The following is a 72,089-nucleotide window of genomic DNA, read 5'->3' on the forward strand; positions in this document are numbered from 1 at the left end:
TATAAAGCCTCAGATATTGCAAGGTTGTTTATCAAGGAGATATTCAAGCTACATGGGTTGCCCAGAAGAATTATTAGTGATCGTGATTCTCTCTTCACATCACACTTCTGGAGAACTATCTTTGAAGCCATTGGAACTCAACTCTGTTTTAGTACAGCCTACCATCCCCAAACTGATGGATAAATGGAGTGAGTCAATCAAGTCATCGAGGATATGCTAAGGGCACACTGCTGCCGTGAACCAAAAAGGTGGATTCAATACTTGCCCTTGGTTGAATTTGCCTACAATGCTTCTTACCAACAAAGCATTCAGATGACTCCTTTTCAAGCATTGTATGGGCATGATTGTCGAAGTTCCCTAAACTTCTCAGATCCAACCTTGAGGGTTGAAGCTTCAAGGCAGATGCTGGAAGAGATGGATGACCAAATGAAGTCAATTAGATAGGACATCCAAGCCTCCAAGGATAGACAAAAGGCATACACGGATTTGAAACGTCAAGATAGAACCTTTGAGGAAGGAGACATGGTCTTCATTCACGTACGGCCAAAGAAGAGTTCCCTATCCTTAGGAGATTGCAAGAAGCTAAGTCCAAGGTATTGTGGACCATACAAGATTCTCAAGTGCCTAGGACCCAATGCTTATAGATTGCAACTCCCTAAGAACCTAAGGGTTCATAATGTATTCCATATCAACCTACTGAAGAAGTATGTACCTAATCCTAACCATGTACTTGATGACCAATAAGTTCTAATGCCTAGCCAAGGAGTCCTTGAGCTACGGCCTGACAGGGTCTTAGATGTAAGGGGGAGACAACTGAGATCCAGAACCTTGAGAGAATGCCTCATCCAGTGGAAATATTATCCCGAGGAGGATGCCACTTGGATGGATGAAAGCACTCTCAACCAACAATACCCCCAGTTCTTCTCGAGATGAGGACATCTCGATTCCTCCAAGGGGGAGAGAATATAATATTCCCGTTCAAAAAATATTACTAAACCCAACTTCCTGCACACCACATAAACCCTGTGCAAGGGCATCTTCCATATGGAAATTTTCGACAATTTATTTCGTAACCCGCATGCATGGCAATCGAGACCTCCGCATTAACAAACCAAGTCAGGGATTCAAAATCCACAAAATGCACGTAAAAACCCTCTTGGGAGGAGGTTAAGTGGATAAGGTGCAATTTATTGCAATTTTTTTTTTCTAAATTTTTCCCAATTGATGCGTGGCTGAGGGAAGCAGATGGCTAGATAGGAGAGGTGGTTACAAGAGGGAGTCGTGGGTTGCATGCACTGCCCACGTGGGGGAGGTCCCCTCTCCCCCCCTTGACCTATAAAAACCCCCCCTAGGGGGGTAACAAGGGGGAAGGAGGCTATGTGAGGCTCAGAAGATACTCTCCTCGCCACAAGAGGAGGAGGCAGCCGTAGTGCTCGCGGCAAGTCGCGGACTATCGCCGCCAGCTCCACCATAGGCCATCACACCACCGCCCTTCCCCTATCTAGTCCACCTTTCTTTCTCCCGCCCAAACGATGTCATCTTCCACCACATTATTTCATGGCTATTGCCCGTAGTCAGAAGCTCCTAGAAGCCCTGGGACTTTAAAGCCTCCATTCTCGCAAGGTCCATTCACAAGAGCCCTTTTCGTAAACCCCCTCGTAAGGCTTCTATTTTCGAAACTCCAGTCATAGAAACCCCATTCCCAAGAACTTTGTAGGAGTCCCATTCCCGCAAACAAGCTAAAATTCCCACAAGCCTGCTCGTGGAAAACCCAACTCCCACAAGCACTCATTAAGTTCCAATTCTGCAGCTCTTCCGCAAAAGGTCCAAGCTCTAACCCCTAAGGCCTTCCATGAGCCAAATCCCACAAGCCAGTATTTTTTTCAACGATCCCTACTTTAAAAGGGATCTCCTGCGTACGAGGGAGAAGAGCAAAGATCTTGAGGCTGCATACCAAGGCGAATAAATTTGTAGACCGCGAAGGCAAACTAGAAGCCAAAATCACGCCTATGATGGCCCCTAAAAAGTCACAAGGCACGCCTCGGATCTTCTCCTAGTATTCACGTGGATATCTCCCTAAGCCCACAAGTCCAAGTTTTCTTTGTATTTTGATTTCACGTAAAAATGTTGCATTATGCACGATAATTTCATGGACTAGGTTGCACCTATGCATGTCAAATCCACCTAATAAAACACAATTGGAAATAAATTGGCTATTTAGAATTTACTAGAATTAACTCATGATAGAAAATTGCTCATTGGCACTTTCAATGGAATGAACGAAAAAAACATAAGGTGTCTATGTATTTTAGGACCTTATTAGCAAGTTGCCTTTTGTGCATTTCAAAGTGACGGTCTAGAACGCCTATTGCCTATCTTTACAAGGTCGAAATTATTAAAGTGCACCTTTCATTAGGCATGGAAAGTTTAATGGCATGTCACATTTTTAGACAAATCTCCTTTGTAATGATTCATTAAGGAAGTCGTTATCAACCGTAGGAAATAGCAAAGCATAGAAAAGATTCTAAGGGCTACATGAAATAGGTTAACTCTAGCTTCAATTGGCATGAATCTCATTTAACTACGTAGTAGTTAGGAAAAGGTAGCATGTTGCATATTTGTCGTATGCAAGAATTTCATTCATCAAGAGTTGTATTTAGGGAAAAGTTGCATGGTTCATTTAAGCATGAAATCTTAAAAGCTTAGAAAAAAGATAGTGGCATGATTCGTGAATGCAAGTCCTAGTAGGATCAATGGAGGTTATGCCAAAATTTAACACGCGTTTTGGTCTTAACAAGAAAAGTTAGGGATTGTGAATCTAGTGGTATGTAGAGGAAATGAATCATGTGCTTACGCGAATTGTGATGTAATGCAACTAGTTTTCCCCTTTTAGATCAAGTTAACATCTCTAAGAATGGTTCATCCTTGTCGCAAGACAAGTAGATCAAATTACCTAAATCACCTAACCCGAAAAGGATTTGCATAGGATGGTTCAATTGACACAATAAATACTCCAAGTGCTAACTAGGGTTTAGCACGTTAAGGACTTGACCTAGTTGTCAAGTCAAAACCCTCATACCCAAAGGTTCTACCCACATTTACGGAATGTAGGGACAATTGGACGCGCTTGCAAGAAACGATGTAGGGTTTCTACCCTAAAGATCACTCGTTCAAATGATAAAACTCGGATTGAGTTGGAACCCTAGGACCGAACGTTGTTGACCTAGCGCAATTAGGAGTGGGTTGGGTAAGAAGACACCCTAAACCCTGCTTCTTGTCTAAACATAATTTGGTGACCGGAAAACACCATTCAATGGGTGAAAAGATCCCATGGAATAGATGCGACACTTGGGCAACAAGTTGCAACGTCGCATGGTCTTGTGGTTTGAACACAAGAGAGTTGCCATTCCTTGGAATGAGGATGGCAGGTTCTTGCGCAAGTTTAACCTGCTAGAGGATGAGTAGTTATCCTATTATATCACCTTCTTGGGATCTTGCCAAGTAGCAATTGATCCTGCATCGAATGCTCGATACATTCGGGGAAAAGGATTCACTCCTTAGCAGTTGGCCAAATAAACGACCACTGGAATTGATTGTGCTTGTAATAGTTTCAAGAGCACTATTTGCATTGTTTGCTCAAGGAACTAAAGGATGGAAAGATATTTAATGCTTCAAGTTGAAGGCCTGAAGGGAGAGGCAACTTCAGTTACCCCCGCGATTGTTTGCGTGACCCTAACCAAGGGGGTTGTTAGCCGTGCCGAGAATGTGGAACGAACCCACTGAGTGAGGTCTCTCCGTTGAGCGCTACTTGGAGCAGGAGGACGCTTGGGTGCCAGGGGGGCTCTGGCCGTAAATCCCTTGCCTTGCGGGCCCTGCACAAGAGGCCAACATGACTCCGGATTAGATCTTGAGGCTCACATACTAGTCTATGGGTAGAATCTTAGATTAGTAATCCCTATGGATTGCTGGATAGCCTTCCGTCGAACTATGGATTAGCCTATGGGTTGGACTTTATGGATGTATTCCAAAGATAAATAAGATAACATGTTGTAAAGGAATTTGTTTGAAACTGCTTTTCTATGTCAAGTGCTAAGTTTACATGAAGGAACCAGTGTCTAACTGGCTAATTAATGAAGCTTCTTGATGCATGTCCAACTAAATGTGGTAGGTAATTAGACAACTAAAGCAACCTTGCCATGGTTCCGTCCTATGGATGGGTGGTCTTGGTTGGCTAGGAACTTTTCTTAATCAAAATGGATGGTAAAGGAGATCTTCTCAAAGGAAATGAATAGCAAGGGCACTAATCTAGAGTTTAGGCTACTAGAATTCAGATTTATGCTTAGGGGAACGAAATGGGACTACTCCTTATGGATAGAGAGGTCAAGCCTTGTATCCCTCTTGTTTCCCATTCTCCTTGAACCAAGTGCAGCGTGAATCTGCTTCGTCCCTGGCGTTTCTACGTAAAGTAGTCTGCTTGGGGTCTGACGCTAGTTGCCATTTAGAAAAATGACCATTAGGGAAAGTCCTAAGTGGGAATGGTCGGAGTACTTCTGTTATGTGACAAATACGGGAAGTCCTAGATCGCAAACCCCGTAACATTCCATGGGAGTGCCGGGCGGAGCTTTCTAGACTCTCTTTCCGATGGACTACTAAGACATGTCCTGAAAGGGAACAGGTTGACATGTTACACTTTTTGGAAATTAGGGATCTAGTAGTACAAGGTTTGCCTTGGTGCTAGATTCTTGCAATGAAGCATATACGTATTAGTTGGAATTCATGGAAAGAATGTTTGCATATTAGCACATAGGCTGATTTCAAAACATAATTGTTTGTGCACAATGAGACATCCACTATTGCATTGATCATACATGTGGTGTCAACTCTTGAAAATGCATACCAATTTTTGAATTATAGTTGACCCACGCTTGAGAGGGTGAGATTCCCCTTGCCGTAGGTTAGCCGTTCATTTCTTGGGGGAGATTATTAGTGAGGAAACATGGTATCTCCTAGATCTCGATGACAAAGAGAGGAGTTTTGTGCGAATGTGTTTATATGTGAAATGTTACAACTATATATATCATCTCTCACTTGACTTGGGTCTCACCTATATATACTAACTCTACATCAATATGAATCATTCTTTGGGAGCATGTCTTGTGTATCTCTCTCCTACTCTCTCTCTCTCTCTCTCAACACGGTATCAGAGCTATGGATATATAGCAACAACAAGGAAGATAAGTTGTTTCATTGTTTATACTTGATTGAATTCTTTGCACAAGTGATGATTTGATACATGAACTTGTTCAAATTAAAAGTATTAGTTAATTTTGTCGTGCTCTCGAATCCTATCAAAATCGTTCTCGTCGTGCTCTCGAATCCTGTCAAACCCGCTTGTCAATTGGAGTTCTAGATCAAAAGTTATGACAATTCAGGATTCAAGACAACAATTCTGCTTGAATCTGTAATTCTTTATTTAAAACTATAATTCTAATTACAGTTCCTTAGTCCCCTTGTCTTTGTTAATGAAATTGATTATGTCAAGCAAACATCTTGCTATTTTTAGCGATGTTTTATTCTCGTTTACGTTCTTTGTTCGACCGAAATAGCACTTTTCTTATACGCATCATCTCATCTTGCACGTTACATCTCTCTATTTCGGGCTTTCTTTTTAGTCACTCAATACTTTTCGTCGTTCTTACGTGCATCTCCCTATTTTGATTGTCACCCATCTCAACTACGCTCGTCTTGTTCATGGTTTGCAGATTCTGCGATCTCATCTTATTTGTTTTCTCTCGAGATACATGCATGGCCAATTGCATAATTGTTAATAGATATCTGTCTGGCCAACGTTCGGTTCCCTTCTTCCAAGGACAAGTTTTTCCTGGGTGGAAAGCAAAGATGATGCTAATTCTTGAAGGTGACCAATTATTTGATATTGTTTTGGGCGACTTGTCTTGCCCAGTTCAACCTATTGATGTGATGAATGACAATTCTCTGATTACTAATGGCCCGTTATTTGAAAAATGGAAAATTGATCATACTGATTGGATTCGTCGTGACAAAGCGGCTTGTCGTTATATATTGTCTGCACTTCCTGACTCACTTATGTTGGATGTCTTTCACCTGGAAACCTCTCATGCTGTTTGGGAGTATCTTATCTCAATGTTTGAGAAGTTTGGGTTGACAAATGCGCACTCTGCCAACACCCATTCTTTTGAGCTCTACCAAGGGTACATCTACAACACACAATGAAGAATCAGCCATTCATCAACCTTTTGCTAATCTTGTTGGTTGTCTTCAATTTATTGGTTTAAACACAAGACCAGATATTTTATTTGCAGCTAACTTTTTAGGATAGTATCTTTCTTCCCCTTCCACTATTCATTGGAGTGCTGCAAAACATATTCTTAAGTACGTCAAGGGTACTAAGGAGTTTGGTCTTATTTATCGTTCATCGAGAGGATTCTTCTTTATCTTCTTCAACTTCTCTTGACCTTATTGGATATACAGATGCTGATTAGGCAAGTTCACATTTATCCATGCGATCTACAAGTGGGAATTGTTTCTTTGTAAATAGATGTTTGGTTTCTTAGTCCAGCGAGAAACAACGATGTATTGCAATTTCTACAACTGAGGCCGAATATGTTGCTGCATCATTAGCAGCTCGCGAGCTAGTTTGCTTTGACAACTACTTGCAGATTTGGGACATCCTTCATCATCTAGTACACTCTTCGATGTGACAACCAAAGTGCTATTAGTCTTACCAAAGACTATATAAAACATAGTAAATCAAAGCATATTGCTATTCATTATCATTATGTCGACATGAAGTCAATAAAGGTTCCATTATGGTGGAGCATTGTCCCAGTGATCAAATGGTTGCAGACATCTTCACAAAAGCTCTTAGGAAAGCTCGCTTTAGTTCATTAAGACATGCACTTGGTATTGTTCCAAGTTCTTGTCTCACTGATTGAGGCACGTATCATTGTATTCAAGAAAACTTTATAGTAAATCATTTTTGTATCGTAGATATGTGTAGGGGCTCGGGTTTTTCCCTTGTTCTCCCCAAGGGTCTTTCACTCACAGCTAGAGACCTTTGTTTGAGTGGGGATGTTACAACTATATATATCATCTCTCACTTGACTTGGGTCTCACCTATATATACTAACTCTACATCAATATGAATCATTCTTTGGGAGCATGTCTTGTGTATCTCTCTCCTAATCTCTCTCTCTCTCAACATGAAAGTAGCACATTGAGGGGCCAATCCCCAAGATGTAGGAGAGCTGTAGTGGGGTTACAACAATCAGTCGATGGGGTGCCTCCTATGTCTATGATATGTGGCACTTATTACCAATATGTTTGAGATACCCCTTTGAGGGGTTTTGGAGAAGGTGCTGTTGGACTTTTATTCAGCTACTATAAATGCAATATTAGATGTATCTAGTGTGCATTTAGTTATTATAGATGCTCCTAGTTTGCGAGAGTGAGTGGTGGTGGAGGTGTCTGTTGTATGCATGAGGTCCGGTTAGTGCCATAGCCAATGTTGGTCCATTTTTGCGGTTCATTTTTGGTCCCATTAAGCTATCATGCATGTCCATTTTGTGGGCCATAGTTAGACTCTCGAGGTTCACGAACCATGAAGAAGATGGTATATCAAGGACACACTGCTTTCTTATTGGAGGGTTATGAATTGAGGGAATTTTCTTGGATGACCTCCAACATGAATGAACGCCAAAAGGTGGTACAAGCTGAAAATGGTCCACACAGAGTCGCATCCTAATTGAATGCAACAGTTCTCAATTTTCTAGGAGTGGCCATATTGGACCCACTTACAGATCAACCACTTGTTGGATCCCATCCATATTTTCAAGCATGTGGGAAGCTTACTATGGGACCATATCACAGAGGAAGGAGAGACACTACTGGGGCACAAATGGATTTAAAGAAGGTAGGCAAGATGGAGTGCTTTGTGAAGCAAATTATCAAGTCTATCTGCACTCTGATGGGTATGATGTGTTCTCTTAGATCCCCATTTTCTAAAGAGGACAAATTATCAAGGCTAAAATTGCATGATTGGTATAAGATATGTCAGGTTTGTACCATGAATGGATTGTAAGTTGGCATGCATATTTTGTTATTTTGAGTCTAGCCATTGTTCATAATGCTTCTTCATTTGTGGCAATTTGTACTACCGATTGCAATCGTGGGATGCCTTACTCTAGAAATATGCAAGTGATTTACAGGTTGTCAAATTTAGTGCAATGGATCTCACAGAAGGAGATCAAGACATCCTCTATTGAATCCGCAAGGCGGAGAGTAGTAAAGACGGTTTGTCTCTTTGAAAAGTACCTACCCATCAATATGCTCATGATACAAAACCACCTCTTGGTGCATCTTGTAGATAAAGTAGAAATTGCGGGACTTGTCCATATGCAATGGATGTTCTTCTTGGAGCACTTCATGAAAACCCTAAAAGACTTTGTGTGACAACAAGCTCAGCCAGAAGGTAGCATGGCTGAAGGTGGGTTGGTGTCTAAGACGTTAGTGCATATTGGAGATGGTCTATCACTTTGAGAAGTACCTACCCATCAATATGCTCATGATACAAACCCATCTCTTGGTGCATCTTGTAGATGAAGTAGAAATTGTGGGACTTGTCTATACGCAATGGATGTTATTCTTGGAGCACTTCATGAAAACCCTCAAAGGATTTGTGCGACAACAAGCTTATCCAAAAGGTAGCATGGCTAAAGGTTGGACGGTGTCTGAGACATTAGTGCATATTTCATAGTGGCTACCAATGGTGGATTCAGACAATAGTATGCTATGGTCGGTGAAGGACGATGATAGAATGACTAGAGATGTGGTGGTTGAAAATGGGGTAGAAAAAATGATGGATACTGCAATAGAGGAGAAATTGAATCGTTTTTGTATGTTGCACAATTTCTCCATGGAGACGTGGCTCGCGTTATGAGCAAGCTAGGAAAGATCGCGAAGAAGTGTGATCTAAATTTTCATGTAGTACGCACCATCAACTAATTTGATATCCTGAGGCCATGGAGGAGATGCCGCGGTTTATGTCAATGCGATGGTTGCTTTGACCACAGCCTCTCGCGAAGGGGTGGAGGTCTCAACTGAGGAGTGGAAATTATAGAGGGGATGTAGTCCAAAGGTGACCACATGTTTTATAAGCTATTGTATCTAGATTTTATATGTGACAACTAATTAACCATTTCAATGTACAATACAAAATATACAATGTTTCGTAGTTACGTGGATGACATTTCCGCGTGGAGTGTATTGACAAAATGCACTCCACAATAAATTATGGTATCATGTCAAAGTTTGAGCAAGAGAGCCGATGACGAGCAATGGATCCAAACACTATTATAGATGAGATGGTATATTTTGGAAAACTGCAAAGTATTATCATAGTGGATTACCGTAGCTTCTTCATGATCTTATTCAATGTGCAATGGTTCAAAGTGATACTAGTAGGAGCCAAGGCAACTGTTCGAGGAGGTCCATTTGGATCTCTTGAAATAGATTCTGAAAAAATATGGATGAATGTGCACAACACATTTGTATTGTCAGCCCATTGTGAACAGGTGCATAAACTCATGTTTTTAAAAATTTTATTACAATATGGTATATATCATAAATGTTAAATCTCTCTTGTATGTGATTTTAAACATGTAATTTTCTATCCAAACCCTCGATAACCTTGATGGTGGTATGTTGTACCTTTAGCTCCCAAAAGTGCAAGAGTATATGATGAAATAAATATTCCCAACATAGATGAGGATAGTATACAGATAGAGGAGTCGATATTGCAAGGGGTGAAGCTTGGAGCATATAGAGGATATAGAATTTGGTAACAATGATGGAAAGACATGAGGCTAAGAATCATTTGAGAACGAGGTGGACTCATTCTTTTGTGGTGACCTTTCTATTGACCTTTCATGTATGCGGAGTCGAGTCAGGAGATTGACATGGAACCATAGGGTATGTCATACTTGGAGCATCCACCTACTTAATTCGTTGATGAATCACTTATAAGGATACTCTAGAATATGCATTTTAAGTTATATCTTTTTTAAAGATTTATATTACCATTCTTTTCTTGATTTATATTGATTATGCTAACATCAATTTTTATCTGTGTAGATGACCTTTGTGGATATTTGGATCCGCACGATGAGTCAAGGGATGAGCGATGAGGAACTATAGGAGATCTTTACATGTATGTCTCTAGATCAGATGGCTCAATTCAGAGATATGGTGGGTTTTCTCAGATACCATCAAGCTATTCCATTAGATCTACTTCGGCACACTCTGATGCTTCTGTTTCCAGTAGATGAGGTCAACGCTCTAGACTTGGGCCAGACGAAGGAAGTGGTTATGGGAGATGCTGCAAAGACGTGGATGAGGTGAGCTCGTGGTTGGCTTGAGATACATGTGCTACTCCTCGCTTTCATGTAGATTCAGAGAGGATAGCTCATGTAGTCGTTGTGGAGATACCGACGTAGTGTCTCCGTCTCGTCATTCTACTGAAGTTGTGTCACCTGTGGGATTTGTCACACTTATGGGGACGTCTACTTCATTGACTCTAGCATTTACTGAACCATCTACAAATGACACCCCTATGGGTGCTACTCCAAGAGATATCACCCACGTGGGTACACTAGATGTAGAGGGATCTCTTGGATATGCCTAAGAGCACAGTCATAGGTGGAAGAGGATACATCTTAAATATATTCCAAAGGGATATGGATACCTTATAGATGATAGAACATGAGCCGTTATCATGAATGATGAGGGAAGAAGGGTGATGGATTGTATAAGAGAGTTGTGACAACAAGCTTTTTGGCACAACGTCTTAGATCATTGGAATAATATATCGGAGGGGAGCAAGGAATACATAGTAGCATCCTTACATAAGGAGTTTTCAGTACCCATCGCAGCAGATAGGATTTTCCCAAGCTGGATAATGGAGTGCATGCATTTGTACATGTCACACAGATGATCAGACGCATAAGGTACTTAAGAGTGGGGCCTAAAAGCCCGAATGGCTAGATGTAGATGATTGGCGTCGACTCAGGGAGGAGGCTACAGATTCTTCAAGACGTTGGATACAGTAGCACGAGGCAGTGAGGGCACGACTAGAGACAGGAGTGGTTCATCATCTTGGGAGTGGAAGCCACAGGACTTATCTAGAGGACTTTTTAAGTTTTTCTTTTGTTCTTCTCGCTTATTTTTTTGCAATATCACTTGTACTAATAATCGTGTTTCTAATAGTTGTATTTTATTTTCTTTGCAACACTCCATTACAAACCACGATTCCACTAGCCTAGAGACTCAGTATGTAGAGAGACACAGTCTCACTGCATTGATCGATAGATTGTATGCATGCGGCAACCATGACGATGAAGATCAAGAATTTTGGCAAAATCAGAGTGTGAAAATTGTTGATGCCATAATTTGCAATCTGCATCTCCAAGGGCAGTAACATGAAGTAACAACATTTGCAGCACTCCATTACAAACCACGATTCCACTGGCCTAGAGACTTAGTATGTAGATAGACAAAGTCTCACTGCATTGATCGATAGATTGTATGCATGCGACAACCCAATAACTTACTCATATTTCTTGTTTGTACTTACTAATTTTAATCAAAATGCATTATTGTATGGTGGGTTGATGTGTAATTATTTCTTTTTTTGCAGAGTCTATTCGATGCTCCTTTGAAATGAGAGGAGCTTTTGGATGGCAAGGATCTATAGCTTGTTCTTGGATCCATGTAATGCACATCCTCTTCTATTTTGGTCATATGATTTATGTAGGCATTTTCTATGCACTATATTATTATCATCCTTTATATCTTGCTATGATTCCATGAGCACTTTTATTACGCGATCTTGTATTTATTTTATTTATCAGTATTATAGATTTAAGTACACTTTGCATCGTTTTGATTACCATTGTACAATTTATTGTAACTCTTTTGTATGGCCCAGATATAGCACATAGTGCTGCCATAAATCTTTTTTCTCTACAACTGTTGCTATCAATGTCACAAATTTACTGCACGCGTCACTATTAGCATCACAGTGTATGTCGCAAAGCGTCGCTATTTTCATCATTATTTGCAAATCAAATAACAATGCAAATAGTGAGACCAATAGCGACGATTCTATGGCGTTGCTAATACTGACGTGTTTAGTGACAACGGGAATAATTTTTTTTGTGAACATTTTTGTCACTTTGAATGTTTGTATGATGCTTGTATCTTGTAGTGGCTCATGCCATCTTATGGAGCTATCTCATCTACATATGATGGTGTATCTTGTATATCAAAATCTATAAAATCATGTGGTATATCACGCAACATGATATAGTGTAGTTCTTCTTATCTTATCTCCAAAATGTCCAACACATCTTGCATGAATAGGTATTCAACTCCCTCGATGGTGACAACATGAAGAGAAGCAAGGGGTGGCTCATTGCTCAACATCTTAGCAAGGCAAGGAGGTAGGTGTATAATAGCTAAGCTCTATGTTGCCTCCTCACTTAGATCGAGAGCGATTTCCTCATGCTTTCTCTTGAAATATTATAGCTATGGCAATTGAGAGGGTGTGTCAACACTACAAGATACAGGACTCATACTAACGTTCAAAGTGACGAAAATGTTCATAAAGAAAATTTTCCCCATCGTCGTAAAAAACGTCGGTATTAGCGACACCATAGAATAATCCATTTAGCGTCATTATCAACGTCGCTATTTGCGTCACTATCAGCATCGCCGTAGATAGCGACGATGATAGAGATGCTTTGCGACACTAATAGTGACACGTGTTAAATAAATTTGCGATGCTAATAGTAACGATAACAGGGAAAAAAATTTACAGCAGGGCAGCAAGCTACCCTGCCACAAATAGGACTATGTGCTATATTTGGGCCATACAAAAGAGTTTCAGTAATGTGTACAATTGTTACTGTGTTCCCGCAAGACAGAGAAACCGAAAATGGAAAAAATGAAAATAGCAAAAAAGGCACAGGATAAAAGCAGAAAAATGCGCCTTGACCGGTAGCCAGTCCCTGAAAAATTCAAATGTTCGGGCATGACCCTCAGAGAGCTTCAATGTCGGCCCGAGGCAACAAAAGAATTAAAATGTGGAAGCATCCCCGAATCTTTGTAAAAGAGTGCCAGGCTCCCTCCTGTGCAAAGTGTACACATTAGCCGAGAATAGGATAAATTAGAATGGTGGAAAATGGAAAAAAGGGCCTAGGCTGGCCATGTAAGAGAGGGAAAAGGGGATGACCACCCAAAAAGGATTTAGGGCTTTGTATATAAAGTTGAAAAGTGAATGAGAAGCTCATTTATTGGTGTGTGGCAAAAAGAGTGTCCTTCTTCCTCTCTTCTTCTCTCCTTCTTGCTTGTGTGTGCTCTTGAGAGGGAGTGTGAGAGTGTGAGGGAGTGAGTGTGTGTGAGAGTGAGGGATCAAGAGGGTGAAGCTCTTCACCATCTCCTCTTCTCTCCTTCTCTTCTCTTATCTTCTCTTGCGTACGCGGCTATGGAGGATGGAGCTTGGAGATGGAGGAGGCTTGAGGATGCTTGAGCTAGCATCAAGAATCGTGGACCTACCGGAGTGCAAGAGAGAGGAGGGTACTCGATCGGGCATCAAGGTAAGCTCACTACACTCGTAGGATCGACGACGCGTTAGCTAGGTGAGAGATAGCCATTAGAGCTCGCTTGGAATGCTTGAAACAATAAGCGGTCTGTGGGTCTTGGCAGTTGAGCGAAAGCTCCCACATTTTGGTTCCGTTGCCGGGACCAACGGATTCAAGCTTGAGCACTTACGCGCCTCACATCGAGCATCGAAGTACGGCACTCATCCCTGAAATGGAGCTTGAGATAGGTAGGAAGTTGGGTGAACACCATATTGGGGAATATGGGAATTTTCCATAAGTTTGGGACACATGGTCAAATCTTTGGATTTGTCATAACTTGAACATTATAACTCCAAATCGAGTGCTCTATAGCTCATTAGATTCCATTTTTCAAGCGCTTTCCAATGATAGGTCACATCATGTGGTTTTGAGAAACTTATGGACATGTTATCCGGATGCCACCTTTTTAGTATTCAAAAACTGGAAATTGGGAGATTCCCAAACTCACTAATATTGTGTTGGTGCTTCTAATCTTCAAAACAAGTAAGTATTTTGGGATATTTTGGTTGGTTGATGATTGGAAAGCATGGAGGATCTATTTTAGTTTTTTGCCTTCGATTTTTGTTGCATTTAGCATAGGTTAGAGTTAGGAAATCGAACCAGAAAAGGGTAGGGTTTACTGTTTCAAAACAAGGCAAAACATGGAAAAAATCGTGCAAAATGCCCAAAATGCTCGCTAATGAGGCCTAAGATCAACAAGAGAGTGATTGGGAGCGTCAACGCCACATTTGGAAAGACATATAAGAGCTAGGAGACCAAAAGAGAGCTCATTTGTGCCATTTCAGTGAGAGAGAGAGAGAGAGAGAGAGAGAGAGCTAGAGAGCCCCAGCCCGTGTGATTTGATCGCATCACCCATGCACTTACCGACCCGTTCAGGTATATGAATCCCTTCCTCTATCCCCCTAGATAGGATCTGGAGGGTTGTGCTTGGTATGATTGCGTAAATCCCAAGAATCGAGCGAGATGGACATTGCGTTATTTCCATCGCGCCGCGTTTGGCCCGTCCGAGCGGTCGCTTCTGGGCCGAGTCCCAGAATCGGCCCTTGGCCCCTTACAACTCAGCCACTCGGCCCGAAACCCTAGTCGGCCCTAGCCCTCAGGCCGTCCGAGGCAACTGTTCGAGTCAACCCACTCGGCTGTCCGAGTCAAAGCTCTTTGCCATGTGGCACATCTGCCATTTGGCCCGTCCAAGCAACCCGTCCGAGTTCCAAATTCGAAACTCGGCTACACCCGGGATTCGGCCCTCGGCCAGGTGCCGTTCGGCCTGTCCGAATTACACTATACGAACCTGCCATTCAGCCTGTTCAAATAAAAATCGTCCGAGTCAAATCCGGAGATTTGGCCCTTGACCCTGTGCATCGGCCCGTCCGAGTGACCCACTCAGACCCTACAATTTGGACCAGTTGGTCCGAGTGCAACTTTTTGTCAAATTTGTCAGAAATTTGACCCGACTCGGCAAATACGCATTAGCGCAACTTGTCGAAACCCTTCGGGCGCTCAGAAATTGATTCTAGCACACGTGATAAGAGAAATTGTAGTACATAGTCGCTTAGCGATTAGCAGTAGACAGTTGAGGGACCCAAGGACTCAGACGCAAGCCGGTGAACTGTAAAACCTGATCGACACAAAGCGAACAAGGAAATGTACAAGGAAACCCTAAACCCTGACGAAACGGCCAGAAAATGGACCTACAAGCCTATCAGGTCCAAAATGAGTGAGAGTGAGTAAGACGCCGGGGAATTGCTTGCGGCACTCACATTGAATTTCCGCACTTGAAGTACACTTAAGAAAATCTTGATTGAGCACAAGTGCACGAGAAACAACACACTCACCGAGTGACTATAAATTGAGGCTTGTATTCAATAATCAAAGGAACTCACTCAGATGAATCGCTTAAGGAACCCACTAGTAGGAGAAGACCCCAAGACTTAGACAGGTGCCTGAGTGCCCTACTAGTAGGACCTGGAGAAGGCATGAAGACACGCAAAGCAACAATATAGAGGATTGGACGCTACCGGTGGAGCTGCTTGGATTAACTGACAATCTCGTGGAGCTGGAAGCAGAAACAATGTCGGGATCAAGAGGCGAACGAGGAGAGGACCAATTAGACTTAGGAGAATTCCCAACCTCAGTCCAAGAACTGGTCCACGACTACGATCTACTCACCAGGACCGTGATCTAGGGTAGACCTAAAGAGGAAGTGGTAGCTAACCTGGAAGAAGAGAGAAGAGCTATCAAGAGAGCGCTAGAAGGCATAATTGCCTACAACCACAAGCAAAGGGCTAGAAGGCTACAGCAAGACGTAGATATATGCGAGGCTAGACCTAGCTGGAGCGGCCAAATCCAGACCAAATGTAGAGAGAGAACGAGCAGTAGAGGTTTACATGACATTGAGTGAACTGGTAGCAAAGTGACTCTTGGATAACACATCCGTTGAACAGAGCGCTACTGCCCTAGCCACCATGCTACTATCGGGATTGGGAGTCACACAAGGGGCTAAGGGGCAGGCTAGAATCCCCACAGTAGCAAAACAACTAGCTAGATATGAATCTAGCAGTGACCCGTACAGCTTCATGGAGTAGTTTGAGCAAGTATGTGAGGCAAATGGTCTTACTGACCCTGCACAGCGAGCTCAAGCTTTCGGCCTGTGCTTAGGCGATAAGGGGAGGACCTGGTATTCTAGTCTGGATGATGCAGAACCTACGAACTTTTCTCACCTTAAAGGCCTATTCATCAAGAGGTTTTTAGAGGCTGGGCATTCGGATAACCTCATCGTTAGGTTGATGAATATCAGTCAAAGGGAGAAGGAGGACGTTAGGGATTACATCACTCAGATGCATAGCCTCTACAAGAGAATCCCTGCCAATGAGCGACCTACCGAGAGGGCAGTGTCTACAGTGTTCATGAACGGGATTCGGAGCGAGGAGCTCTACAAGGCTTTGGCCAGTAATTCCACCTTGCAACGAGACGTGCTAGCTAGATTTTTCGAGGAGGCAATACACATAGATGATCAACTCAGGAAACGCAGCATGAGAACTACCAACCGAGAAAGTGCAAGCCAGAGGGACCCTGAGAGGTCAACCACTTCGGGGTAAAAAGAAACTGCTAGTGTGCAGGATAAGGGAAAGAGTGTAGACCACGACCAGGGGATCGCAGAGATGAAAATGGAGATTGCACGGTTGCAAGAGCTCGTAAGGAAGCCTGTGAGATCGCGTGCACAATGTATATACTGCGGCGGCAATCACCTCTTAGTTGAGTGCCAAGATCCTAGATCTCGGCTGTGCTCAAATTGCGGTAGATTCGGGCATGATGTAATGCATTGCAGAATGCCAAGGAGATTCCCATATGCACAGCAATACAACCCTCTATACTTAGGTAATAGGCCAACCAATTTCTTTGGGAGGGGAGCCCAATTAGCTCTTCCAGCACCGACTAACTCAAGATCTGCCATGCCTAGGCTAAGATGAACCCAGCTGGTATACCACTACAAGGATTTGAGCTAGTAGCGACACCGATTAGCGATGGCGGATAGCGGCGTCGCTATTGGCGTCGTTATTGGCGTCGCAACTGGCGTCGCTATTTGCGTCGCATTTGTGATGCAAATAGCAATGCAAATAGTGACGCAAATAGCAACGCCACAGGGAAAAAAAAGCGCGGCCGAAACCAAAGCACCATTTTCATTTTCTTTTCTTTGCCTTTTGAGAGCAAGAGCGAGGGAGAGAGCGAAGGCTTTGTGAGAGAAGAAGAGGAAGAGACTTGCCGCCGCCGCCACCGCCGTTGTTCGCAAAGGAGAGGAGGAGCCCTCATTGCAAAGAGAAGCCGCCCACGCTCGCCACATCTCATTGATGAGTCTCCCTCTCTCTTTCTTTTGTTTGTTGAAGGTTTAAATCGTTCTCTTTTACTTCTTTAGGAGAGGAAATGAAAGAGAAGGAGAGGGAGAGGGAGAGAGAGGGAGAGGGAGAGAGAGGGAGAGAAAGAGAGGAAGAAAGAAAGGGAGAGGGAGAGCGAGAGAAAGAGAGGGAGAGTGCATTCTCTCTCTCTCTCTCCCTTTTGCTTGTTTAATGTTTAAATTACTTTCTTTTTTGCTTGTTGAAGAGAGGAAACGAGAGAGTAAGAGAGAAAGAGAGGAAGAGGGAGAGGGAGAGGGAGAGGGAAAGAAAGAGAAAGAGAAAGAGAAAGAGAAAGAGAAAGAGAAATAGAGGGAGAGGGAGAGGGAGGGGAAGGAAATAAGAGAGGGAGAGAAAGAGAAAGAGAGGGAGAAGGAGGGGGAGAGTGCATTCTCTCTCTCCCTCTCCCTTTTGCTTGTTTAATGTTTGAATCACTTTATTTTTTACTTGTTTAGGAGAGGAAATGAGAGAGAAAGAGAGCGAGAGGGAGAGGAAGGGGAAGGAAATGAGAGAGGGATAGAAAGAGAAAGAGAGGGAGTGTGCATTGTATCTCTCCCTCTCCCTTTTGCTTGGAGGATGTTTAAATCACTTTATTTTTTGCTTGTTTAGGAAATGAGAGAGAAAGAGAGATAGAGAGGGAGAGGGAGAAAAAGAGAAAGAGAGGGAGAGGGAGAGGGAGAGGGAGGGGAAGGAAATGAGAGAGGGAGAGAAAGAGAACGAGAGGGAGAGGGAGAGGGAGGGGAAGGAAAAGAGAGATAGAGAGGGAGAGGGAGAAAAAGAGAAAGAGAGGGAGAGGGAGAGGGAGAGGGAGGGGAAGGAAATGAGAGAGGGAGAGAAAGAGAACGAGAGGGAGAGAAAGAGAGCGGGAGGGAGAGGGAGAGGGTGAGAGAAAGAGAGGGAGAGGGAGAGGGAGAGGGAGGGGAAGGAAAAGAGAGATAGAGAGGGAGAGGGAGAAAAAGAGAAAGAGAGGGAGAGGGAGAGGGAGAGGGAGAGGGAGGGGAAGGAAATGAGAGAGGGAGAGAAAGAGAACAAGAGGGAGAGGGAGAGGGTGAGAGAAAGAGAGAAAGAGAGGGAGAGGGAGGGGAAGGAAATGAGAGAGGGAGAGAAAGAGAACGAGAGGGAGAGAAGGAGAACGAGAGGGAGAGGGAGAGGGTGAGAGAAAGAGAGAAAGAGAGGGAGAGGGAGAGAAAGAGAGGGAGAGGGAGGGGAAAGAAATTTAAGATAATAGACTTATTGATAATGGTATGCAATGTGCTTTGCCATGGGCCATGTACTTCATCAAAATGAATCCAAAATTATTGTTATAGAAGAAGAAACGCTTAAATTGATTATAGGATAATTTCTCTCAGGTCTTATGACTATGAGTAGAATTGATTGAAATAAATTTTATTACTATAGTTATAAAATTTCATAGATGGCGCGCATTAATTTTAAAATGGATTACTTATAATCAAAGCCGAGATATAACAAATAATTATCTACCGGGACAAACAAATCGTTGAGCATGATACAAGACCGAGATATAACATCGAAAAATCTCTCGACTACTATATACAATGCAAGGTTTATGGTCAACTTGCAACTTGACGTACATCTCCTACATCTCCATAAAGCTATCCATTTAAGCCTCGTTTGCTGTAATGTAGATAAGATGGCAAACGAAGAAGGTCTTATTGTTCAAGACCGCGACACGTATCTTAATCAGCGTGTCCCATGTCCTTGCTCTCAATGCAAGTTGGCAATTAGACGAAAACGCCGATTGTCTATAGAACACGTACGAGGATTTGGCGAGTTTCAATCTGAGATCATTGATCAGGCGATTGCGGATTTTCAGCAAACGGTAATTTGAAGTTAGCATTTTTCATGCATTGTACTCTCAAGCTAATTGAAAACCATACACAAAAAGATTGGGTCTTGTTGGCAAATTTTGTATCCAGGGAGGTGATGTCTCGACCCAAGGGGGAGTGCACCCTTTGCGGCCAATTAGAAGAGTTCGTGGACATGTGATAGATGGATTGCAGGAGCCAATTGACCACTCGCAAGGCCCATCTATACCGTCAATGCCAGAGGAGACAGACAACCTTCCCGACTTGCCTACAATCTTGGAGCCTGAGATGGAGGCAATAATTGATGCATTGATTCCCATGGATGTTGAGACATCTAACCCACTTAGAGAGGAAGCATCCATACCATTATATGATGGGTGCTGAGTATCTCGGTTGAAGACATTGCTTGCACTCTTAAGTGTGCAAGCAAAATACAGTTGGAGCGATACGAGTGTGACTGAGTTATTCAGGTACCTTGCACATAGACTTCAATTGTTTTTTTTTTTAAACAATATTATTGCAAACATTTGTGTTTTTTCAAGGTGTTTTATGCTTTTTTTCAGGTTATTGAGATATCATATATTGCCACCTGCAAACACCATGCCTAAGTCTCGTGATGATGCACGACATGTTTTACGGAAGCTTGGCATGGACTACAATAACATCCATGCATGTATCAACGACTGCATATTGTTTTGAGATGAATATGAGACTATGGAGACATGTCCAAAGTGTGGTGCTCACAGGTATCGATAGGACTTGCAAGGGCAGACCATGCCTCAAAAAGTTCTCAGACACTTTCCGCTCATCCCCCGCATAAGCCACATGTTTCGCACGTCTGCCATGGCAAGCTTGACAACGTGGCATGTACAGAATAGGTCCACGGATGGAGTTCAACGAATATCAGCAGATTCGCGCGCATGGAGCCACATTGACTCTACCTTCCCAGGCTTTGCGCGAGAGCCAAGGAATCTTCGGCTCGGTCTCACCATGGATAGTGTGAACCCATTTGGTCTGCGCTCGACTTCTTACAGTGTGTGGCCTATAGTGCTTGTCAACTACAACATTCCTCCATGGCTTTCTACGAAGAAAGGATATCTCATCCTTAGCTTTCTCGTCCCGGGCCGCTACAAAGTAAAAAATATGGACGTGTATCTTCGTCCATTAGTCGATGAGCTTAAGATTTTGTGGGAGGAGGGGGTCACGGTGCAAGATATGAGTAGGCGAGATGGTCGGCGGTCAGCCAACATTTGAGCCATTCTCATGTGGATGATGCATGACTTTCCGGGATTGGGAGAGTGCTCAGGTGAGCAGACCTTTGTTCTCGTTGGTAATATCTATATTTTATTTCATTCAATCAAGTATTCACTAGGTCGTGGATCGCCTTGCAGGTCTCGTTACCTCAGGTTATCATGCATGTCCATTGTGTGGGCCACAGTTAGACTCCCGAAGGTCACGAACCATGAAGAAGATGGTATATCAAGGACACGCCGCTTTCTTGCCGGAGGATCATGAACTCATGGAAGGTTTTCTTGGACGACCTCCAGCACGTATGAATGCTGCAAGCTGGTACAAGCTGAAAATGGTAAACCCGGAATCACATCCAAATGGAATGCGACAGTTCTCAGTTTTCTACGAGTTGCCATATTGGACCCACTTACAGGTCAACCTCTTGTTGGATCCCATGCATATTTTCAAAAATGTGGGTAGCTTGCTATGGGACCACATCACAGGAAAGAGAGACACTATCGGGTCACGAATGGATTTAAAGGAGGTAGGTAAGATGGAGGCGCTTTGGCCGCAATCGAGTGCTGAAGGGGGAGTGCAGCTTCCTCGCACTCCCTGGGTTTTTTCTACCAAAGAAGAGCACATTGTGAAGCAAGTAATCAAGTCTATCCGCACTCCGACGGGTATGATGCGTTCTCTCAAGTCCGCATTTTCTAAAGATGACCAAATGTCTGGGCTAAAATCCCATGATTGGCATAAGATATGTCAGGTTTGTGAACAGAATGGATTTTAATTAGCCTGGACATTTTGGAATTTGAAAAGTGACCATTATTCTCAATGCTTTCTCATTTGTGGCAGTTTGTCCTACCGATCGCGATCGCGGGATGCCTTACTCCAGAAATTCGCGGGGCCATTTACAAGTTGTCGACTTTGGTGCAATGGATCTCATAGAAAGAGATTAAGAGGTCCTCTATTGAATCCGCAAGGTGGAGAGCAGTTGAGACGGTCTGTCTCTTTGAGAAATACCTGCCCACTAGCATGCTCACGATACAAGTTCACCTTCTTGTGCATCTTGTGGACGAAGTGGAGATTGTTAAACTTGTCCATACATGATGGATGTTCTTCTTGGAGCGCTTCATGAAAACCCTGAAAGGCTTTGTGCGACAACGAGCTCGTCCGGAAGGTAGCATGGCAGAAGGTTGGTTGGTGTCAGAGGCGTTACTGCATATCTCACAATGGCTACCAACGGTGGAACCAGACAATGAAATGCTATGGACGCTGAAGGATGATGATAGGCTGATTGGAGATGTGGTGGTTGGAAATGGGGTAGAAAAAAGAATGGATGCCTCAATGGAAGAGAAGGTGAATCAATTTTGTATGTTGCACCATACGTCCATGGAGACGTGGCTCGCCAAGTACCAGATTGTAATGCAAGATCAAGAGGAAGCGCGAGCTGAATTCTGACGTAGTACGCGTCACTGACCGATTCGATATCCCGAAGGCATGGAGGAGATGCCGCGGTTTATGTCAACACGATGGTTGCATGGAGCCTTGACCGCAACATCCAGCGAAGGGACACAGGTCTCAATGGAGGAGTGGGAGTTCTCGAGGGGATGTAGTCCAAAGGTAATGAGGGTTTAGAATGTGTCGTATCTAAATTTTCTTGCTACATCTAATTTGAGTGTTTCAATGTGCAGTACAAAATATATAGTGCAGCATGGTCGCGCGGACGACATTTTCGGGTGGAGCGTATTGACCAAATGCGCTCCACAATGGACTATGGTGTCATGGCAAGGTTTGAGCAAGAGAGTCGGCGACGAGCAACGGATCCGAACACGGTTGTGGATGAGATGAAGTATTTTGGAAACTTGCAAAGTATTATTACGGTGGATTACCGTAGCTTCTCCATGATACTATTCGATGTGCAATGGTTCAAAGTGGTACTTGGAGGAGCTGGAGCAATAGTTCGACGAGGTCCATCTGGATTTCTCGAAATAGATTCCGAAAAAAAATGGATGGATTTGTGCGACACCTTTGTGTTGCCGGCCCATTGTGAACAGGTACGCATAGTCATTTGCTTGCTAATTGTAATACGACATGGTTTATGTCACAATGGTTTGAAGTCACTTTGTAAGTGTTTGTGAACAGGTAATCTTCTATCCGAACCCCCGACAACCTCGATGGTGGTATGTTATACCTTCAACTCCTCGAGGTGCGAGAGTATATGATCAAAGCGATGTTCCAAGCATAGATGAAGAAAATATGCAAATAGAGGGATCGATATTACAAGGGGTGGAGGCCACCGCAAGCTTGGGGCCCGCATCGGCTAACAATGATGGAAATACAGAAGTCGTAGAATTTTTTGAGAACTAGGCAGACTCGTTCTTTTGTGGTGACATGTCTATCGACCTTCTAGTGTATGCAGAGTTGTGTCAGGAGATTAACATGGGACCATAGAATACTTCATTCTTGGAGAATTGTATTACTCAATTCGTTGTTTAGATCTTCCATAAAGGTAGATAAGATACACATTTTAAGAGGGATTTTTCAAAAATGATTTATATTAATGTACTTCGTATAGTTTAAATTGATTATTCTAACATTATTTTTTATCTGTGCAGGTATCGACATTTTCAGGATAAGTCGAGGGATGAGCGATGAGGAGTTTTAGGACATGATGGCACGCATGTCTCCAGATCAGCTCGTGAGATTCAGAGAGATGGCAGATCAGGAGCTGTCTCATTCTTCTTCAGGGCGCTCTGCTAGATCAGCTTTAGCGCGATCAGATGCTTTAGCTTCGAGCAGACGATCTCGACGCTCGTGACTTGGGCCAGAGGGAGGGACTGTGACTGCAGGAGGATTAGGGGGGTTGCTGCTGTGGAGACACGGACGTGGTGTCTCCGCCTCGTCCTTGAGCTGGAGCTGCGTCACCTCCAGGATTTGTCACACCTGTGGGGACGTCCACTCCAGTTACTCCGGCTTTTGCGCAGCCGTCGGCAGATGGCACGCCTTTTGGTGGCACTCCTTTTGGTGGCACCCCCTTTGGTGGCACCCCTTTGAGTGGCACTCCGGGAGAGGGTACCCCCGTCGGTACACCGGATGTGCAGGGGTCTCCTGGATATGCCCAGGAGCGTGGACGAAGATGGGAGAGGGCCCATCTTAGGCATACTCCTAGGGGTTATGGATACCTAGTGCATGGCAGGTCAGGAGCCATCATCATGAATGATGAGGGGAGGAGGGTGATGGCTCGCATGAGGGAGTTGTGCCAACAAGTTTTTCGGCACAACGTCCTGGATCATTGGAGGAACATACTGGAGGGGAGCAAGGACTACATAGTAGCATCCTTGCATGAGGAGTTCCCAATGCCAACCGCAGTGGATAGATTCTCTACGGGCTGGATGATGGATTGCATGCGTACATACATGTCACATAGACGATCCGACGCACGCAAGGCAATCAAGAGTGGGGCTCCAAAGCCCGAGTGGTTAGATGCAGACGACTGGCGCCGACTGAGGGAGGAGGCTACAAATTTGCCAGGATGTTGGAGTCAGCAGCGGGAGGCAGCGAGGGCACGAATCGAGGCCGGATCGGTACATCATCTTGGGAGTGCCGGCCACAGGACATATTTGGAGGACTTTGTAAGTTTCTCTTTTGTTTTGCTTATTTGTTTTTTTGAGATATTCTTTGTACTGACAATCATGTTTCTAACAATTAGCATTTTGTTTTCTTTGCAGCACTCCGTTACAAATCGCGATCCGCAAGGCCTTGAGACTCGATATGCAGAGAGGCACGGTTTCAGGGCATTGATCGACCGATTGTATAGACGCGGCGGCCTTGTAAGTCACTCATCTTTCTTGTCCGTAGTTACCATGAGATATTTGAATGCATTATTGTATGGTGGATTGATATGTTGTTTCTTTTTCTGTAGAATCCGTTTGATGCTCCTTTGCAGTGGGACGAGCTTTCGGGGGACGAGGATTTGTAGCTCGCCCTTGGATCCTTAGAGCTCACACACCTTTAGTTTTTAGTCGCCCGATCTATGTAGACATTTTCTATGTATTAGTGATATCGTTTCATGATTGTACCAATCGCATTTTATGCGATATCACGTATTTATTTCATGTATCAGTTTTATGATTTCAGTATACATTCTTTTTGTTTGCAAATGCTTTGTATGCACCAGTGCAGAAACTATTTTGTATGGCTCTCATACAGCAAACAGTACTATATGTGGCAAGACAACTTGCTGCCTTGCCACAATTTTTTTTTTCTCTATTACCGTCACTATTTGCGTCGCAAATTTACTGCACGCGTCGCTATTGGCGTCGCTATGAGCGTCGCAAATTCTCTGTAACCATCGCTATATGCGTCGCTCTATGCGTCGCATTTGCGACGCATATAGCGACGGATATAGCGACGATTCTATGGCGTCGTCAATAATGACGCTTTTTGCGACGACGGGGGTAAATTTTGTTGTTTGTATTTTTATCGCTTTTAACGTCGCTATAAGGTCTATATCTTGTAGTGTACCCAAGCCACCAGGGCCTTTTGTGACCCACCCACCTAGTGATGCTCCTGTTCACTTTGTGGAGGAGCCTAATGAGGAAGAAACATATCTCAACCTGTACATATCTTATGATGAGGAGGGAAACCCAGTCCTGATGGACTATCGGCCAATGTCGGTGATGGTTTTAGGAAGAGGAAGAGGTAGAGGCTTTGGAGGACCCAGCCAGGATCCAGTCACATGCTGGACTTGCGGCCACCCAGGCCACATTTCATCACGCTGCCTAGAACAAGAACAAGCTAACAAGGACAAAGCAGATCTCTGATGCACAGAGTGTGGAATCACACATCTGTTCCCTGACTATCCGAGGCGGAAGCCATCAACCAACTCTGCCAACATGCCATCAGTGCCTTTGGGGCTCTTTGGAGTGGAAACCTTTGGTAGTGAGGATACGCCCATCCCACTACATGCTATGACACGAGCTCAAACAAAACAAACAGGCATCTCCTTGCCAGGGCCAAGTAACCTTGGCGCAACCTCAATAGGGAAGAAAAGCCAGAGGAGACGGAAAAAGAGAACCGATGCAAAGATAACTCTTAAAATCGAGGAAGCGACTACGTTAGTGACGGGAAAGAAGGTCACAGAGGCAGAGGCGGAGACCTCAGCTCCTAAGATAGCCGAGCTAGGGAGTGCCAAGGTAGGGGAATATCCCCACCCCAAATGGCAGCTCGAGGCTATAGCCAAGGTCAAGGAGTGGGTCAAGGATGCCCAAAAGCACCTTAAGGATGCTGAACCCATATTAGAAGATCCTATTGACGATTTCTCCAGCGTGAGCATGCCAGTCTCACCTTCAAAACCATAAGCTGCGAGCATACCTGCACCACTGGGAGCAACTCGGCAGCAAGGCCAGGGGGAAACTTGCCAGGGTAGACAGAACGCATGGCCTAGAAATGCTAGCCTCAGGGGAAGACAAGAGCCTAGTAACCTCCTCACAACCTTGTTGTCTACTCCAGTAACTCTAAGCTTGGAAGATCTGCTTAGGCAAAATCATTCCTTGTGGCAGGAGTTAAAAGACTTGATCGAGGGACACACAGGACTTGCGGGTAATGATCCGCAAGATCGTGATGCAGTTACACAGATCCCAAGTCTAACTCTACACTCAAATCCTAAGTCTTTGCACATTAATTCTTTTTGGGAAGGCACTGAAATGCATGCAATTTTGCCTGTCCTAGCCTTAGGAGATATGACACGAAAAGGAATTGTACACATAGGCGCAGGTGTTAGCGTACTAAACCATGTAGTCTTAGAGGGATGGGGAGACCCTCCTGTAGAGACTGCCAGGTTTAACGTCATGTTAGCAAATGGAATGAAGGTAAGACCATTCGGGGTCTTAAAGAATTGGCCAGTAAAGATTGCCGGTGTGCAATTTTCGGTAAACTTCATTGTCATGAAGGGAGTGGATTACGACATACTATTAGGCCGACCTTGGATGAGGAATGTGCATGTCATTGAGGACAGGGGCAATGGTTTGATTTTCCTAGGGAACAGAACTAGTGCAATAAGGGTAGAGATGGACACTTGGAAGACGACCTCTGTTGACCTAGATGCCATCTCAGCTATGCTGAAAGGCGGTACCTCCTCCATCTCCAAGCTCCATCCTCCATAGCCGCGTACACAAGAGAAGAAAAGAGAAGAGAAGATAAGAGAAGAGAAGAGAAGAGAAGGAGAGAAGAGGAGATGGTGAAGAGCTTCACCCTCTTGATCCCTCACTCTCACACACACTCACTCCCTTACACTCTTACACTCCCTCTCTCAAGAGCACACACAAGCAAGAAGGAGAGAAGAAGAGAGGAAGAAGGAGACTCTTTTTGCCACACACCAAAGAATGAGCTTCTCATTCACTTTTCAACTTTATATACAAAGCCCTAAACCCTTTTTGGGCGGTCATCCCCTTTTCCCTCTCTTACATGGCCGGCCATAACCTAAGCCCTTTTTTCCATTTCCCACCATTCTAATTTATCCTATTCCCGGCTAATGCGTACACTTTGCACAGAAGCGAGCCTGGTACTCTTTTACAAAGATTTGGGGGCGCTTTCGCATTTAAGTTATTTTGTTGCCTCGGGCCGACACCGAAGCTCTCTAAGGGTCGTGCCCAAACATTTGAATTTTTCAGGGATTGGCTACCGGTCAAGGCGCCTTTTTCTGCTTTTATCCTACACCTTTTTTGCTATTTTCATTTTTTCCATTTTTCTCTCCTCTGTGCTGCGGGAACACGGTAACAACAATGCTTGTGTAAATGAAGGCAAAGTGTACTTGAATCATAACATTGATACACAAAATAAATACAAGATCGCCTAATGAAAGCATCAGTACAATCATGGCAAGATACTACTACTAAATAGAAAATGCCTACACACAGTGTAAGAGAAAGGCCCTATAGACGTGCACTGTACACGCGAAAAAGCGGGCGTGTTTATAAGCGTATCTATTCACGCTAGTATAAAAAATGTGTCTATATATCCGCGCTGATAAATGCGCTTATAGATGCGAAAATAAACGCACATATTTTTCATTTCTCATAACGTCTCTGAATATGACCAAATCTCTTAACAGCTAGTATTTGTTTGAATAGGGCATGATTGGATGTATATACGACATAATTAGACCTGGATCATACGCTAGGACATGATATACATATATAGGATCATACGGACATGATATACATGTATAGGGCATATACATGCATAGGACATGATATACATTACCAACTTTACTTCTTTCTGAGTATTACAAATATACATCCAATCATTCAAAGCTAATTATATATATGTGATTTCATACCCTATATACATCCAATCATGCCCTATACAAATGTGATTGGATAGGGCATGATGATTGGATGTATATATAGATCAAAGGTTGACTTGTACATTTGCAATATATATATATATATATATATATATATAGAGAGAGAGAGAGAGAGAGAGAGCTAGAGAGCCCCAGCCCGTGTGATTTGATCGCATCACCCATGCACTTACCGACCCGTTCAGGTATATGAATCCCTTCCTCTATCCCCCTAGATAGGATCTGGAGGGTTTTGCTTGGTATGATTGCGTAAATCCCAAGAATCGAGCGAAATGCCATGACATGAGTCTCGCAATAGATTCACACTTAAACATAAGTTAAATACGTGGAATAATAGGAAAATGCTGCAAAACCTTACGAGGCACATCCATTGATTTCATCTCCTGGTTGTATCTTGGTTCACAACAAATATGACACTGTCGTGCAGATGCATGATCCCCATGAAACAAGATGCAATCATTGACACATGCATGGATTTTAACATAATTGAGACCTCCAAGAGATGTCAAGAAAAACCTTGCTTGCTCCCTTCTAGTTGGTAATTTATTTCCATTTGGAAGTATTTGTGACAATAACCTGCATATATTGTGCAAACAGAGTTAACAAACCGCGAATATTGTCTAGAAGCATTTATGAATTAATATCAAATGATACATACTTCAATAATGCATTCAAGCTAGGATTACTCTATCCATAATTGGTTTGTAAGTTTAGTATCTTGAGAGATGCACGTAGAAGGGAGTAGGTTCAAACTTCGTACAATGGATTTTTCGACGCTATGTGTAGCGGGTCATCTGTCTCTCTAGTGGTGCCCTCCCCTTGAACCTCATGGGAAAATAAATCGTGCACCATGTTGTCCAAAATCTCTTCCTCCAAAACTTGATGGGGCATTTGAAGAGGGCTGCGATCATCATCATCAATCTCTACTCTTCTTGAGGACTCTACCTCCTCGCGTCGACGCTTCATAGCCTCTCGATGCCCTAGAGGGACCATTTGAGGATGTGGTACCGCATCCTACTCAATAAAAAAAGGAGGTTTTGTTTAATGGTGAAGACGCAACATAGACCAATAATATTTGTGGAAATAAAGCAATAAAAATTATTGGGTCTTTTTCTTGGTCCCATGAGAGCGGAATATAAAGTGATTGAGCAAGAAGACGCATGTGCGACACTTGCGGATTTTTAGTAATTTTTCCATATGCCTGTGCGAGTCAAGGAAGTTACCGGCCAATGCGGGATGTCAAGCTGAATGCCCAAGCTTTTTCAGAGCTCGATTCGAAGTCCGGACAGGGAAATGGCCAACAAATGGGCAAGATTTGAAAAGGTGGACCAAACTTTGGTCAAGTGGTCATGACCTTTGGGAGGGGACATGTAGCATTTTATGAAACATACAAATCGTGGGCAACATCAAAAAGGAAAAAACGTGGAGGAGGGTGCCATCAGGATGCACCGTTTTTTCGCTCCATCCTTGGAGATGGAGATGCCAGGCTCAATACACCCTACCCAATCGAGCATGGGGCTTGCCTACATTCTCCTTGCAGATCGTGGTTGGAAATCTCTAATTCTAGTATTTCTCTCTCCTCCCTCTCTCTCCCTTAAGGGGTTGTTCTTGTGTGGAAGAAGACAATGAAGAATGGTGGAGGAAAGCTTGTCCGGATGAGATCGGATTGCTTCCGGGTGGATAAAGACATGAAGAGTGCTGTTCTTGAAGATTCTGGACATTGAATGAGGGCTGACACACAGTCCCATAGCAAAACCAAGATCCCGAGACACAAAGCCTAAGCGGTAATTTAACTTTTATGAAGAAAAAATGAGTTTTTATGCTATTTGGTTGATGAAATATTGTTTCCATGGGCTGATTATGCATTATGTTGTTGTTTGCTATGAGTTTGATAAGTTTATGCTCAGAAAATCAGAAAATCATAAGTGCTATGACTGAAATTAATGGTATAAAACCCGTAAAACACGCGTTTAAGAGGCAAAATGGGGTTTTTTTTGCAAAATAAAGGGGAAACATAAGATATAACATCAACAAAACCTGAAATTTTGCTATCAAAGAACCTAAGGGCCATAGCCCATAATAAATATTAAATTTTTATCATTTTTTATTGAAGAAAATAGAGGAAAAATACCAAAAAATGGTGGAAAATGGGTTTTAAATGGGAGAAAATTAAGAAACGATAAAAGGAAAATTCCAGAAAATCACATAAGTGTTTGTGCAATGTATAATGAAGGTAGAGCACAAGATTAGCCTCGGTTTATCCTCATTTCTATGTTTTGTCCGTATTTATTGCTTTCTCTACAAAGAAATACACATAAAACGAATCTTACACCTATCAACGATTGCAAAACATTAAACGGTAGGGTGAGAGGGGAGTTTGAGCATCAAAGTACAATCTTAAATCTGATTTATATGTTGCATCATGGCTATAGGATGTTGTTTTAAAATAAAGGAAAGGGCTGCATGAGCGTAAGGCTCGGTGTCTCTCCTCGTTTCAATACATAAATGTTAGCATGGAAATCATGAAAAGATCGGTTTCACACGACGCACAATGCTGATTTTCTATTGTTTGTGCACTAAACCATTCACATTATGCACTATGCATGGTTCATGGTATTGAAGGAAAATCTCCCGGACTGCATAACAATTGTTTTCTTAGGACTTTGACCCACGATTGAGAGTGTGAGGTTATCCCTTGCCGTAGGGTAGAGGGTCGGTTTCCTAAGGGACTGTGAAGTGAGGAAGCATGGTATACCTCCTGGAAATACGAGAAATATAAGAGAGAGGAGTTTGTGCTCGTTTGTGTTATATGTTTAGTAACACATCAAAGGGCCAATCCCTGCGATGTAGGAGAGCTGCAGTGGGGCTCCGACTATTAGTCGATGGAGTGCCTCCTATGTGTGTGTGATCATGGCATTGCCAATGTATACGGGATATCCCTGTAACGTGTCCGCTAGAACCATTCAGGACACGTCTTAGCAGTCCATCGGAAAGGATGTCTAGAAAACTCCGCCCGGCACTCCCATGGAATGTTACAGGTTTTGCAATCTAGGTCTTCCCGAGTCTGCCACGCAGCGGAAGTATCCTGGCCGTTCCCACTTAGGATCGACCTGAATTTGGGTTTTCCTGTTTGGTCATTATCTAACAACAACTAGCGTCAGACCCGAGCGAACTACTTTAAGCAGAAGCGCCCGGTCTGAAGCGGATTCATGCTGCACTTGGTTCAAGGAGAATGGGAAACGAGAGGGATGCAAGGCTCAACCTCTCTGCCAAAAGGCATAGTCCCATTCCGTTCCCCTAAAACAGCTTGAATCGGGTAATCGGTAATTCCGAGTCATCGTTCTCATTACTTGTTTCGGTGATGTCGATCGCCCTTCTGTTCGTCGAATGCTTTGAGAAAAGTTCCCGGCTAACCGGGACCACCCATCCTTAGGACAGACCCATGGTCCATCCTCCGCACTTTCCTTGGTTTGTTTTAGTTATGTAATTACCTACCACATTAGTTTGACATATACAAATAGCTTCTTTGATTAACCCTGTTATGCATCGGTTCCTTCACGTAATCTTATCACAGGACATAAAGAAAACAATGTCAAACAACTCCTTCATTATCATTATATCCTTTTATCTTTGAAATACAAGGAGTTCCCCGCCCGTAGGCGTATTCATAATCCGCCCGAAGGCTATCCAGTAATCCACCAGGGATCACTAATCCAAGTTTCCGCCCGTAGACTAGTATGCGGGCCTCGAGATCCAATCCCGAGTCACGTTAGTCTCTTGTGCAGGACCCGGAAGGCGAGGGATTTACAGCCAGAGCCCCCCCTGACACCCAAGAATCCTCCTACTCCAAGCAAAACTCAACGGAGAGACCTCTCACGGAGGGTTCGGTCCACGTTCCCGGCGCGGTTAACAACCCCCTTGGTTAGGGTTAGGCAGGCAGTCGGGGGTAACTCAAGCTGCCTCTCCCTTCAGGCTTCAACCTGAAGTATTTAGATATGTTTTCCTCCTTTAGTTCATTGAGCAAACAATGCAAACAGTGCTTTCTAAACTGTTACAAGCACAATCAAATTCCAGTGGTCGTTTGGCTGGCAAACCGTTAAGGAGTGACTTCCTTTCCTCCGAATGCAACCTGCATTCGATCCGGAATCAATTGCAACTTGGCAAGATTCCTATCATTCTTGAGTTAGGGTCATACCCTTCCAATAATTTAGGTTTGTTGTGGCAGGATCCAGCGACCATGTTGCTTTAGTTTATTGTCGGGTCATTCGCAAATACCTAACTTTCCTTTTCCTTGGCAATTATTCCCCAAGAAAAGTGAGTAACAGGATGATTACTCATCCTCTTGTAAATTAACTTGCCAACCTCATTTCGAGAGATGACAAAACACTCTTGTGGACAACTCCCAAGTCTATACAATGTTGCTGCTTTTTGCACATGTATTGCGTCTAATTCCACGGGATCATTCTACCCATTGTTTAGCGTTTTCCCGTCACGGAATTTACCTCCAGCCGAGTAGCAGGGTTCTAGGGTATCCTCCAAATCATTCCTAATTAGGTTGGCCCATGGTTCTAGAAATATGCAACTCCGTCGGAGTTTCGTCATGATCCTTAGGATAAAACCTTAGATCATTTCATACATGAACATCCAATTGCTTCGACATTTTGTGAATGTGTGTAAGATCTTTAGATTGCGGTTTTTGTCTTGGCAACTAGTGTAAAACTAGGTCGACTTATTATTGCATTAAACCCTAGTTACACTTAGGATTCCTATCATATCGACTCAATCATGTCCATACAAATCCTTGTGGTTTAGATTACTTAGTCAATTCAATTATGCTTGTCTTGCGACAAGGATGATCCTTCTCAAGGGTAATAATTTAAATCTAACGGGTAACAATACTTACAACTACACCAACTCGCGTAAACATGCGGTTTATTGCCTTTACGCATCACATGGTTCATGATAACATTATCTTTCCTTGGCAAAGTAGAAATGCCTGATAATCTGGACACTAACTTTCCTAGGTTCTACTAGGATTTATGTCAAATAATCATGCCTCTTGCAAGTCCATAGATCATGTTTGTGCCCTTCTATTCCTCTTCGAATAACATCTTATGGGTGTTAACTTTTCCTCATGAATCATTACAAGGAAGATCTATCTAAAAATGGGACATGCCATTAACCTTTCCATACCTAGTAAAAAGGTGTACCTCAATAATTTCAACCTTGTGATGAGGCAACAGTTGTCCTTGGCTCGTCACTTTTGAATGCAAAAAAAAAGGAAACTTGCTAATAAGGTCCCACAAATGCATAGACACCTTATGCTCTTTTCATTCATTCCTTTGAACGTACTAATGATCAATTCCCATATCTTAAGCTATTTCTAATAATGTTCAAATAGCCAATTCATGTCCCAATTGCATTTAACTTGACTAGTTGAATTCGAACATGCATGAGTGCTTCCTGATCCGTGAAGTTATCCTGATTAATTCAATACTTTTGTGTGGAATCCAAACAGATCAAACTTGGACTTGTGAATTCCGGGAAATGTCCACGTATGCTCCGGGTGAACCTTCCGCATCGCACCTTGTGATCTTTCTAGAGGCCATCGCAAATTCGATCTCCATTTAGCCTTTGTGGACTTCAACTTTTTGCCTTAGCTTGCAATCTTATGACCTTGGCCTGTCTCCCTTGTATGCGCAATTCTCTTTGATATATGGCTTCCTTGACCGATGTTCCGACTTGCGGAAGTTGCCTTGGGAAGGCCTTAGGGTTCTTATGAGGTCCCTTTGACAATGGAGATTTGAGAGCTTTAATCCACCTTGAAATTCCGGGTTAGGAAGGATTTTGTGGGCCTTGCGGAAAAAGGGAAACCCTCAATCCCAAGCTTAGGGCCTTATGGGTGATTAGTGGCAAGGCCTTTTATGCTTAATTTCTTCAAAATCCCGGCCCAGGAATGACTGGTGAAAAGGGGTTTTGTAGCCCCTCTTCTTTAAGTCTCGAGATGGACTTATTGGTGATTGGTGAGAAGACTCGTCGCCTCCTTCTCTTCAAGTCCCGAGGGGTGTGGATAGACTTATGGGCAATGTAGAGGAAAAGACTTTTGTCACCTCCTTTTCTTCAAATTCCGGGATGGGCTTATGGTGATTTGGTAGGAAGGGGTGTTATGGAAGCCCCTTGGAAGCTTCCAAATAAGAAGCTTCCAGCTTCTAATCATGGACAGCAGCGTGGTATTACCACGTGGGCTGAAACGACGTCAACAGCCAGATGGGAGAGGGTGGACAATAGCTTGGGATGGTGGCGGCGTGGAAGCCTATGGCGGTGCCATGGCGGACTGGCGGCTCCCCCTCTGCACGGCGTCCTCTTCCACGGCGCCCTTCCTCACACGGCGACTTCCCCCTCAGCTCGTCCAGCCGTCCTCCTCCCTTCCACACGGTCGTCTGGCCCCTTCAGCCCCCTCCGTCCAGCACCTTCGCGTCCGGCACCCTCACGGCCCTTCATCACCGTGGCCTCCCACCCTTCTGTCCTCCCCCCATTGTCCTTCTTTCCCCCCTTCCTCCACGTCCAGTCTCATGGCGACCCTTCCCTCACACGGCTGGCCTCTGCCTCTCAACAGCCTTCTCCCGCCATGTCCTTCTGTCCACGGCCGTCTGTTTCCTTTTCTTCCCCCCCCCCCAAGAGGGGGTTCTTATAGTCCAAGGGGGAGAGGGGTTCTCCCCACGTGTCCCTATGCATGGCCTCTCCCTCTCGTCCTCATGCTCCCCTAGCCCATCCCTTTCCCCCAGCCACACATCGGCTGGGGAGAATAAAAAAAATTTGCACTAAATCCACCTTTATCCCCTTATCCTCCTCCCAAGAGGGAGTTTTCCCGCGGCTATGCCGGTTTGAATCCCCGACCCTATTTTCGCAAGGTGGAGTGTCTCCATTTCCCGCGTATGGCTGCTGGCACTGGTGATAATCTTTGCACGAGAGTACGATGAGAGCGGGAAGTTAATATTTACGGTAGGCAGTACGCGGAAATATTACATTCTCTTCCCCTTAGAAGAATCGAGATGTCCTCATCTCGAGATAAACTGGGGATATCGAGATTGAGAGAGCTTTCATCCATCCAGGTGGCATCCTCCTTAGGATAATCTTTCCACTGGACGAGGCATTCTCTCAAAGTTCTGGATCTCAGTTGTCTCACCCTAGCATCTAAAATCTTGTCCGGCCTTAGTTCAAGGACTTCTTGACTAGGCATTGCAATATGTTGGTCATCAAGCACATGATTAGGGCTAGGTGCATACTTCATTCTTCAATAGACTGTTATGGAATACATTATGATCCTTTAGGTTTTCAGGGAGTTGCAGTTTATAAACATTAGGTCTTAAGCACTTGAGGATCTTGTATGGTCCACAATACCTTGGACTTAGCTTCCTGCAATCTCCTAAGGATAGAGAATTCTTCCTTGGGCATACGTGAATGAAGACCATGTCTCCTTCCTCAAATATTCTATCTTGACACTTCAAATCCGTGTATGCCTTCTGTCTATCCTTCGCAGCTTTGATGTCCCATGAAAGTGAAATCATGAGCTTCGCACAATATCTTCTATTTAAATAACTGGCTTGCTCGTATACATACTCTCGTCCTATAGTAGACAAGTCCACTACTGACAGAGAATTCACGATACTTAGCCTCTAGCTTTTGTTCCTGGTCCTTGATAGAGACTTCCCTTAGCATCCTTTGATAGGCTAGATCATGGCATCCTTCCTCTCTAGCTAGCTCAAGTATTAGGTCGTTTGGCATGGACACCTCTGTAGCTAGAGATCTAGCTATTGATAGATTTTGCAAGATTAGTGAATTAAGGAATGCCTTGCGATTGAGTGCATCAACAACTACATTCTCCTTTCCAGGTCAGTACTTGATCTTAAAATCATATTCCTCCAATACTTCAATCCATCGACGTTGCCTCATGTTGAGCTCGTTCTGGGTAAAAATCCATTTGAGATTCTTATGATCTGTTACTAGAGTAAACTTGTTACCCAACAGGTAGTGTCTCCAAAGCTTTAGAGCATGGATGACAGCTAATAACTCCAGATCATGAGTGGTATAATTCTTTTCATGACTTTTCAATTTCCTTGAAGAGTATGCTACTGGATGATTTTCCTACATGAGTACATATCTTAAGGCAAGCATGCTAGTATCAGTTACTACCTCTACTCCTTACTGTGGTCTAGAAGTTTTAGGATCGGTGCTGATACCAAACTTTGCTTCAACCTATCGAAGCTAGTTTGTTTGGCAGTTGACCATGCAATGGATGTTTGCTTACTCAATAATTCTGTCAAAGGTGCTGCAAGCAAAGCATAGTTTTTTATAAAACCCTATACCATCCTGTCAAACCAAGAAAACTACGTATCTCTTTGACGGATACTGGTATTGGTCATTCAAGCACATCTCTGACTTTGGCTCGGTCTACTGAAATTCCTCCTAGATATTTAATCTAACGCTTGAAGAATGCACACTTCTTCATTTTTGCATACAGCTTATGGAACCTCATTGTCTCCAAAACAATCCGTAGTTGAGGTTCACGATCTTCTTCCTGTTTAGAATAGACTAAGGTGTCGTCGAAGAAGACAAGCACAAAGTCATCAAGATATGGCCTAAAAATATCCTGCATTAATCTAGTGAAAGTGGCAGGTGCATCTGTAAGCCCGAATGACATAACCAAGAATTCAAAGTGCCCATATCTTGTATTGAAGGCCGTTTTTGGAATATCCTCATCCTTGATCCTGATTTGATAGTAACCTGACCTGAGATCAATTTTTGGAGAAGATCTTTGCACCTTGAAGATTATTAAGAAGCTCATCTATTCTAAGAACATGATATTTGTTCTTGACTGTTGATTAATTCAACCCACGGTAATCAATACATAGTCGAAGTGTCCCATCTTTCTTTTTTTGGAATAGGACTGGAGCTCCCCATGGTGAATTGCTAGGTCGGATGTAGCCTTGGTTTAACAGTTGCTTGAGTTGTTCCTTCAACTCAATTGCTTCCGATATAGACATTCTATAAGGTCTCTTCGCAATTGGCGCAACTCCTATTACTAGCTTGATCTCATGATCTACTTCTCTTTAAAGCGGGAGTTCTGTTAACTCTTTAGAACTACGTCCCCGTATTCCTTTAGCCAAGTGACCAAATCACTTTTATCAATATTCATAGTCAAGGCAATCGTTGATTAAAAAGTTTTATTCCATTCATATCAACATAGCCCTTTCGGGGTGCAATTATTTCTTGGGGCGATGGAACAAGTTAATACATTAATTCGAGGAGAATAAGATATTATTGCATTCAGCTACAGGAACTGAGTAGTAGTACGGATTGGGGTCATCAATTTTTCAGGAATCGATAGATCATCGGAAGATTAGGGTATTTTTTCCTTTGATATCCATTCTTCTCATGACGTCCCAAAACTTTGATTCGATCGGCAGGGATTCTTTGAATCACTTCTTTGTACACATACTTATTCTGGTTAACCCTTCGACCTCCAACCTGTAGGGTCGCGTTTGCGTGAGCCTCAACAAAGATGAACAGCTTCACGATCTTCAAATCCTCCATCCACTTGATTCTCTTCAAGTTAATTTGAAGGTAAGCAGGTCGATAGGCAGTTATGTAATAGATCCTTGAAACACCCATCCATCTCTGTTCCATGTACACAGGCGATGGATTGTAAATGCGGTCTAGGATGTTCATCATCTCAACCCTCTGTTGATAATCCATGGAATGCATCGCGGTCACAAACATGACTTGGAACACTAAGAACTTGTTCCATGCTTCATAATTCTGGAAGACAGCAATCAAAGTAAGGAAATGTTTAGGACAAAACATTTGCTTTACTTCTTCTTATTAAAATTTCCTAAAAACAAGTCCTTTGTTGGTTTGCTCTGATACCAACTGTAACGTGTCCGCTAGAACCATTCAGGACACGTCTTAGCAGTCCATCGGAAAGGATGTCTAGAAAACTCCACCCGGCACTCCCATCGAATGTTACGGGTTTTGCAATCTAGGTCTTCCCAAGTCTGCCACGTAGCGGAAGTATCCTGGCCGTTCCCACTTAGGATCGACCTGAATTTGGGTTTTCCTGTTTGGTCATTATCTAACAACAACTAGCGTCAGACCCGAGCGAACTACTTTACGCAGAAGCGCCCGGTCTAAAGCGGATTCATGCTGCACTTGGTTCAAGGAGAATGGGAACGAGGGATGCAAGGCTCAACCTCTCTGCCAAAAGGCATAGTCCCATTCCGTTCCCCTAAAACAGCTTGAATCGGGTAATCGGTAATTCCGAGTCATCGTTCTCATTACTTGTTTCGGTGATGTCGATCGCCCTTCTGTTCGTCGAATGCTTTGAGAAAAGTTCCCGGCTAACCGGGACCACCCATCCATAGGACAGACCCATGGTCCATCCTCCGCACTTTCCTTGGTTTGTTTTAGTTATGTAATTACCTACCACATTAGTTTGACATATACAAACAGCTTCTTTGATTAACCCTGTTATGCACCAGTTCCTTCACGTAATCTTATCACAGGACATAAAGAAAACAATGTCAAGCAACTCCTTTATTATCATTATATCCTTTTATCTTTGAAATACAAGGAGTTCCCCGCCCGTAGGCGTATTCATAATCCGCCCGAAGGCTATCCAGTAATCCACCAGGGATCACTAATCCAAGTTTCCGCCCGTAGACTAGTATGCGGGCCTCGAGATCCAATCCCGAGTCACATTAGTCTCTTGTGCAGGACCCGGAAGGCGAGGGATTTATAGCCAGAGCCCCCCCTGGCACCCAAGCGTCCTCCTGCTCCAAGCAGAACTCAACGGAGAGACCTCTCACGGCGGGTTCGGTCCACGTTCCCGGTGCGGTTAACAACCCCCTTGGTTAGGGTTAGGCAGGCAGTCGGGGGTAACTGAAGCTGCCTCTCCCTTCAGGCTTCAACCTGAAGTATTTAGATATGTTTTCCTCCTTTAGTTCATTGAGCAAACAATGCAAACAGTGCTTTCTAAACTGTTACAAGCACAATCAAATTCCAGTGGTCATTTGGCTGGCAAACCATTAAGGAGTGACTTCCTTTCCTCCGAATGCAACCCGCATTCGATCCGGAATCAATTGCAACTTGGCAAGATTCCTATCATTCTTGAGTTAGGGTCATACCCTTCCAATACTTTAGGTTTGTTGTGGCAGGATCCAGCGACAATGTCGCTTTAGTTTATTGTCGGGTCATTCGCAAATACCTAACTTTCCTTTTCCTTGGCAATTATTCCCCAAGAAAAGTGAGTAACAGGATGATTACTCATCCTCTTGTAAATTAACTTGCCAACCTCATTTCGAGAGATGATAAAACACTCTTGTGGACAACTCCCAAGTCTATACAATGTTGCAGCTTTTTGCACATGTATTGCGTCTAATTCCACAGGATCATTCTACCCATTGTTTAGCGTTTTCCCGTCACGGAATTTACCTCCAGCCGAGTAGCAGGGTTTTAGGGTATCCTCCAAATCGTCATGATCCTTAGGATAAAACCTTAGATCATTTCATACATGAACATCCAATTGCTTCGACATTTTGTGAATGTGTGTAAGATCTTTAGATTGCGGTTTTTGTCCTGGCAACTAGTGTAAAACTAGGTCGACTTATTATTGCATTAAACCCTAGTTACACTTAGGATTCCTATCATATCGACTCAATCATGTCCATACGAATCCTTGTGGTTTAGATTACTTAGTCAATTCAATTATGCTTGTCTTGCGACAAGGATGATCCTTCTCAAGGGTAATAATCTAAATCTAACAGGTAACAATACTTACAACTACACCAACTCGCGTAAACATGTGATTTATTGCCTTTACGCATCACATGGTTCATGATAACATTATCTTTCCTTGGCAAAGTAGAAATGCCTGATAATCTGGACACTAACTTTCCTAGGTTCTACTAGGATTTATGTCAAATAATCATGCCTCTTGCAAGTCCATAGATCATGTTTGTGCCCTTCTATTCCTCTTCGAATAACATCTTATGGGTGTTAACTTTTCCTCATGAATCATTACAAGGAAGATCTATCTAAAAATGGGACATGCCATTAACCTTTTCATACCTAGTAAAAAGGTGTACCTCAATAATTTCAACCTTGTGATGAGGCAACAGTTGTCCTTGGCTCGTCACTTTTGAATGCAAAAAAAAAGGAAACTTGCTAATAAGGTCCCACAAATGCATAGACACCTTATGCTCTTTTCATTCATTCCTTTGAACGTACTAATGATCAATTCCCATATCTTAAGCTATTTCTAATAATGTTCAAATAGCCAATTCATGTCCCAATTGCATTTAACTTGACTAGTTGAATTCGAACATGCATGAGTGCTTCCTGATCCGTGAAGTTATCGTGATTAATTCAATACTTTTGTGTGGAATCCAAACAGATCAAACCTGGACTTGTGAATTCCGGGAAATGTCCACGTATGCTCGGGGTGAACCTCCCGCATCGCACCTTGTGATCTTTCTAGAGGCCATCGCGAATTCGATCTCCATTTAGCCTTTGTGGACTTCAACTTTTTGCCTTAGCTTGCAATCTTATGACCTTGGCCTGTCTCCCTTGTATGCGCAATTCTCTTTGATATATGGCTTCCTTGACCGACGTTCCGACTTGCGGAAGTTGCCTTGGGAAGGCCTTAGGGTTCTTATGAGGTCCCTTTGACAATGGAGATTTGAGAGCTTTAATCCACCTTGAAATTCCGGGTTAGGAAGGATTTTGTGGGCCTTGCGGAAAAAGGGAAACCCTGAATCCCAAGCTTAGGGCCTTATGGGTGATTAGTGGCAAGGCCTTTTATGCTTAATTTCTTCAAAATCCCGGCCCAGGAATGACTGGTGAAAAGGGGTTTTGTAGCCCCTCTTCTTTAAGTCTCGAGATGGACTTATTGGTGATTGGTGAGAAGACTCGTCGCCTCCTTCTCTTCAAGTCCCAAGGGGTGTGGATAGACTTATGGGCAATGTAGAGGAAAAGACTTTTGTCACCTCCTTTTCTTCAAATTCCGGGATGGGCTTATGGTGATTTGGTAGGAAGGGGTGTTATGGAAGCCCCTTGGAAGCTTCCAAATAAGAAGCTTCCAGCTTCTGATCATGGACAACAGCGTGGTATTACCACGTGGGCTGAAACGACGTCAACAGCCAGATGGGAGAGGGTGGACGTTAGCTTGGGATGGTGGCGGCGTGGAAGCCTATGGCGGTGCCATGGCGGACTAGCGGCTCCCCCTCTGCACGGCGTCCTCTTCCTCGGCGCCCTTCCTCACACGGCGACTTCCCCCTCAGCTCGTCCAGCCGTCCTCCTCCCTTCCACACGGTCGTCTAGCCCCTTCGGCCCCCTCCGTCCAGCACCTTTGCGTCCGGCACCCTCACGGCCCTTCATCACCGTGGCCTCCCACCCTTCTGTCCTCCCCCCATTGTCCTTCTTTCCCCCCTTCCTCCACGTCCGGTCTCATGGCGACCCTTCCCTCACACGGCCGGCCTCTGCCTCTCAACAGCCTTCTCCCGCCATGTCCTTCTGTCCACGGCCGTCTGTTTCCTTTTCTTCCCCCCCCCCAAGAGGGGGTTCTTATAGTCCAAGGGGGAGAGGGGTTCTCCCCACGTGTCCCTATGCATGGCCTCTCCCTCTTGTCCTCATGCTCCCCTAGCCCATCCCTTTCCCCCAGCCACACATTGGCTGGGGAGAATAAAAAAAATTTGCACTAAATCCACCTTTATCCCCTTATCCTCCTCCCAAGAGGGAGTTTTCCCGCGGCTATGCCGGTTTGAATCCCCGACCCTATTTTCGCAAGGTGGAGTGTCTCCATTTCCCGCGTTTGGCTGCTGGCACTGGTGATAATCTTTGCACAAGAGTACGATGAGAGCGGGAAGTTAATATTTACGGTAGGCAGTACGCGGAAATATTACAATCCCTCTGAGGAGTTTTAGGGAAATGTTGGACTATAAACTATAAATGCATGAATTAAGCTTTAGGGCAGTTTGTCCTTTAGCATTTGATAGACACTCCTGGTCCGCGAGGCCGTGAGGGTGTTTGTGTGTCATGAGCATGAGGTCCGGCTAGTGCTATAGCCAATACCGGCCCATTTCAAGTCCCATCATCCCACTCTCCGTACATGTTGAGATATAACATTGTAATTCGACGTGCTCGAAAAAAATATCCTCGACAACGATCACACATACATTTGATTTTCTGTTGTAGCCAAGTGTCTCGATTGTGAAGATGCAATGTCTCATCCTCACTGGAGGATGTACTATTTAATGACTTAGCATGTCCCATACTAGTAGAAGATAATGACATAATTACACCTGAATCATAAGGATATATGTGATTTCATTTGGTATATATGTCATATCCCCTAAATGCATTGATACTTACAACATGGAGGCAAACATTTTGATATTGAAAGACTAAGAAAGTCATGTCATGTTGATCCAAAAACAACCAAAAGCTAGCATCTAATCAGTTTAATTGTAATTGCGAGTCTATCAACGCATGTAATATGTCTTATTTGCGTATATACACATGCAATTACACGCGCTTACAGATGCGCCACACAAATATTTAAAAAAATCTAAAAAGTTGTGGCTTTCTTTTCAAACCAGTGCTTTCCTACGTTTTTTGCTCGTTTTCTGCAGTTTGAGCTCGACATCACTAATCATGTCTATCTATCACTTCATGAAGACCATGAGGGGAGGAAATAAGAGTAAAAAGAGGACAGGAGGAAGGAAGAGCCAAAGAGTAAAGAACAAGTGCCAAACAGCAAGGAAGAGAAGAAGATTCAAGCAACTTACCAAGGAAAGGGAGAAGAAGGACAAGGAGCTAGCAACCTAGCCGCCACCCCTCGGAACAAGCAAAGAAGGTGAGTTCTTCTTCTCTCTCTCAATCTTGTTTGCTTTCTCTGTCTGTTTCTCTCTCTCTCTCTCTCTCTTTACATGCTATAGACTGTCATCTATGGACGTTTTTTTACGCGTTTTTTATAAAAGTTTGAAAAATATGGTCCGACTGTGCGCATCTGTCGGTGCATCTAGATGAGAGTATAGACATAGGTATAGACACGGAAATAGATGCGCTGATAGATGCACACAGAGATGTAGATATAGACATAGCATGTAATATGTTTTATCTGCACAAGATAATATGATTTTTCTTGTGTAGATGTGGAATCCTGGATCTTCTAGCACTGATCTTGAGTTGGAACACATGAACAATACCTTAACGGAGTTTTCTAGAGGTGTTAGTAGCTTTTGTGGAGGTTTTTCAAACAAGGAGAAATCCATGGGGGAGATGACCAATTATCTTGGTCGCCCTCCCACTGCAGAGGAGGTTTTCAGTGTCATGTCTGGAACACCTATCACATCTTTGCCTAGCACTGTCGCAGAAACACCAAACCTTGGCACACAAAACCTTGGTACACCTCTACTAATAGGTGCTCCACGCACTATGCATAGACACAGATTAGCTGATGCATAAGGATCAGTTGAAGTACATGGATCGACTGAAGCACGTGCATCTATAGAAGCACGTGCATCGAGTGAGGTAGAGAGTAGTGCCGGTCGAGGGAGGAGGGAGAGTCATGCGGGAGGACGAGGAGGTCAAGGTCTTTTTGGGGGTTGCCTAGGAGGTGGCTCTCGATCACCCTCACCAGAAAATGAGAGAGGTGAGCCTCCACAAATGTACTACTTTGTCATCACTAATGTTGGTGGTATCTTGCATAACTCTGAGGGGAGGGAAGTGATAGCCTACTTGAGGAGTGTCGTGCATGCCACATACAAAGATTGCATGATTCCCTTCAAGCACCAAAAAAATTGTTTGTGGCAAGAGGTGCTGCAGGCAGTACATAGAAGGTACTCTAATCTCGAGAATTCATGATTCTCAGATGATTGGGGACGGTCAAAGGTGAGAGACGCACTTCATAACAAGAGGTCTCACTTTATGATGCTCGCCAAGGAATCACTACGGAGACAAGAGCAGGGGCGCCCTGGATATGGCCAACCACCCAATTGCCACCGCAGGGAGTGGAAAGAGGCCAAGAACATAGCAATACAGAAAAGGACAAGTCACCAACATACAGAGGCGCGACGTATCCAGATGGCAACCATGGGATCGTCACATTATGGATCGGGTGGCAGGGAGTCATGGGAGGCTGAATTTGTAAGTATTATTTGATTTTTAAAAAAATTAAATTTTGTAATTTGTTTCAATTCATTATGTAGTGTGTTCTAATATGTTGTATATTCAAATTGTTTTGTAGTATCATATTGTTGGTAGGATGCCTATTCCTAGAGAGGTAGGATACCATCGTCATAACCGGGCATCCACTTGGCAACATTTCTATGAGGAGGGACTCATCACAGAGGAGCAATATAATCATGCCATGAGGATTCCACAACCAGAAGAGGTATGTTTTATTTTTTACATGAAAAGTATAGGTAACTCTAATTTATTATTTGTAATGGTACTTATATACCTTAATCCTTTGTCTAGGCAAACCTTGATGCAGTTGAGGATTGCGAAGGGGGGGAGTAGTAGTAGCGGTGGCGGCAGCGGTAGCGGCACAGGCAGCGGTGGTGGTAGCAATGATGATGCCTCTTCTGAGGAGATGTAGAGGAGCCCCATGCATGTATACCTCCCCTTGGCTTGTAGTTTTCATTTTTGATATGTATTACTTTCAGCTAGTGCTTGCGATCATGACCATGCTTGAGGTCACAAGCACTAGAACTCATCATGTAAAAACTTTTCATCTATATTTATGAAATTTCGTGTTCTACATACATTGTTTTGTTTTCAGTACAAAAATCTTCGAAATAATCTTTGTATGTTTTCCCTAAGCATACAATTTGATGTTGATGGGGGGAAAAAAAACCACAGAGCGCATCTATCAGCGCATCTAAATTGTAGGAAAAATGTGTGTCTATTCTCGTCAAAAACTTGCAGAGTAAATGCTTTTTTAGACGCTCAGTTACACGCGTATATAGACGCATAATATGAATATATCAACTTTTTTATAAATATGATTATATATTTATGTAGCACGCCAATACGCGCGTCTATATGTGTGTCTATGTAGGCGTGTAACTCTCACTATAAGCGCGCTTTTCGACGTGAAATTTTAGATGCAGCAGTAGAGCAGTAATAAATGCGCCCGACATTTTTTAACACAGTTCAAATATTGCGTCTACAAGCGCGTCTATGGAGCCTTTTTGTTGTAGTGTAATAATGTTCTTTAACATGACCTTGAAGGGAAGGAAAACTATATGGTATCACGGCCTTGAGGTCGGAACCGTAACCACCGTGAACTAATTTTAAGAAGCCTTCCGAAGGGAGTTCGCCCCTGGGAGGGGTGGCCAATATTGGCTGCATGTGTTGAATTTGACACGCCAAGAACCGCATAAAGATATACGAGCGTATTCCAAGAAGATAAAAGAGTTTTTCCATAAATTGGATGCATGTATCCCTATCCCACCTATTTCCTAGTTACAATACTTCTTGCATGACCTTGATTTTAACATCCAGGTGCAGCTGAGTAGTGTCACCTTGGCAGATATAGACACTGTCATTAGACGAGTGCAAGAAATAGAATCCTAACTACAAGTAGCCTATGCTTCTCGAATCAATCCCAACATGGGTCTAGCATTGGGAAATAGCTTGCAATTGATCAATGGCAGTGGAAGCCAAGGGATAGGGATGCCCAACCCTAATGGGAGAGGGAATGTAGTGTCGAATGTGCCTTTATTTCCAGCTCCACCTAGTGTGACTATGCCAATGGCTAGTCAGATGCCTCCAAATTTTGGAGGCCAAGCAGCAAACCCTAACATCGTTCCTGTGGGTCAGCAACCAATGCAACCAATGCCTAATAAAATTGTGTGGCCAAGGGACTGACGAGTAGATGATCAAATTGTATGGCCAACGGACTGACGAGTAGATGATCAGAACCTCTGAAGCCCGTAGGAGTAAGGCTGATGCTAAGAGAGATAAAGAGGTGTCGAGAAAGAAGGTGAGAGTTAAAAAAGAGGCAATAAAGCCGGTGCAACATCCTAAAGAGCGGATGGTTTAGTGCAAGAAGCGAGCTTGAGTGAATTATCACAAATTTGATTTGCCTAGCTCCCTTTGCCATGTTAGACGAGACGTGAATCTCTTGTAGCTAATCAAGCTGTCGCCAGGAGTACACAAATAATTTAAAAATATATTGTGTATGAAATATATCATAGAACCCTTGGGAATAACGCAGGTAGGGGGTGATTGGTTTGAACATGCCAAAAATCACTACCCAAGGGTTGCAACCTATGTTGATGGGATTCTAGTGGATAATGCTATCGTCAACACAAGATCCTCGGTTAATATTATGAGTTATGAATTGATGGAGAGGTTGGGTCTTGCAATTCAGAAAGATGCCTTCATAATCCTTAGAATGTCTAGAGACAACCGAAGGGCTGCATTACTAAAGTCCACGTGACCCTTGCCATCATAGAATGCATATTGGACTTTATGGTAATCTGATTTGCAGGGCGTCCAAGTTACCAACTATTGCTTGATCGGCCTTGGATTTTTCAAGCAGACTGTCAAGTAGATATACCCGCTGGTAGATTGATATTTGGTAGAGGTCCTAGATGTGTGGTAGTCAACGCATATCCTAAATCACCTCAAAGTGAGGGAGCTCCCCTATCTTCTAGAGAGTTAGAGACAATGGAAGATGTGTCTGCAAGTGAGACGTTGTCAACTGAGGAATCCAAAGAGGGATCGACCACCACATAAGACGTCTATCAAGTAACATTGAATGAGCCATTAGAAGCTCGAGATAGAATAAGGGATGCCAATGTTATCGAGCTAGACCTTGGTATGCCAGACGATGAGCAACCAATAAAGCTAGGGTCCATGCTTACTGCAAAGGAATTGGAGGATTATGTCACTCTGATCCAAGAGTTCCACAATATTTTCACTTGGAGTTATGATGAATTTAGGGGCATTCCTCCCAGTCTCGTTGTCCATACAATTCCGTTGAAGGAGAGAAGCCGTCCTGTGCGACTGAAAGTCAGGCGTATGCCATTTGAGTTGTGGGATGGGCTGTTTGAGGAGTTACAAAAATTACAGAAAGCGGGTTTGATCTTCTGTGTGCAACACACTGAATGGTGTTCACCAGTTATTATCAAGAAGAAGAAAAATAATCACATCCGGCTGTGTGTGGACTTTCGAGAGTTGAATAAGAAAACAATTAAGGATTATTACCCACTGCCCTTTATCGACCAGATTCTAGATCAATTGGCGAGTAGCGAGTTATATTCATTCGTGTACTGTTTTGCACGCTATAATTAGATGGCAATTGCAGAAGAGGATAAGCTCAAAACGACGTTTATAATAGTCTTTGGGACCTTTGCATATCATGTGATGGCATTTGGTCTATGCAATGCACTTGATTCTTGGCAACGAACTAGTGAAAAGACCTTTGGTGACATTTCCCCTAAGGAACTAAAGGTATTTATTGATGATTTAGGGGTAGCCACCGTAAGAGAAAGCCAGTTGATTATTTTACAAAAATGTTTTGAGTGATGCAGACAATTTTGCATAGCTCTCAATCCGAGAAAGTGCATTTTTGGTATACCTTATGGACTCCTGTTGGGCCATGTAGTTAACTTGGTAGGGATTGCAACGGATCCTAAAAAAATCAAAGCTATAGTCACCATGAGTCCGCCATGCACCCCCAAATAAGTGCACAACTTTCTATCATCGATTGGATATTATCGACGGCTCATAAATGCTTTGGTAGAAAGAACATTGCCATTGAAAAATTTGTTATCCTTCAATTTTTTGTTTATGTGGAGTGACCGTCATAAGGTGGCTTTTGAGGATGTAAAGCACGAACTCGCAAGATTACCTATGTTGAAAACACTGAAGAGGGACAAAGTTTTTTATATATTTTCAGCATCTACCATGCATAGCATTAGTTTCCATTTATCGCAGATGTGGGAAGAGAAGTGGTATCACTCGATTGCTTTTGCTAGTCGGAAGCTGGGTATATCCGGAATTAATTATACTTATATGGAAAAGTTGTGCCTTGTGATGGTCTTTACGACTAAAAATTTCAGGCACTACATCCATTATGAGAAGGTTGTCCTTTATATGAAGGCGGAAGGGCTACAACTATTGATGAATAAGGTACAACCGCCCGTCTGATTGGCAAAGTGGTTCATCACTTTGCAGGAGTTTGACTATGAGGTTAAGAGTAAGGAACTGAGGTTGCAAGGTATTGTAGAGTGCCTTTGTGGACTTTGGGGAGCCAAAAAAAGCGTAGGTTGAAGGTAGTGATTGGGACTCATTGTTCAAGATTGACACGTCATCTATTCCCTCCTAGTATGCAGCGAAAATGTGTTATTTGTGGAAGAGAGAGAGTGGAACTGGTCTATCGAAGTCAGAAAAGCAAAAGATCAAGCAGCAGGCTTTAAAATTCACAATAATCGCATGCACGTTGTATTGGCAAGGGGTAGACGATATCTACCACCGATTCGTAATGCCTGACACAAGGTCCCTTTCATCTTAGAAGAGTGCCATGACTCTACTTGCAAAGGTCATTTCATTGGGCAGCTAAGTGCGCAAAAAGCCTTGAAGGTGGGATATTGGTGGCTGGTCATCTTCCAGGATGCGTTTGAGTATGTTAAAAGATGCAACATCTACCAATGACATGATAGCCGAGAGAATAGCAAGCGACCACTTAATCCTATTATGGCGATCTTCCAGGATGCGTTTGAGTACGTTAAAAGATGCAACATCTTCCAACAACATGATAGCCGAGAGAATAGCAAGCGACCACTTAATCCTATTATGGCGATCCTTCCGTTCGAGAAGTGGGGGATCAACTTTGCGGGCCCTATTAATCCATCTTCCACTGCATAGAAAAGATATATTATCCTAGTGATTGATTATTTTACTAAGTGGTCAGAACCACATGCAATATAGAAAGACAATGCAAAGGAAACCACCAATTTTTAATTAGAGCAAATAGTATGTCAATTTGGTTCGCCAAAAGAAATAGTGTCAGATCGGGGAACACATTTTCTAAACAAAGTGATAAAAGGCTTGATTGAGGCTTGGCACATCAAGCATAATAAAACAACCCCCTATAACCCACAGGCCAATGGCCACATTGAGAGTACCAACAATTAGCCTGTGGGCATTCTCTCTAAGGTAATATCGGAAAAGAAATGAGATTGGAACAAAAATTTGTGCGTGGTAGTGTGGGCATACAATACGACATTCAAATGAGCTATTGGTCACACTCCATTCAAGTTAGTATGAGGAGAGGAGTGCATCCTACCTCTAGAGATCAAGCTGCTGATGATAATATTTGCAATAAATCATTCTTTGGGTGATGGGGATGCCCTCTTAGAGTGCTTTATGACTCTCGCACACTGCCATGAGATTAGATTGTAGAGCTTGCTACATGAAGAGATGACAAAGCATCGGATGAAGCAGCTCCATGAACTAAAATCAAAGAAATGCACTTTTAAGAAAGGACAGCTAGTGTTGTACTATGATGCATGTAGAGAATTATTTTTAGGAAAGCTGGAGCCCAAATGGGATGGTCCTTATAGGATTGTCAGGATCGGAAAGAATAAATCCACAACATTACTGGCAGATCTTGAGGGTGTGGATTTTAAGAATAAGGTTAATCTTAATAAGATTAAACCTTACTATTTTTGACTGTGCTAATGAAATAAGTGCCTTATAGGTCTATGCGCGATTGATCAGACATCCACAAGGAAACAACGATAGAGGTTGATAGGTCGACTGATCCCTTATTTGGAGCACTCATACTTAGAGCGGCAATATCATCAGGAAAAGTTCATATGGTGGAGTAAAGGCTATAAAGTAACTGAGCAAGAAGAAAGGACATTCGTTTGGGAGATTAATGTCTTTTATCATCATTGTTTGCAAATTTTTATGAGTGTCCCTATAGTCTTCAATGATGAAGGTGGAATGGAGCCGTCAGTTCACCCTTTCAATATGTTGAATTTTGACTATCATAATTACGAATAGGGGAATTTTGGATGGCTGGCTTAGTAAAACTATTGTGGACATACATATTATATTTTAATGGGGTATCCAAGGGTCCTAATAAAAAAGGAAGTGTTGGAGTAGTTATCCAATATCCCCGATGTAGAGTCTTAATGAAATCAGCTACTTATCTCGGGGTAGGATTCATTAACAACATGGCGGAGTATAAAGCCTTGATTATGGGACTGAATATTGCCAAGAAAGGTGGTATTTGGCAGTTGTTAACTCAATGAGACATATACAATCCAGAATCCTATCCTTTGTATGTATCATTGAACTGCTATAACCCTACTTGATGAATTTGAGAGTGTATCTCTTCAGCTTTTTCCACATTCTTGGAATTAGTTTGCGGATTCACTAGCCAATTTTTCTTATGAAGAGGACCTCTTCTTCAACTATGGTCCTAGTCTGGATGTTGCTCTTGATAATGTGACAGGACCTGGTTGTTTCTAGGGAATGTTATCAGACCACGTGTTATATGGCAGGTGATGGTTGATATGGGTAATACAAAGAGTCGCCAAGACCCATCTACCACTATTATCTTGGACCCATAGGTTGGTGAGATGACATGTTATGTGTATGCCTCTTGCTATATATGCAGGAGGTATGGGTCACAACTTGATGCATTTAGTTTAGGGCTGAGAGCCCTATTTTTCCCCTTGGAATAGAGCGTATTTACATATATTTGCCTTCTTCCAAGGAGGGATCTATATGAGCTAGTTTGATTGATTTCTTTAGGCCAAGAGGGCCAGTTAGTTTGCACTATAAATGTGCTATTCCTTTAGGCCAAAAGGGCCTTATGTTTGTTTGGTGCCAGTATGTTTAATGGTTTGTTGTTTTAGTGATTGTATCATATAGGCTGATAAAGTCGCTAGAGGGAGCCTTTGCTGCGGAGGAGCTTCTTGTGGCCATTCTAGGTGGTTTCGTCTCCTTTCCAAGTTTTTTTTGCCTTAAGCAAATAACGATACATATGTGAGGGTGCTTTCTTCTTATTTGATTGGGGACCGACGATCAAGGCATGAAGTCCCATGTTTAGGTGGGCATGTCTGTGGGAGGTCTCAGTCATCATTGCCTCCTGCAAAGGCATTGTCAGGCACTCAAAGATCCATTTTTGATGGGAGTTCTAGTGAACCTGTTCTATTGACCTGCTAGGCAGCTGACCTAGGAGGTCCTGTTAGTGTGAGGCAGTTAGAGAAGCCTACTAAAAATACCCAAAAGAAAAAACCAAAAATATCTGAAAGAGAATATATGAATATACAAAACTGTGTAAAAGGGGGTTCTAACCTCTAAAACAATACAATAGAAAAGAAAGAAAAATCTTTGAGCAATTGTTCATTGCCTTGCGAAGGTCTGGTAGGTTCCTAAGGACAAGATAAGACTCGTTGCCCATGCCTTGTCTTCCTAGGGGTGGCAACTAGCTGAAAAAGCAAAGGGATAAGAATAAGAGAAGGTTTGAGAAAAAATAAAAGTGAGTGTTAGAACAGGATTAAGTGTCACCTCACGAGGGCTTGGTAGGTTCTTGGGTACTGAGATAGGACCTGAGGCCGATGCCTTGTTCTCCTTGGGTTACTACGCTCAGCTCCCTCCTTTTTACATGCCCGAGTATGGAAAATAAAGGCCTAAAAGGACAATGTGCTAAAAGCAAATATTTCTTGATCAGGCTTTAGGAGTCCTCACCTTGTAGGAGCTCCTAGAATGTTAGTTTAGACCACCACTTAGGATGACCTCTTTGATAGTTCTTTTTAGCTTCGTCGTGTTGGAGCAGCACGTTAGTGACTAGCTCTGGCCTCTTATCAGTTTGTGCTAGGCCTACTCCTTGTGGATTTCATGCCTTGGTTTTGTCAAGGGATAGCGTGAGAGCTATGATGTGTTTTGTTGTGTATCTAATTTGTATTAGCTTGATGCTCTTTGTGGTTATATTTATCTGTACATTTGTTCATGGGATTCAATGGGCTGACTCGCCCTATCCTGTGGTCACTAATGAGAGCTTCATTTTAGGACCCAATTTGGACCTATTCTTGAAGCGTTGAAGCTCGTTTTGGAGCCAAGAAGTGCCCGAGAATTGTTAAAGAGCCAATTTTCAAGAAAAATCAAACGGTGGTGCATAGCCGAGCTAGAGTTTTTCTAGATGCATTTTGACATTAGGAATCCAACACAAGTCTTGGTTCGTCAATTGGAGGTCGTTTGACCCTCCATTTAATCCCCGCAAGGTTCAGTGTTATAAAGCAGCTACCAGATCGAGAAGTCATAAAGTGCATGGGAGAGGCCAGGTTGATGGAGTTCGACACCATGAAGCCGCATGTCCAGTCGAATTGCAAATCACAATTCGTTTGGGCCTTCAAATTTGAAAAACCCACTTGCGAGACAATGTGAACACAAAAAAATGAACCGGTTATTTTAATATTTTAAACCTTAAGCTTAATAAAAGCCTTGAAACTAATGAAAAAACTATCAAATAGAGGGAAGTGTCAATGCATCTCCTCATTTTTGCTCGATGCCTCTCCGATTCAAACCTGTTTGGGGAGGGAGAGGGACATTCTCGATCAGAGCAGGGAGAGGAATATGATGGCTACAAGCTTTCCTGTTTTAATGTTGGATTTAAAAAGCTCATTTTTTAGTCATTCTCTCTCCTCTCTCTCTCTCTCTTCTTAAGGGACAGTTCATGCCCATGATGAAGAAGAGAACCGGTTGAAGGATGCTTGTCTAACCGGATCACTCGCGGATCGATGGAGGGCTAGAGTTGGTTGTTTAGAGATGGGCTGAGCCTTGAATGAGGGCTGACTTGCAGTCTTGCATCAGATTTTCAAACCTACTAAGAAGGAAAAAAACCAGTAATTCCATTTTGCAAAGGAAAACTGTTTTTTTCTTATATTTGATTGAGCCAATATTGTTCTTATGGAGTGAAAATTGGTAGACATGCTGTTTACTATTTGTTTCATGCTTGCATGATGAAAAAATTAAAAAAACGTAAAGTCAAAAAGCTGGAAATAATTTTTAGAAATTCGTAAAACACGATTTTTATGAGAAAAATTGGATTTTTGGAGTTTTTGAGTGGGATAAACTAATACACATGGTATAAAATGCTAATAGAATCTATCTTTCTTTTGTTCTAAGAATCAAGAGCCACATCTCTTTAAAAATATCAACTTTTTATTGGAAAAACAAAGGAAAATAGAGAAAAATGAAAAAAATAATAGGAAAAATAGGAATATGCCTTTAAAAAATATAGAAAAATATAATAAGTGGTTGTGGATGTATGGTAGGAAAAAGCATGAGGTTTTGCCTTAGTTTGCCCTATTTTTTTTAGAGTGTGTGATTTATTGCTTTAAATATACTAAACCATGACAGAACAACCTCTATACACCTATGCAACGAAGCAAAACTTAAACGGTGAGGGGGAGTGGGATTTTGTTCAACGACTCAAATAATACAAATTCTCATTGTTTTTTCTATGCATAGCATTTAGGAAATAACTTACTTGTAATGTTTCCGATCGAAAAATATTACTAAACCCGACTTCACGCACACCACGTAAACCCTGTGCAAGGGCATCTTCCGTATGGAAATTACTGACAATTTATTCCGTAACCCGCATGCCTGGAAATCGGGACCTCCGCATTGACAAACTAAGCCAAGGGTTCAAAATCCACAAAACGCGGGTAAACACCCTCTTGGGAGGAGGTTAAGTGGATAAGGTGCAATTTATTGCAATTTTTTTTTCTAATTTTCCCCCAGTCGATGTGTGGCTGAGGGAAGGGGATGGCTAGGTGGGAAAGGTGGTTACAAGAGGAGTCGTGGGCTACATGCACATCCCACGTGGGGGAGGTTCCCTCTCCCCCCCTTGACCTATAAAAACCCCCCTAGGGGGGTAACAAGGGGGGAGGAGGCTGCGTGAGGCTTAGAAGCTGCTATCGTTGCCACAAGAGGAGGAGGCCACCATTGTGCTCGCCGTAGGCTGTCGGTTATCGCCGCCAGCTCCGCCATAGGCCATCAGGCCGCCACCATCCCTCTGTCTACTAGTCCAACTTTCTTCCTCCTACCCCGAACGACGTCATCTTCCACCATGTTATTTCGTTGGCTGCTGCCTGCAGTGAGAAGCTCCTAGAAGCTTCTTTTAGGAAGCTTCTAAGGGCTTCCTTAACACCCAGTCCCGCAAGGCCCCCATAAAACCATTCCTAGCCCCGGGACTTTAAAGCCTCCATTCCTGCAAGGCCCATTCACAAGAGCCCTTTTCGCGAACCCCCTCGTAAGGCTTCAAATTTTGAAACTCCAGTCATAGAAACCCCATTTCCAAGAACTTTGTAGGAGCCCCATTCCCGCAAACAAGCTTAAATTCCCACAAGCCTGCTCGTGGAAACCCCAACTCTTGCAAGCACTTATTAAGTTCCAATTCCATAGCTCTCCCGCAAAAGGCCCAAGCTCCAACCCCTAAGACCTTCCATAAGCCAAATCCCGCAAGCCGGTATTTTTTTTCAAGGATCCGTACTCTAAAAAGAATCTCTTGCGTACGAGGAAGAAGAGCAAAGATCCTAAGGGTGCATACCAAGGTGAGTAAATTCGTAGATGGCGAAGGCAAACCAGAAGCCAAAATCACGCCTACGATGGCCCCTAAAAAGTCACAAGGCAAGCCTGCGAGAGGATCTTCTCCTAGTATTCACGTGAATATCTCCCCGAGCCCACAAGTCCAAGTTTTCTTTCTATTTTGATTTCACGTAAAAGTATTGCATTATGCACGATAATTTCATGGACTAGGATGCACCTATGCACATCAAATCCACCTAGTGAAATGCAATTGGAAATAATTTGGCTATTTAGAATTTACTAGAATTAACTCATGATACAAAATTGCTCATTGGCACTTTCAATGGAATGAACGAAAAAAACATAAGGTGTCTATGCATTTTAGGACCTTATTAGCAAGTTGCCTTTTGTACATTTCAAAGTGACGGTCTAGAACGCCTATTGTCTATCTTTACAAGGTCAAAATTATTAAAGTGCACCTTTCATTAGGCATGAAGTTTAATGGCATGTCGCAATTTTAGACAAATCTCCTTTGTAATGATTCATTAAGGAAGTCATTATCAACTGTAGGAAATAGCAAAGCATGGAAAAGATTCTAAGGGCTACATGAAATAGGTTAACTCTAGCTTCAATTGGCATGCATCTCATTTAACTACGTAGTAGTTAGGAAAAGGTTGCATGTTGCACATTCGTCGTACGCAAGAATTTCATTCATCAAGAGTTGTATTTAGGGAAAAGCTGCATGGTTCATTTAAACATGAAATCTTAAAAGCTTAGAAAAAGAATAGTGGCATGATTCGTGAATGCAAGTCCTAGTAGGATCAATGGAGGTTATGCCGAAATTTAACATGCATTTTGGTCTTAATAAGAAAAGTTAGGGATTGTGAATCTAGTGGTACGTAGAGGCAATGAATCGCGTGCTTACGTGAATTATGATGTAATGCAAGTAGATTTTCACTTTTAGATCAAGTTAACATCTCTAAGAATAGTTCATCCTTGTCGCAAGACAAGTAGATTGAAATACCTAAATCACCTAACCCACAAAGGATTGGCATAGGATGGTTCAATAGATACAATAAATACTCCAAGTGCTAACTAGGGTTTAGCACGTTAAGGACTTGACCTAGTTGCCAAGTCTAAACCCTCATACCCAAAGGTCCTACCCACATTCACGGAATGCAGGGACAATTGGACGTGCTTGCAAGAAACGATCTAGGGTTTCTACCCTAAGGATCACTCGTTCAAATGATGAAACTCAGATTGAGTTGGAACCCTAGGAACGTTGTCGGCCTACTGCAATTAGGAGTGGGTTGGGTAAGAAGACACCCTAAACCCTGCTTCTTGTCTAAATATAATTCCGTGACTGGAAAATGATGTTCGATGGGTGAAAAGATCCCATGGAATAGATGCGACACTTGTGAAACAAGTTGCAACGTCGCATGGTCTTGTGGTTTGATCACAAGAGAAATGCCATTCCTTGGAATGAGGTTGGGGGGTTCTTGCGCAAGTTTAACTTGCTAGAGGATGAATAGCTATCCTGTTATGTCACCTTCTTGGGAAAAATTGCCAAGTGAAGGGAGTTAGATATTTGCTTGGGAACAAAGGATCAATCAATAATTGGAGCGACATGGTCGCCAGGATTTACTGTTAATAAAACCTAAGGTATTGGTTAAGTGGGGTTAATAGAGTATGGCCCTAACCCAAGGACCAAAGGGTGAACAAACAAACCCCTTGGGGAACTTGCCAAGTCGCAATTGATCTCGGATCAAATGCTGGATACATTCGGGGAAAGGGATTCACTCCTTAGCAGTTGGCCAAAAAAACAACCACTGGAATTGATTGTGCTTGTAACAATTTAGAGAGCATTGTTTGCATTGTTTGCTCAAGGAACTAAAGGATGGAAAGATATTTAATGCTTCAGGTTGGAGGCTTGAAGGGAGAGGCAGCTTCAGTTACCCCTGACTATTTGCTTGACCCTAAGTAAGGGGGTTGTTAGCCGCGCCGGGAACTGGGCCGAACCCGCCACATGAGGTCTCTTCGTTGAGTGCTACTTGGAGCAGGAGGACACTTGGGTGCTAAGGGGGGCTCTAGCCGTAAATCCCTTGCCTTGCGGGCCCTACACAAGAGGCCAACATGACTCAGATTGGATCTCAAGGCCCGCATACTAGTCTACGGGCGGAATCTTGGATTAATAATCCTTGTGGATTGCTGGATAGCCTTCGAACGAATTATGGATTAGCCTGCGGGCTGGACCTTATGGATGTATTCCAAAGATAAATAAGATAACTTGTTGTAAAGGAATTTGTTTGACACTGCTTTTCTATGTCAAGTGCTAAGTTTATATGAAGGAACCAGTGTCTAACTGGCTAATTAATGAAGCTGCTTGATGCATGTCCAAGTAAATGTGGTAGGTAATTAAAAAACTAAAGAAACCTTAAGGAAAGTGCAGTGGATGTGGCCATGGGTCCGTCCTACGGACGGGTGGTCCTGGTTGGCCGGGAACTTTTCTCAATCAAAATGGACGGTAAAGGAGATCTTCTCAAAGAAAATGAACAGCAAGGGCGCTGACATAGAGTTTAGGTTACTAGAATTTTGCTTTATGCTATTTTAGGGGAACGGAATGGGACTATGCCTTATGGGCAGAGAGGTCGAGCCTTGTATCCCTCTCGTTTCCCATTCTCCTTGAATCAAGTGCAGCGTGAATTTGCTTCGTCATCCCTGGCGTTTCTGCATAAAATGTTCCACTTGGGGTTTGACGCTAGCTGCCGTTTAGGAAAATGACCATTAGGGGAAGCCGTGATTCAAGTCGGTCCTAAGTGGGAATGGCCAGAATACTTCCGCTATGTGGCAGACGTGGGAAGTCCTAGATGGCAAACCCCGTAACATTCCATGGGAGTGCCGAACGGAGCTTTCTAAACTCTCTTTCTGATGGACTGTTAAGTCGTGTCCTGAAAGGGAACAAGTGGACACGTTATAGTTGGTATCAGAGCAAACCAACGAAGGATCTGTCTTTATAAGAAATCTTAATAAGAAGAAGTAAAGCAAATGTTATTATTAAGAACATTTCCTTACTTTCGATGCTGTTTTGCAGAATTATGAAGCATGGAACAGGTTCTTAGTGTTCCGAGTTATATTTATGACCAGGATGCATTCCTCAGATTATCGACGAAGGATCGATATGATGAACATCCTAGACCGTATTTATAATCCATCGCCGCCTTTGTACGTGGAACAAAGGTGGACAGTTGACTTAGGAATCTACTACATAGCTGCCCACCGGTTTGTGTACCTTTGAACCAACCTAAAGAGGATCAAGTGGTTGGAGTACCTAAAGATCGTGAAGCTGTTCATTTTTGTGGAGGCTCACGTAAACTCAACTTTACATATCGAAGGTCGGAGGGTTGAGTTGAACTCATATGTATACGAGGAGGTTCCTTGCATAATCCCCACCGTGACATGATCAAGGTGTTGGGACGCTACGAAAAGAATGAGTTCCAAAGGAAAGAATACCCTAATCTTCCGATGACTTATCGATTCCTGAAGATCCATGACCCGAAACCATACTATTATCCAGTTCCCGTAGCTAAATGTAACATAACATTATTCTCCCCGAACTAATGTAACAATTTCTCTACCATCCAATGAAATATTGTACTTTCGAAAGGGCTATGCCCATATAAATGAAATAAGACTTCTTTTTATCAATGTTTGTCTTGTCTATGAGAATTGATAAAAAGTTAAGTGGCTAGGTTTCTTCGCTGAAAGCTGAATTGGGTATGAAGTATAATCATAATGATTAGCGAGTTGTAACGTTAAAAATCCTCTATCCAGGCACAACCCCAGGTACAGGTTCCCAGTCCACCCCGTACATTAAGTATAGCCGTGATCCAGGAGAAGAAGTTTCTTCTCAAGTAGATTAAGCTGTCGGAATTTGACGGGAAAGGAAGGACTATCCAAACAGATGCTGAGATTTGGATAGAGTCCATGGAAGATTACTTTGAAGCAACCGGTACTACATCCACCAACTAGGCGATGCTCGCCAAGATGAAGCTCACCGGCGAAGCCAGGCTTTGGTGGAAGAAATGGTACAGAGATCAAGGGATCTCAGAAGGATCCGTTACCTGGGAAAAGATGAAGAAAGCTGTGCAAGGAAGATACTTACCACCTGTGTATCGCATCAAGAAAATGAATGAGTTCTACGAGCTGAAACAGTTGGGTCTGACTCTTGACGCATACTACTCAAAGTTTGTCTCACTTTTGAAGTATGCGCCACAGATGGATATGACATAGTAGGTGTCAAAATTTTGTGCCAGTTTAAACCCACCTGTGAATACCCGCCTCGAATCTATGCGCCCAATAGATCTATAAGATGCACTCATTCGGGCTGTGCCCATAATTCAAGAGATGTAGGCTCGGCCAAGAAGTAACAAGACTTGGTCTTATAATGATCAGAACAGAGGAGCATATAGGCCCCAAGTGAAGAGAGTTCAAGGTCAAAATTGGGGATAAAGAAATAAAGCAAGGACTAATAATGTCAATAACTTTGTCCCTACCCAAAGTAATGGCTGCAAATTTCTTTGTTTCCACTACAACGAGCCCAGCCATTTCAAAAGGCAATGTCCCAAGCTTGGCAGAGGACAATGTCAAGCCCCTTTCCAAGGGAGTGCCCATGGTGAAGGCGCCACCACTGGAGGCAGAGGAAGAACCGCCTCTATTGCCAACAGGGACATGTGCAAAGAAGAACACCCGACCATGGAAGCAGAGGTTGAAAGGGCGACAGTCCATGCCGCTCTTCACAAGAAAGGTCCGAATCGCCAGTTTTCGGTGATTCAGACACCATCGGACTATCAAGGTAAAGGTTTCAAAACCTTGATTGATTGTGGCAGTATGCATTCCTTTATCTCGTGAGTTTGTACAAGAAGATTAGGAATAGCCACACTAGAAGCACCTACCTTGCTTGTGGAATCAACAAATGGTCGTGAGGTCACTTGTACCAGGCAAACTGCTAAGGTGGAATTCTTTCTGGGAGGGAAGTCGACTTTGGTCAAATTCAAGGTCATGAACCTAGGTATCCATGAGTGTTTACTCGGAATGGATTGGCTTAAACCTAAGGATGCCCACATTCATTGTGGAAGGGGCCAAGTTTCCTTTCAAAACTCTGAAGGGGAATCGATCACCACTCAAGGAGAGGCTGGAAAGCCAAAAATTCAATTGGCTAAAGCAGCTCGGATTATAAAGGGAGTTAGAAAGGGACTATCTGTCTACTTGATTAAGCTTAATAAGCTAGATCAGAAGCAGGAGTCTAGTGAGGAACCTTCATGGCTAAAGGAGTACGCAGACGTATTTCCTGAAGAGCTGACAAAACTTCCGACTCAAAGGGAAGTTGATCATGAGATCAAGTTAGTGCCAGGAGCTGTGCCAATTGCAAAGAGGCCTTATAGAATGTCCATCCCAGAATAAATTGAGCTAAAGGAGTAACTTAAGAAACCGTTAGATCAGGGCTACATGCGTCCCAAGAGTTCACCATGGGGAGCTCCAGTGCTGTTCTAGAAGAAGAAAGATGAAATGCTTCGACTGTGTCTTGATTATAGACGTTGAATCAATCAATTGTTAAGAACAAGTACCCTATTCCTAGAATAGATGAGATTCTTGACCATCTTCAAGGTGCGAAGATTTTCTCCAAGATTGATCTCACGTCTAGTTACTATCAGATAAGGATCAAGGAAGAAGATATCCCAAAGACGGCCTTTAACACAAGATATGGATACTTTGAATTCCTAGTCATGTCATTCGGGCTTACGAATGCACCTGCCACCTTCAACAAGTTAATGCAGGATATCTTTAGGCCATATCTTGATGACTTTGTACTCCTCTTCTTCGACGATACCCTACTCTATTCTAAACAAGAAGAAGATCATGAACCCCAGTTTTGGATTGTCCTTGAGACAATGAGGGTACACAAGCTGTATGCTAAGATGAAGAAGTGTGCATTCTTCAAACGTCAGATTGAATATCTAGGATTCATCATATCAACGGAAGGAATCTCACTGGATCCGGCCAAAGTCAGATATATTCTAGAATGGCCAATACCAACAACTGTCAATGGAATACGTAGTTTTCTTGGATTGACAGGATGGTATAGGGTCTTCATAAAAAACCATGCTTTGATTGCAGCACCTCTAACGAATCTACTGAAGAAGCAAACATCCATTGCATGGTCAACTGCAGAACAATCTAGCTTTGATAGATTAAAGCAAAGTTTGGTATCAACACCTATCCTGAAACTTCTGGACCTCAGTAAAGAGTTCGAAGTAGTAACTCATGCTAGCACGCTTGCCTTAGGATATGTGCTCATGCAAGAAGGTCATCCTGTAGCATACTCTTCAAGGAAACGGAAGAGCCATGAGAAGAATTATGCTACCCATGATCTAGAACTATTAGCTGTCATCCACCCTCTGAAGCTTTGGAGACACTATCTATTGGGTAACAAGTTTACTCTAGTGACGGATCATAAAAGTCTCAAGTGGATCTTTATCCAGAACGAGCTCAACATGAGGCAACCTCAGTGGATTGAAGTGCTAGAGGAGTATGATTTTGAAATAAAATAAGGACTTGGAAAGGAGAATGTAGTTGCCGATGCACTCAATCACAAGGCATTCCTTAATTCTCTAATCTTCCAAAATCCATCAGCAGCTAGATCTCTAGCCACAAAGGTATCAATGCCAAACAACCCAATACTTAAGCTAGCTAGAGAAGAAGCATGCCATGATCCAACCCATCAAAAGATGCTAAGGGAGATCCCTATCAAGGATCAGGACCAAAAGCTATAAGCTAAGTATCATGAATTCTCTATCAATAGTGGACTTGTCTACTATAGAACGATATTATGTATACCAACAAGCCAGGAACTCATGCAGAAGATACTATGGGAAGCTCATGATTCCCCTTTCTCAGGACATCTTGGCTATGCCAAGAATCTCAATGCAGTTAGGAAGAGCTACTATTGGGAGAGGCTTAAAGGTGATGTTCTCAAATATGTCACTGAGTGTTTGTCTTGTCAATGTATTAAGGCCGAACCTGTCAAAATGCTAGGACAGTTGCAACCACTTGACATCTCCCAAATGAAATGGGAATTCATCAGTATGGACTTTGGTGTTAGTCTACCCCAAGTTCAGGGAGGATATAAGTCCATCATGGTTGTGGTTGATATGCTTACTAAGGTTGCACACCTTATTCCTGTTAAGACAAACTATAAAGCCTCAGACATTGCAAGGTTGTTTATCAAGGAGATATTCAAGCTACATGGGTTGCCCAGAAGAATCATTAGTGATCGTGATTCTCTCTTCACATCACACTTCTGGAGAACTATCTTTGAAGCCATTGGAACTCAACTCTATTTTAGTACAGCCTACCATCCCCAAAATGATGGATAAACAAAGTGAGTCAATCAAGTCATCGAGGATATGCTAAGGGCACACTGCTACCGTGAACCAAAAAGGTGGATTCAATACTTGCCCTTGGTTGAATTTGCCTACAATGCTTCTTACCAACAAAGCATTCACATGACTCCTTTTCAAGCATTGTATGGGCATGATTGTCGAAGTCCCCTAAACTTCTCAGATCCAACCTTGAGGGTTGAAGCTTCAAGGCAGATGCTGGAAGAGATGGATGACCAAATGAAGTCAATTAGATAGGACATCCAAGCCTCCAAGGATAGACAAAAGGCATACGCGGATTTGAAACGTCAAGATAGAACCTTGAGAGAATGCCTCGTCCTTGAGCTACGGCCTGACAGGGTCTTAGATGTAAGGGGGAGACAAACGAGATTCAGAAACTTGAGAGAATGCCTCGTCTAGTGGAAATATTATCCCGAGGAGGATGCCACTTGGATGGATGAAAGCACTCTCAATCAACAATACCCTTAGTTCTTCTCGAGATGAGGACATCTCGATTCCTCCAAGGGGGAGAGAATGTAATATTCCCGTTCAAAAAATATTACTAAACCCAACTTCCCGCACACCACATAAACCCTGTGCAAGGGCATCTTCCGTATGGAAATTGTCGACAATTTATTTCGTAACCCGCATGCGTGGCAATCGAGACCTCTGCATTAACAAACCAAGTTGGGGATTCAAAATCCACAAAATGTGGGTAAAAACCCTCTTGGGAGGAGGTTAAGTGGATAAGGTGCAATTTATTGCAAATTTTTTTTTCTACTTTTTCCCCAACTGATGCGTGGCTGAGGGAAGCGGATGGCTAGGTGGGAGAGGTGGTTACAAGAGGGAGTCGTGGGCTGCATGCATGGCCCACGTGGGGGAGGTCCCCTCTCCCCCCCTTGACCTATAAAAACCCCCCCTAGGGGGGTAACAAGGGGGAAGGAGGCTGTGTGAGGCTTAGAAGCTACTATCCTTGCCATAAGAGGAGGAGGCAGCCGTAGTGCTCACCGCAGGTTGCGGATTATCGCCGCCAGCCCCACCATAGGCCATCACGCCACCGCCCTTCCCCTATCTAGTCCACCCTTCTTTCTCCCGCCCGAATGATGTCATCTTCCACCACATCATTTCGTGGCTGTTGCCCGTAGTGAGAAGCTCCTAGAATCCCTAGGACTTTAAAGCCTCGTCCTGCAAGGCCCGTTCACAAGATCCCTTTTCGTAAACCCCCTCGTAAGGCTTCAATTTTTGAAACTCTAGTCATAGAAACCCCATTCCCAAGAACTTTGTAGGAGTCCCATTCCCGCAAACAAGCTAAAATTCCCACAAGCCTGCTCATGGAAACCCCAACTCCCACAAGCACTCATTAAGTTCCAATTCTGCAGCTCTCCCGCAAAAGGCCCAAGCTCCAACCCCTAAGGCCTTCCATGAGCCAAATGCCGCAAGCCAATATTTTTTTCAAGGATCCGTACTTTAAAAGAGATCTCCTGCATACGAGGGAGAAGAGCAAATATCTTGAGGCTGCATACCAAGGCGTGTAAATTCCTAGACCGCGAAGGCAAACTAGAAGCCAAAATCATGCCTATGATGGCCCCTAAAAAGTCACAAGACACACCTGGGATCTTCTCCTAGTATTCACGTGGATATCTCCCTAAGCCCACAAGTCCAAGTTTTCTTTCTATTTTGATTTCACTTAAAAGATGTTGCATTATGCACGATAATTTCATGGACTAGGTTGCACCTATGCATGTCAAATCCACCTAGTAAACCACAATTAGAAATAAATTGGCTATTTAGAATTTACTAGAATTAACTCATGATAGGAAATTGGTCATTGGCACTTTCAATGGAATGAACGAAAAAAACATAAGGTGTCTATGCATTTTAGGACCTTATTAGCAAGTTTCCTTTTGTGCATTTCAAAGTGATAGTCTAGAATGCCTATTGCCTATCTTTACAAGGTCGAAATTATTAAAGTGCTCCTTTCATTAGGCATGGAAAGTTTAATGGCATGTCACATTTTTAGACAAATCTCCTTTGTAATGATTCATTAAGGAAGTCGTTATCAATCATAGGAAATAGCAAAGCATAGAAAAGATTCTAAGGGCTACATGAAATAGGTTAACTCTAGCTTCAATTGGCATGAATCTCATTTAACTACGTAGTCGTTAGGAAAAGGTTGCATGTTGCTTATTTGTCGTGTGCAAGAATTTCATTCATCAAGAGTTGTATTTAGGGAAACGCTGCATGGTTCATTTAAGCATTAAATCTTAAAAGCTTAGAAAAAGAATAGTGGCATGATTCGTGAATGCAAGTCCTAGTAGGATCAATGGAGGTTATGCTGAAATTTAAAACGCGTTTTGGTCTTAACAAGAAAAGTTAGGGATTGTGAATCTAGTGGTATGTAGAGGCAATGAATCATGTGCTTACATGAATTGTGATCTAATGCAACTAGTTTTCCCCTTTTAGATCAAGTTAACATCTCTAAGAATGGTTCATCCTTATCGCAAGACAAGTAGATCAAATTACCTAAATCACCTAACCCGCAAAGGATTTGCATAGGATGGTTCAATCGATATAATAAATACTCCAAGTGCTAACTAGGGTTTAGCACGTTAAGGACTTGACCTAGTTGTCAAGTCAAAACCCTCATACCCAAAGGTTCTACCCACATTCATGGAATGTAGGGACAATTGGACGCGCTTGCAAGAAACGATGTAGGGTTTCTACCCTAAAGATCACTCATTCAAATGATGAAACTCGGATTGAGTTGGAACCCTAGGACCAAACATTGTCGGCCTAGCGCAATTAGGAGTGGGTTGGGTAAGAAGACACCCTAAACCCTGCTTCTTGTCTAAACATAATTCCGTGACCGAAAAGCACCATTCAATGGATGAAAAGATCCCATGGAATAGATGCGACACTTGTGCAACAAGTTGCAATGTCGCATGGTATTGTGGTTTGATTACAAGAGAGTTGCCATTCCTTGGAATGAGGTTGGCAGGTTCTTGCGCAAGTTTAACCTGCTAGAGGATAAGTAGTTATCCTGTTATATCACCTTCTTGGGAACTTGCCAAGTCGCAATTGATCCCGCATCGAATGCTAGATACAATCAGGAAAAAGGATTCACTCCTTAGCAGTTGGCCAAATAAATAACCACTGGAATTGATTGTCCTTGTAATAGTTTAGAGAGCACTATTTGCATTGTTTGCTCAAGGAACTAAAGGATGGAAAGATATTTAATGCTTCAAGTTGAAGGCCTGAAGGGAGAGGCAACTTCAGTTACCCCCGACTGTTTGCATGACCCTAACCAAGGGGGTTGCTAGCCGCGCCGAGAACGTGGACCGAACCCACCCTGTGAGGTCTCTCCGTTGAGCGCTACTTGGAGTAGGAGGACGCTTGGGTGCCAGGGGGGCTCTGGCCATAAATCCCTTGCCTTGCGGGCCCTGCACAAGAGGCCAACATGACTCTGGATTAGATCTCGAGGCTCGCATACTAGTCTATGGGCAGAATTCTAGATTAGTAATCCCTGTGGATTGCTGGATAGCCTTTGGCCGAATTATGGATTAGCCTATGGGTTGGACATTATGGATGTATTCCAAAGATAAATAAGATAACATGTTGTAAAGGAATCTGTTTGAAACTACTTTTCTATGTCAAGTGCTAAGTTTACATGAAGGAACCAGTGTCTAACTAGCTAATTAATGAAGCTTCTTGATGCATGTCCAACTAAATGTGGTAGGTAATTAGACAACTAAAGCAACCTTGCCATGGGTCCGTCCTACGGATGGGTGGTCCTGGTTGGCCGGGAACTTTTCTTAATCAAAATGGATGGTAAAGGAGATCTTCTCAAAGAAAATAAACAGCAAGGGCACTGATCTAGAGTTTAGGCTACTAGAATTCCGATTTATGCTTTGGGCGACTTGTCTTGCCCAGTTCAACCTATTGATGTGATGAATGACAATTCTCTGATTACTAATGGCCCGTTATTTGAACAATGGAAAATTCATCATACTAATTTGATTCGTCGTGACAAAGTGGCTTGTCGTTATATATTGTCTGCACTTCCTGACTCATTTATGTTGGATGTCTTTCATCTGGAAACCTCTCATGCTGTTTGGGAGTATCTTATCTCAATGTTTGAGAAGCTTGGATTGACAAATGCGCACTCTGCCAACACTCCCATTCTTTTGAGCTCTACCAAGGGTACATCTACAACACACAATGAAGAATCAGCCATTCATCAACCTTTTGCTAATCTTGTTGGTTGTCTTCAATTTATTGGTTTAAACACAAGACCAGATATTTTATTTGCAGCTAACTTTTTGGGACAGTATCTTTCTTCCCCTTCCACTATTCATTGGACTGCTGCAAAACATATTCTTAAGTACCTCAAGGGTACTAAGGATTTTGGTCTTATTTATCGTTCGTCGAGAGGATTCTTCTTTATCTTCTTCAACTTCTCTTGACCTTATTGGATATACAGATGCTGATTGGGAAAGTTCATATTTATCCATGCGATCTACAAGTGGGAATTGTTTCTTTGTAAATGGATGTTTGGTTTCTTGGTCCAGCAAGAAACAACGATGTGTTGCAGTTTCTACAACTGAGGTTGAATATGTTGCTGCATCATTAGCAGCTCGCGAGCTAGTTTGGCTTTGACAACTACTTGCAGATTTGGGACATCCTTCATCATCTAGTACACCTCTTCGATGCGACAACCAAAGTGCTATTAGTCTTATCAAAGACTATATAAAACATAGTAAATCAAAGCATATTGCTATTCGTTATCATTATGTTCGACATGAAGTTAAGAAAGGTTCCATTATGGTGGAGCATTGTCCCAGTGATCAAATGGTTGCAGACATCTTCACAAAAGCTCTTAGTAAAGCTCGCTTTAGTTCATTAAGACATGCACTTGGTATTGTTCCAAGTTCTTGTCTCACTGATTGAGGCACGTATCATTGTATTCAAGAAAACTTTATAGTAAATCATTTTTGTATCCTAGGTATGTGTAGGGGCTCGGGTTTTTCCCTTGTTCTCCCCAAGGGTTTTTCACTCATAGCCAGAGACCTTTGTTTGAGTGGGGATGTTACAACTATATATATCATCTCTCACTTGACTTGGGTCTCACCTATATATACTAACTCTACATCAATATGAATCATTCTTTGGGATCATGTCTTGTGTATCTCTCTCGTACTCTCTCTCTCTCTCAACATGAAAGTAGCACATTGAGGGGCCAATCCCCAAGATGTAGGAGAGCTGTAGTGGGGTTACAGTAATCAGTCGGATGGGGTGCCTTCTATGTCTATGATATGTGGCACTTATTACCAATATGTGTGAGATACCCCTTTGAGGGGTTTTGGAGAAGGTGCCGTTGAACTTTTATTCAGCTACTATAAATGCAATATTAGATGTATCTAGTGTGCATTTAGTTATTATAGATGCTCGTGGTCCGCGAGACTGGGTGGTGGTGGAGGTATCTATTGTATGCATGAGGTCCGGTTAGTGCCATAGCCAGTGCCGGTCACTTTTTGTGGTTCATTTTTGGTCCCATTAAGTTATCATGCATGTCCATTTTGTGGGCCATAGTTAGACTCCCGAGGGTCAGGAACCATGAAGAAAATGGTATATCAAGGACACACTGCTTTCTTATTGGAGGGTCATGAATTGAGGGAATTTTTCTTGGATGCCCTCCAACATGAATGAATGCCCAAAGGTGGTACGAGCTGAAAATGGTCCACACAGAGTCGCATCCTAATTGAATGCAACAGTTCTCAGTTTTCTAGGAGTGGCCATATTGGACCCACTTACAGATCAACCACTTGTTGGATCCCATCCATATTTTCAAGCATGTGGGCAGCTTACTATGGGATCATATCACAGAGGAAGGAGAGACACTACTGGGGCACAAATGGATTTAAAGGAGGTAGGCAAGATGGAGCGCTTTGTGAAGCAAATTATCAAGTCTATCTGCACTCTGATGGGTATGATGTGTTCTCTTAGATCCCCATTTTCTAAAGAGGACAAATTATCAAGGCTAAAATTGCATGATTGGTATAAGATATGTCAGGTTTGTACCATGAATGGATTGTAAGTGGCATGTATATTTTGTTATTTTGAGTCTAGCCATTGTTCATAATGCTTCTTCATTTGTGGCAATTTGTACTACCGATTGCAATCGTGGGATGCCTTACTCCAGAAATATGCAAGTGATTTACAGGTTGTCAAATTTAGTGCAATGGATCTCACAGAAGGAGATCAAGACATCCTCTATTGAATCCGCAAGGCGGGGAGTAGTAAAGACGGTCTCTCTCTTTGAGAAGTACCTACCCATCAATATGCTCATGATACAAATCCACCTCTTGGTGCATCTTGTAGATGAAGTAGAAATTGCGGGACTTGTCCATATGCAATGGATGTTCTTCTTGGAGCACTTCATGAAAACCCTAAAAGACTTTGTGTGACAACAAGCTCAGCCAGAAGGTAGCATGGCTGAAGGTGGGTTGGTGTCTGAGACGTTAGTGCATATTGGAGATGGTCTATCTCTTTGAGAAGTACCTACCTATCAATATGCTCATGATACAAACCCATCTCTTGATGCATCTTATAGATGAAGTAGAAATTGTGGGACTTGTCCATACGCAATGGATGTTCTTCTTGGAGCACTTCATGAAAACCCTAAAAGGATTTGTGCGACAACAAGCTTAGCCAAAAGGTAGCATGGCTGAAGGTTGGTTGGTGTCTGAGACATTAGTGCATATTTCACAGTGGCTACCAACGGTGGATTCAGAAAATAGTATGCTATGGTCGGTGAAGGACGATGATAGAATGACTAGAGATGTGGTGGTTGAAAATGGGGTAGAAAAAAGGATGGATACTGCAATAGAGGAGAAATTGAATCGTTTTTGTATGCTGCACAATTTCTCCATGGAGACGTGGCTCACGTTATGAGCAAGCTATGAAAGATTGCGAAGAAGTGTGATCTAAATTTTCATGTAGTACGCACCATCAACTGATTCGATATCCGAAGGGCATGGAGGAGATGCCACGGTTTATGTCAATGCGATGGTTGCTTTGACCACAGCCTCTCGCGAAGGGGTGGAGGTCTCAACTGAGGAGTGGAAATTATAGAGGGGATATAGTCCAAAGGTGACCACATGTTTTATAAGCTATTGTATCTAGATTTTATATGTGACAACTAATTAACCATTTCAATGTACAATACAAAATATACAATGTGGCGTAGTTACGTGGATGACATTTCCACGCAGAGTGTATCGACAAAATGCACTCCACAATAAATTGTGGTATCATGTAAAAGTTTGAGCAAGAGAGCCGACGACGAGCAATGGATCCAAACACTATTATAGATGAGATGGCGTATTTTGGAAAATTGCAAAGTATTATCATAGTGGATTACCATAGCTTCTTCATGATCTTATTCAATGTGCAATGGTTCAAAGTGATATTAGTAGGAGCCAAGGCAACTATTCGAGGAGGTCCATTTGGATATCTTGAAATAGATTCTGAAAAAATATGGATGGATTTGCACAACACATTTGTATTGTCGGCCCATTGTGAACAGGTGCATAAACTCATATTTTTTAAAATTTTATTAGAATATGGTATATATCACAAATGTTAAATCTCTCTTGTATGTGATTTTAAACATGTAATTTTCTATCCAAACCCTCAATAACCTTGATGGTGGTATGTTATACCTTTAGCTCCCCAAAGTGCGAGAGTATATGATGAAAGAAATATTTCCAACATAGATGAGGATAGTATACAGATAGAGGGGTCGATATTGCAAGGGGTGAAGCTTGTAGAATATAGAGGATACAGAATTTGGTAACAATGATGGAAAGAAATGAGGCCAAGAATCATTTGAGAACGAGGTGGACTCATTCTTTTGTGGTGACCTTTCTATTGACCTTTCAGTGTATGCGGAGTTGTGTCAGGAGATTGACATGGAACCATAGGGTATGTCATACTTGGAGCATCCACCTACTTAATTTATTGATGAATCACTTATAAGGATACTCTAGAATATGCATTTTAAGTTATATCTTTTTTTAAAGATTTATATTACCATGCTTTTCTTGATTTATATTGATTATGCTAACATCAATTTTTATCTGTGTAGATGACCTTTGTGGATATTTGGATCCGCATGATGAGTCAAGGGATGAGCGATGAGGAACTATAGGAGATCTTTACATGTATGTCTAGATCAGATGGCTCAAATCAGAGATATGGTGGGTTGTCTTAGATACCATCAGGCTATTCCATTAGATCTACTTCAGCACGCTCTGATGCTTCTGTTTCCAGTAGATGAGGTTGACATTCTAGACTTGAGCCAGATGAAGGAAGTGGATGTGGCAGATGCTGCAAAGACGTGGATGAGGTGAGCTTGTGGTTGGCTTGAGATACATGTGCTACTCCTCGCCTTCATGTAGGTTCAGAGAGGATCGCTCATGTAGTCGTTGTGGAGATACCGACGTAGTCTCTCCGTCTCGTCATTCTACTGAAGTTGTGTCACCAGTGGGATTTGTCACACTTATGGGGACGTCTACTTCATTGACTCTAGCTTTTGCTAAGTCATCTACAAATGACACCCCTATGAGTGCTACTCCAAGAGATATGACCCACGTGGGTACACTAGATGTAGAGGGATCTCTTGGATATGCCTAAGAGCACAGTCGTAGATGGAAGAGGATACATCTTAAATATATCCCAAAGGGATATGGATACCTTATAGATGATAGAACATGAGCTGTTATCATGAATGATGAGGGGAGAAGGGTGATGGATCGTATGAGAGAGTTGTGACAACAAGTTTTTTGGCACAACGACTTAGATCATTTGAATAATATATCGGAGGGGAGCAAGGAATACATAATAGCATCCTTACATAAGGAGTTTTCGGTACCCATCGCAGCAGATAGGATTTTCCCAAGCTGGATAATGGAGTGCATGCATTTATACGTATCACACAGACGATCGGATGCACAAGGTACTTAAGAGTGGAGCCTGAAAGCCCGAATGGCTAGATGTAGATGGTTGGCGTCAACTCAAGGAGGAGGCTACAGATTCTCCAAGACGTTGGACACAGTAGCATGAGGCAGCGAGGGCACGACTAGAGATACGAGTGGTTCATCATCTTGGGAGTGGAAGCCACAGGACTTATCTAGAGGACTTTTTAAGTTTTTCTTTTGTTCTTCGCGCTTATTTTTTTGCAATATCACTTGTACTGATAATCGTGTTTCTAATAGTTGTATTTTATTTTCTTTACAACACTCCATTACAAACCACGATTCCACTGGCCTAGAGACTCAGTATGTAGAGAGACACAGTCTCACTGCATTGATCGATAGATTCTATGCGTGCAGCAACCATGACGATGAAGATCAAGAATTTTGGCAAAATCGGAGTGTGAAAATTGTTGATGCCATAATTTGCAATCTGCATCTCCAGGGGCAGTAACATGAAGTAACAACATTTGCAGCACTCCATTACAAACCACGATTCCACTAGCCTAGAGACTCAGTATGTAGATAGATAAAGTCTCACTGCATTGATCGATAGATTGTATGCATGCGACAACCCAATAACTTATATTTCTTGTTTGTAGTTACTAATTTTAATCAAAATGCATTATTGTATGGTGGGTTAATATGTAATTATTTCTTTTTTTGCAGAGTCTATTCGATGCTCCTTTGAAATGAGAGGAGCTTTTGGATGGCAAGGATCTATAGCTTGTTCTTGGATCCATGTAATGCACATCCTCTTCTATTTTGGTCATGTGATTTATGTAGGCATTTTCTATGCACTATATTATTATCATCCTTTATATCTTGCTATGATTCCATGAGCACTTTTATTATGCGATCTTGTATTTATTTTATTTATCAGTATTATAGATTTAAGTACACTTTGCATTTGTTTTTATTACCATTGTACAATTTATTGTAACTCTTTTGTATGGC

The sequence above is a fragment of the Lygodium microphyllum genome, chromosome 9 (genome assembly GCF_053477565.2).
Source record: "Lygodium microphyllum isolate KBCC chromosome 9, Lygodium_microphyllum_v1.1.10, whole genome shotgun sequence".
NCBI classification, from domain to species: Eukaryota; Viridiplantae; Streptophyta; class Polypodiopsida; order Schizaeales; family Lygodiaceae; genus Lygodium; species Lygodium microphyllum.